Below are 72089 nucleotides of genomic sequence, written 5' to 3' on the forward strand. Positions count from 1 at the left end.
TTTCCAGTATCAGACTCTCGACTCTGATCTCCAGCATCTGCAGTCCTCACTTTCTCTGAATCAATAATCGTCCACATTGAACAACATTTAGAGGAAGCATGAGTGGCAAGGGCACAAAATGTACATTTGAACAGGTTGGGTCCTAAAGGATATAGCTACTAGACTAGGTCTGTGGAAGATGGTGAGGAAACCAACAAGAGGGAAAAACATACTTGACCTCATTCTTACTAATCTGCCAGCTGCAGATATATCTGTCCATGACAATATCAGTAAGAGTGACCACAGCACAGTTCTTGTGGAGATGAAATCCTGCCTTCACATTGAGAATAACCTCCATCATGTTGTGTGGTACTGTCACTGTGCTAAATGGGACAGACTTCGAACAGCTCTCGGAACTTAAGACTGGGCATCCATGAGGTGCTGTGGGCCATTAACAGCAGCAGAACTGTACTCCAGCACAGTCTGTAATCTCATGGCCCAGCATATTTCTGTACTCAAGCATTACCATCAAGCCAAGGATCAACCCTGGTTCAAAGGCAGCAGAGCATGCCAAGAGCAGCACCAAATATATATGAAGACAAGTTGTCAACCTGGTGAAGCCACCAAACAGCATAAGCAGCAAATGATAGGCAGAGCTAAGAGACCACACAACTAGGGGATCAGATTGTCACATGCAATCTTGATTGGTAATGGACAATTCAACAACTCACTGGAGGAGGAGACTCCATAAATATCCCAATCCTGAATGATGGGAGAGCCTAACACATCAGTGCAAAAGACAAGACTAAAGCTTTCACAGCAATCTTCAGTCAGAAGTGCTGAGTGAATAATCTATCTCAGCCTCTTCCAGCAGTCAAAGGCCCCAAAGGATCCTTCCTCATCCAGCAGAGACTTTCCTGCACATCCAAACACCTCAACTACTGTATGCATTGGTCTCAATATGGTCTCCTCTACATTGGGAAGGCAGGACACCAACTTGCGAAACATTTCAGGGAACATCTCCAGGATACACGCACCAAACAACCCCACCACCTTGTGGCTGAACACTTCAACTCCCCCTCCCACTCTGCCAAGGGCATGCAAGTCCTGGACCTCCTCCATCACCAAATCCAAGGCACCTGAACACCACAGCTTCCACCTTGGGACACTCCAACCACATGGGATCAATGTCAATTTCACCAGTTTCATTATCTCCCCTTCCCCCACCTTATCCCAAATCCAACCCTCTAACTCACCACTGCTCTCTTGAACTGTCCTACCTGTCTATCTTCCTTCCCACCTATCCACTTCACCCTCCCTCTGACCTATTACATTCATCCCCGCCTTCATCTACCTATCGCATTCCCAGCTACCTTCCCCCTAGCCCCACCATGTCCCATTTATCTCTCAGCCCCCTTGGGGGGGCCATCATTGAAACATCAGCTCCCTGCCGGACTGTTTTTTCTTTTCAGTGGGGGATTCACCTTTTGACTCTGATCTCCAGCATCTGCAGTCCTCACTTTCTCCTCCTCCACATAGAAAGGTTATTGTGATTTTTGGAAGTTAGCCATCTTAGCTCCAGGACACCCCTACAGGAATTCCCCAGAGTAGCATCCTAGGCCCAACCACTTCCACAACAGCTTCATTAATGAGATTCCCTCCATCATAAGGTCAGAAGTGGGGATGTTTTCCAATGATTGTACAATGTTCAGCATGGCTCACGACCTCTCAGATACTGAAGCAATCCATGTTCAATACAACAAGATCTGAATGGCATCCGGGCTTGGGCTGACAAATGCCAGGCTATGACCTTCACCAATAAGAGACAATCTAACCATCTCCCTCTGTTACCATCACTGAATCCCCCACTATCAACATCCTGGAGGTTATCATTGACCACCAACTCAACTGGATTTACTACATAAACACAATGGCTAAAAGAGCAGGTCAGTGGCTTGGAATACTACAGTGAATAATTCATTTTCTGACTCCCAAAAGCCTGTCCATCATCTACAAGGAACTAGCTTGTTCCTGATGGAATACTCTCCATTTACCTGGATGAGTGCAGTCCCTACAATGGAATGTGCCTGTGACAGGGGAAAGGATGGTCAGTGTGAGAGGCAAGCTTCTCTGCATCAACCATCAACATTGGAAATTCTCTCTTCAAGCTATTCGTCACCCCTGCAGACCTACTGTAGACATAATCTTCCACTTCGGCCAGCTACAAGAGAAGTGCAAGGAATAGGACATATGTCTTTAACTAACTCTTTCAGAAAATTGGGAAACTTCGGCTGTCCATAAACCTGCTCCTTCATTAACAATATACACTTGACAGTATAGTCTGTTGGTTCACGAACACTCTTTCTGATAACTCCCCTTCATGCTCCCATCCTTTATCTTCACAAAGCTATGGAGGGTTCTATTTGCACAGCAGCACAGATGGCAAGCTATACAATCCATCATGATTGAAAACCAAGACAAAACACATCGCATCCTGATAAGAGAACTCCTAAATTCTGATGATGTACTTGTGACCCACAAGGAAACTTAGCTATAAAGATTCATGGTCACCTTTCCCCTACCTGTAATGTGTTCTCCTATAACTATCGTCATCATGGAAACTATGGTCATGCAACAAGGTGTTGTATCTCTACCTCTGATTAACTCAACCTTGTTGAAAGTGGTTTGAGAATTCTGCCATCTTTGGTACATGGTGATGGATAATCTATCCCTTGATGCAGAGTGTGACAAATATATGGGGTAAGTAGCTGTCTGACTCACAAACACACTTCTGTCTGACTCACAAACACACACTGACTTGTTGAACTAAGCTGATGTTTTATAAGGCCAGTGTTCTCAACAATCTTGCTGTCTGACTGTGAAATTTCCAGTTCACTTGCTGGATTATTTTACAGGCATATACTGCAGGACAAAATCAATATTATATCATTCTGTGGCAATCAGTTAAGCAACTAATCAGTATGAATATATGAATACCAGTAATCTCAATAATCATAGGAATGACATAACATATCAATATATAGAATTGTCTTGTTAATATACTTAAACCACATTGCATCGTGATGGAAAGTGGTTGCTCTCCCAAGGTCTTTATGTATGATGAGGAGGCAGATGATCGGGGGATCCAAAAATAGCGTTTCAAGGTTGTTTACCAGTATGATAGAAAGTTGCTGGACATCAATATCTCATCCAAGAGGGACTTTCTGAGGATTGAGTTAAGTGGCATCAGCGCCTGTGAATTGATATGTGCCAGCAGATCATCAGTGGCTGGAGAGATCAACATAAAAAAAATTCACAATGACATCTGGTAGCTTCATGTGAGGCACTTGTGGCAGAACATATTTCTCAAGCTTGGTCCCTTCAGCCATGAGCAATACATGAAGAGACCATGTGTGAAATGGATTTAGATTAGATTGGATTCCCTACAGTGTGGAAACAGGCCCTTCGACCCAACAAATCCACACCGACCCTCCACAGAGTAACCTACCCAGACATATTCCTCTACATTTACCCCGAATAATGCACCGAACGCTACAGGCAATTTAGCATGGCCAATTCACCTAACCTGCGCATCTTTGGATTGTGGGAAGAAACCCTCGCAGACACGGGAAGAATGTGCAAACTCCACACAGACAGTTGCCGAAGGCAGGAATTGAACCCGGGTTCAATTCCTGCACTGTGAGGCAGCAATGCTAATCACTGAGCCACCATGCTGCTCCCTTATTTGCTGTATGTCCATCATCTTAGGGTAGTGGAGTGATACTAGTTTGTTGGTCTGCACAGACGAGCCTTACTCACCCTCATGCATTCTTCAGCAGGTCAGTCACCTAAGGGACCAGCATTTAAATCTGAGGTGCAAGAGGAGACTATCCTAGCCTCACTCCACAAGTTCCACCAGCTCGGAGCTGAGGACATCAGTGAGTATCTGTGTGTGTATTGACTAAAATGGTGTAAGCAGATCACAAGCGCAGAATCAACTTCAGTGACCATGACAGTTGAAGCTTGTAATTCTCAGAGGTATGGGTGGAGACCAGGAAATCATTCTTTCTTGACTATACTCAGTGATCCAGCCTCTACCTCCTACTGTTGTACATAATTCCACAGGTTGACTATCTTAAGAGTGAAGAAATGTTTCCTCATCGCCCTCCTAAATGGTGTACCCCAAATCCTAAGACTGTCGCCCCAGTTCCAGGACTCCCAACCAGGAGAAACATCTTTACTGAATCTAGTATGTCTAGTCCTGCCAGAATTTTATACATTAAAATAGATATCCTCTTATTCCTCAAAATCTGGTAAATATAGGCTCGTCAAACCAATCTCTCATCAAAGGACAGTCCTGCCTCCACAATTTCAGCCTAGTGAACTTCCATTGCACTCATTTTTAGGAGAGAAACCAAAACTGCACACAATACTCAGATGTGCTCATGTAACATACTGTAGATATTTCTGCAGATATACACATGTTCAGATATGTTATTTCACACCTATAGAGCATGTGGGACTTGAAACCAGGCCTCCTGGATCAGGTGTACCAAATGACTACTGCACCAGAAGGCCCCATAATATCAAAGCCCTGTATATCTGCAGTAAGACATCCCTCCTTCTGAACTAAAATTCACTCAAAGTTAAGGGTCACTACTGTCTAGCTGAAAACAATGCCCATCCTCTCAGTCCTAAATGGCTTATCCTGTATTCATTGATTGTAACCCCTACTTCTGGACTTCCCATCACTCACTCAGTTGGCCAAATGATTTCCTCATAGCTCATCCTCCCAACCTCTGTGTCATCTGCAATTTAGAGATATTACCTTTTGTTCCCTCTTCCAAATCATTAATTTATTTTGAGTAGATGGAGTACCTCACCGCCTGCAATTTGGAAAAAGAACTGTTTATTTCTACTCTTTGTTTTCTGACTGCCAAACAGATTTCTATCCACCTCAATACACTACCACCAATCCTATACGTTTAATTTTACAAGTCCTGTGGGACTTTTGTCAAAGCCTTCTGAAAATCCAAATAAACCACATCACCTGACTTTCCAAGTTCAAAAGTACTAGTTACATTGTTGAAAAATTGCAAGAGATTTGTCAAGCTTGATTTTGCTTGACTGTCTGATTCTGCCACTGTTTTCCAAATGCTCAGCTATTAAATATTTTATAGTGATCTCTAGCATTTTCTCCACTACTGACGTTGGGCAACTGGTCTGGAATTTTTGGCTTTCTCTTTGCTTCCCTTTATTAATACAGTCATTAGATTCACAACCCTCCATTCTGTCCAACAAAATCAACATAATTTCTAGGGCCTTACTTCCTTAAATACTCGAAGATGTGGATTATTAGAGTTTGCGTACGTATCGGCCTTAAAGCCCATCAATTTTCTCTAATACCATTTCCATTCTAATACTGATTTCTCTCAGTTCCTCATTTTAAGTAAACCCTGTATTCCCCAGTATTTCTGGTATGTCATTTGTGTTGTTGTTCATGAACACCGAACAGTATGTATTTGGTTGGTCAACCATTTTTTTTTATCTCTATTAATTCTTTTCTAGTAAGGAATGGACATATAATTTCAACAAGTTAAAAACAATGACTGCAAATGCTGGAAACCAAATTCTGGATTAGAGTGGTGCTGGAAAAGTACAGCAGTTCATGCAGCATCCGAGGAGCAGAAAAATTAACGTTTTGGGCAAAAGCCCTTCATCAGGGATTCCCGATGAAGGGTTTTTGCCCGAAACATTGATTTTCCTGCTCCTCGGATGCTGCCTGAACTGGTGTGCTTTTCCAGAACCACTTTAATCCAGAATATAATTTCAACAACCTTTTTTTCTCCTTATATGCCTTCAGGAACCTTTACAATCAGTTTTTATGTTTGCCACCTTTTTTTATTATTTCTATCCTTGCTATCAATGGTATTGGCAGTAATTTGAAGTCCGACTTGCTTCTCATCTAATTTTGTGCCATTCTCAAACTTTGTAATAAATGCATACATCTCATCCAAGACAATAGGTTTCATCTTAAGCTATCAGGACAGAAACATAAGGATACTACCTCTTAAAAGAAAGTACAATTTACACATCATGAGAAGCGGAAGCCGATAATTTGGCAAATAGACTGTGATTGATCGAGGCACTACAATGGACAGTGCAACAGGGAAGTTAACTGCAAACTTCTGTTCAAATGCTAAACAGATAATTCAACTCTCCTGGCAGAATACAACAGGGAAAGGCCATGCCCCCAAGCTTTTATGAGGATATGTTCCTTCAGTTTGCAAAGGATAGGGCTATTGCAATATGGACTGCAAGCGAGTAAAAATGCTGGGAGTTCAGCTCAGCATGGGAGTTGAGAGAAGTGGGGGAGGGAGCATTTCTTGTGCTTTGATCTAGCCATTTTTGTCAGGGGCTGTTTCATGGTCCAAGTGCTGCTGGTTAGATCTAATAGTAGGCCCAGGTGAACACTGAGCTTTGTTGAGAAGGGTGAGCAGCAAAACGGTGAGGGCAAGGTAAGGCCAATTTATGTTCCCTCAGTATGCTAGCTGTTAACTGGGAAGAAAAGGTAGCCAGTGGAGTGATATGCTTCTTTGGTCAGATGTGGGAGATAAGGGAGCAGCCAAGTGTCCCTGGTGATATGTCTGTAGAAAGCGTGCCTGGCTACATCTTCTCTCATACTACATGAATTGTTTCGAACAGCAGTTGAAAGTACTGAGGAGCACACAGGAGGCAGAGAATGTGATAGGTAGTAGCTTCACGGATCTCATCACACCACGAGGTTCAGTCAGGTCGATGTGTGCCACCAGGAGATGTAGGCAGACAGTGCAGAAGTCTGCTGTGACTATTCCCCTCTCAAGCAAGTTTACTGTTTTGAATACTGTTGTGGGGGGTTAGCCTCTCAAGAGAAAATAGCAGCAGCAGCAGCCAGCTCTGTATCATGCTGACAGGCTCTACAGCACAGTATGGCAAAGTCCAAGCGAGCAATTGTGATTGAAGATTCTCCAGTCAGGGGCACAAACAGTAATCTCTGTGACCGCAAGCAAGACTGCAGGATGGTGTGTTGCTTCTCTGGTGCCAGGTCCGAGGATATCTTGGAAATGTTGCAGGAAATTTTCAAATGGGAGTGTGACCAGCCAGAGATTGTCGAATACATTGGTACTGACAACATCAATAGAGAAAGGAATGAAGTCCTGCAGAGTGAATGCAGGCAGTTAGGCAGGAGGTTCAAAAGTAGGACTTCAATGATAGTCATCTCTGGATTACTCCAGTGCCAGGTTTTAGCAAGAGTAGGAATAAGAGGTTAGGGCAGATCAATATGTGGCTGAGAAGCTGATGCAAGGGCCAGGGATTCTGATTGTTCGATCGTTGGGATCTCTTCAGGGGTAGAGGTGACCTGTACAACAGAGATGGATTGCATCTGAACTGGAAAGGGACCAATATCCTGGTGGGGAGTTTTGCTCAAATTACTCAGGAGGGTTTAAACTAGTCTGGCAGTGGTGGGACCCTAAGCAGTAGTGAGACAAGAGGGAAGATTGTGGCTGGTACAGAAGTTAAACAGACCAAGTTAAATAGACAAGGCATGCAAGATCATCGCAGGGAATGAGGATAGACTGATGAATTAAACTGGATTTATTCCAATGCAAGAGGCCTGACAGATAAGGCAGATGAACTCAGATTATGGATGGGAACATGGGACTGGGATAGCATAGCGGTTACAGAAACATGACTGAAGGAGGAACAGGACTGGCAGCTCACTTTCCAGGATACAGATGCTATAGAAAGGATAGAAGGGAAAGCAAAGAAGAGGGGGCAGTGGCATTTTTCATTAGGGAGAACATCATGACAGTATTTAGAGTGGATATTTCTGAGAGATCATCCATTGAAACTATGTGGGTAGAACTGAGAAATAAAAAGGGGTGTTCAATTTGATGGGCTTGTTCTAAGGTTCCCAACAGTCAGTGGGAAATTGTAAGGAGATTGTAGATAGTTGTAAGAGCATGAGGATTGTAATAGTATTTATTTCCCTGAGTTCCCTGGCTGTCATATCTTTCTCCACAATAAATACTGACAGAAATATTTGTTGAGGAGCCTGTGGTTCGACAGATAGACATTGATCTTTAAGGGGCCCTCTTCTCTCCCTAGTTATTGTTTTTCCCTTCATATACTTGCAGAATCTTTGGATTTTCTTTCACCTTAACTTTACTTTTAACTTTCTAAATATAGACTGGGACTGATATAGTGTTAAGGGTCTGGATGGTGAGGAATTTGTTAAGTGCTTGTTCAAGAAGTCCTTCACAATCTACCTGCAGATGACTCGACTAGAAAAGGGGCAAAACGTCAAATCCTCTTGGGAGTTGGTTAAAAATCACACAACACCAGGTTATAGTCCACCAGGTTTATTTGGAAGCTCTAGCTTTTAGAATGGGTGACAGGTTCCCAGGAAGTACTGGACAATGAACGGTACCCTATCAATTGTAGCCTGTGTCTGTCTCCTGAGGAAGTTCGGAACAAGACTTCTTCTCTAGACAGGACCTACAACTAACACTATACACCAGGTATACTGAAGACATTTTCTTCCTCTGGACCCACGGTGAGGAGCCATTGAAACAACTACACAGTGATATCAATGAGTTTCATCCCACCATCTGTCTCATTTTTGACACATGCATCTCTATTAAGGATGGGTACCTCAGCATCCACAAGCCCACGGATAACCTCAAGATGCTGCACTTCTCTAGCTTCCACCCAAAACATATTAAAACTGCCATCGTCTACGGGCAAGTCCTATGCATACACTGGATCTGTTCAGATGAGAAGGAACACTACAGACACCTGAAAGTGCTCAAGGATGCCCTCACAAGCACAAGGTACAAGACTCAACTCATCGATCACCAGTTCCGATGTGCCATAGCAAGAAACTGTAATGACCTTCTCAGGAGATAAACACAGGTTGCAACCGATAGGGTACCCTTCAGTGTCCAGTACTTCCCAGGATCCAAAAAACTATGTCATGTTCTTTACAGCCTGCAACACATTATCGATGAAGATAAGCATCTCACCACGACCTTCCCTACACCTTCACTTCTCGCCTTTAAACAACTGTCAAACGTTAAATAGATCATTGTTCGTAGCAAACTGCCCAGCCTGCAGGACAACATTGACTACAACACTGTACAACCCTGTCATGGCAACCACTGCAAGACATGTCAGAATGTCGACATGGATGCCACCATTACATGTGGGGACACCACCTACCATGTACGTGGCAGGTACTTATGTGACTCGGCCAATGTTGTCCTTCTCATATGCTGCAGGCAAGGATGTCCTGAGGCATGGTACATTGGCACGACCGAGCAGAGGCTATGGCACTTGGTTAGATCTAAAAGTCAGCCCAGGTGAACAGCACCTTCCAATCCCATGACCACTTCCATCTAGAAGGGCAATGGCAGCACGTACTTGGGAACACCACCACCTGCAAGTTCCCCTACAAGCCACTCACCACCCTGACTTGGAAGTATACTGCCATTTCTTCACAGTCGTTTGGTCAAAATCCTGGAAATTCCACCCCCCCCCCCCCCCCCCCCCCCCTCTCCCCCCACTTCCAGCATTGTGGTCAACCCACAGCAAGTGGACTGCAGCGGTTCAAGAAGACAGCTTATATCACCACCTTCTCAAGGGCAAATAGGGAAGGGCTATCAATGCTGGTCAGCGAGTGACACCCAAGTTCTACAAATGAATTTTAAAAAGTTTCAAATAAGCCTGTTGGGCTATAATTCAGTGTCGTGTGATTTTGTTTTGACTTTATCACTACTTAGTTCTCAGGGTCAACCATGGTTAATTATTCCTGACAACACTTGTTCTATTCATTGACAGGAAGAAAGCATTACTGGTTAGGCCAGCATTTATTGCCCATCCCTAATTGCCTGGACAGCCATTAAGAGTCAACCACATTGTTCTGGGTCTGGAGTCACATGTAAGCCAGACCATGTAAAGTTGGCAGGTACCTTCCCTAAAGGGCATCAATAAACCAGATGGATTTTTCCCAACAAGCGACATTGGATTTGTGATCATCATTAGACTCCAGAATCCTGCTGTGGCTGGATTCAAACCTGAGTCCACAGAATATTGACTAGGTCTATGGATTAACAGTCTGGTGACAATTTCATTACTATATACCTCCCCTTAATAAAAAAGCAACTACCTATCAAGAGTTTTGGGCTTGAAAAGTCAATTCCCTGCTGTAAAGGTAGTATTATTTGTTGCACTGGACAAAGATGTGTTCAACTTTAAATATTTCTGATGTCTGTTGCATTATTCTTGGGAGCTTCTCTATTTATATTATGAAGATGCTTTATCTGAAATGCTAATCTAGATTATCATGAACTGGGCGTGTATCTGTACCTTGGACTTTTTGGGAAGAACACTTCGCAAAGTAAAGAGGACTGACTGCAGAAAAATGTTACATTTGCAAAGAATACAAGCTGCTCAACTGCTGTTCCTCGGTCCACTTTTAGAGAGAAGTCACATGACCAGTTTGGGGTGGGGGGAATAAAGGTAATGGATTTAAAGACCAAGGCAATGAGGTAACCTCCTGAAGCAGCAGCCTTTACCATCTCCTTTTTACTGATTTTCTTTCTCAGAAATCTCTCTGAAAGTTTGAAAATTGAAAACCCAGTAGAAGATTCCATCCTTTAAAAGTAGACCAATCTTTCCGGAAGAATTCTAAGTCTACTATATAATCTCTGAAAAAGTGGTTCGGCCTGCCATAACTGGTCCAAGAAGACACCAGTGACATCAGCTTTGATTGCAGACTAACATTTTATAGAGTCATAGAATTCCTACAGTGTACGAAGAGGCTATTGGCCAATCAAATTTACAACCCACTGAAGAGCATTCCAGCCAGTCTATATCCATAACCTCACATGGCCATTTCATCTAGTCTGTAAATCCTTAGAATGTGGGAGAAAACTGGAGTACCCAGCAGAAACCCATGCAGACATGGGGAAAACAGACAGACTCCACACGGTCACCCAAGGCTGGAATCAAACACAGGTCCCTAAGTGCTGTGAGGCAACAGTGCTAAACACAGTGCCACCGTGCCACAATTTAGGAAATATGAGTAATTATTTTTCCAAAATTAGCTGTTACTTGGCCAAAGTAATTTCAACACTAGTTCTTTACTCTTAAAGGAATCTAGCTGATGTGTTATATAATAAATTGTTAATGTCATGTCCCTTTTAAATTCCAACATTATTGTGGTCAGTGGAAGAGTTAAACAAGAAAAGGAGTCATTTCACTGCTCCTTAATTCAGTTGTAACATTTGGAATGTTGGACAATAAACATCCATAATCCCACCAGAAATTATAAGGGATTATAATGAAATAGTTGCAAAATGGATCACTGAGGTGTACAGTCATCTCTTTCTTCTGAACTGGATTTCTGTCTGACACACCTTGTTTCTGGTCAGGATTGTCACTGGCAGCCCATGCTCATCTCACCATTTGAAAGTGGCTGTGGGAAGAAGCCCTATGTTCATGGCTAATTTCCTGTCCATCACACTGCATAGCAAAAGATGAGTATATCAATTGCAAATCCGCACTGCCTTCCGAACAGAGAGAATGGACCTACATCCTGTCTCTTCACACTCCATTGCTGCCTGGTTATTTATTGTTGTTGGCCAAATATTTTCTGGGTCTTGGAGAATACGTGGTATTCCAATTGCAACATCCTTTCTCTGGCCTTCTCTGGTGGTTGGGAATGGTGATTGGTGATGACAATGATATTGGAAGCGCATAAGACCACAAAACATAGGAATAGAAGCAGGTCATTTAGTCCATCAAGTCTGCTCCACTATTTCATGAGATTATGATTGATCCAATAAGCGTCATCTCTACTTTCCTGCTTTATCCACATAATCCTGATTCTCTTATATCAGTTAGGATTAATGACTCCAGACAGATGAAAATATGTTTGGGTGGATTTGGAGGATTTGGTTAAAGTCCTACTCTCCCAAAGAGAAAAATACAACCTGTTCTCTCAAAATGTTACAGATACATTAATAAATTCTAACCAAGAAGTACTCTATTGAGGTTGAGTTATGCTTAAACACATTCACCAGGCTATTGACCTATGATATTATCTTACTTATCTTATGATTATTGTTAAACATTCACATTTTGTTTCTTTTGTTAAATTTCAATTGACTAGTTTAGTATTGATAACAACATGCTGAAGAAATGTTACAGTGTGAGACTGGCAGATATTGAGGTTGCCTGAGAAACTGTGAAAAGATGCAACAGATATCCAAGTGTAATGGAAACCCTCAATTGAAATGCTGTGGTTGGATCATGTGTACAGTAGATCTTAATGTTTAAACGTATTGTGATCAAACAACATATCAGTTGTTAGGATAATGTGTTTTCATTCACATGAGAGCTTTGCCATCTTTCCCAAGAGCTGTATGTGAAATTCTTACCTAATTGTTGTGGTATTATATGCAGTGAAAAGGATAGGATACTTTAATAGATGCTAAATATTTTATGGAAATACAGGATTATGAATAGCTACAGCACAGAGCAGGCTAATTAGCCCATCATGTCTGCATCAGTTCTCTGAATGAGCAAGTTATCAAATGCTATCCCCTTTTTCCTAGCAATCCTGCACATGCTTCCTTTTCAGGTAACAATCCAGTTCCCTTTTGAATGCCTTTATTAAGTTTGTCTCCTTCATTCACTTAAGCAATACATTCAACACAGATGTCTCAATTGCTTTTTTTTTACCAGCTACTTAAGTCATTCTCAATCCTTTCACCAATAGCAAAAGATCTTTCCCATCTATTCTGTCCAGATCCCTCATGATTTTGAATACCTCTATCAAATATCCTCTAACTCCAATGAAGATAGTCTTATTTGTGGTATATGACTGTATCTGAAAGGGTTAACTGACTTAACATGATAAGCATGATAAGTACTGAGTGTGGGAGGAGAAAACCTCTTTTGTTCCAGAGTTGTGTAATGTTATGAATGTTTGAATAGTTGTAATATGAACATATTCTTAAATTAAGCCTGATGTTTCACAAAAGGTAATCATGTATCTTAAATGTAATGTAACTAGCTATTAAGTAATATTATTAAGTAAGCCTATTTAATATTCATCAATTTTGGGGCAGTCTTTTGCCGAGGATTCATATGGGCACCCCTCCCCTGATGGTATTAGTAGCCCATACAATGCCAACATAATGATTGGTGGAAAATAATCTATCCAAGAGATCCTAGATCATACGAAACAGTATAAGATGATGACAGCCATTGAGAACGAGAAGATCATAGCATTACTATCATGCAGGAGAACAGTAATTGGACCACTGATGCTGGAGGTGATAGACAACATTGCCTCATATGTAAGATCAACTGCTCCAGTCATTTTACATAACTACAGTTCTTCATCCCTGGAATCATTTTTATGAATCTTTTCTGCACTAATTCTGATGTTTACACAACATTTTTGAAGTGTAATGCCCGCACATTGATGTAATCCTCTAGCTGGGACTGAGTTAAGATTTAATACAATTTCAACATAAAATGCTTGTTCTTGTATTCTGTGCTCTTATCAATAAAACCAAGGATACCATATATATTGTTTTCAGAGAATGAGCACCAACTCAAAAACATCTTCCTCATACTCAGATCCCTCACACTGAATGTCAAATAGCTGTTATTTCCAGCACCGTCAATGATCTGATCTCCTCTGATCTCAGCTTCCCTTCTTAAATCAAAGCACCCCTAACCCAATCAGCCTGCTTTTACCTCCTTCCTAAAATTCAAAACAGGATTGCTCTGGCAATCTGATCATTTCAGCTTGTTGCTGTTTCATTGAACGTATTTCTTCCTATATTGATTCTATTTCTTTTTCTCTTGCCCAAGCCTCTTCTTACTTGATCCCTCTGACACTCCATGTCAATTCAACAATTTCCATTTTCCTGGCCCTTGAGACTTGCTATTCACCTCTACACATCCACTCCCACCAGTACAATCTGAAGGCTCCACCTCATTCTTTGAAAAAGGCCTGAACAGTCCTCATCCACCACCAGCATCCTACTCCACATACCCAAGCTTATTCTCACTTTGAACAATTTCTCCTTTAACTTGTCTCACTTTCTACAGATAAAAGATGCTGCCATGAGTAGCTGCCATAGGCCCGAGTTATACCTGTCGTACTGTGTAGAACATTCCTTATTCTTACTCAAATTCCCTGCCCCAATCATAATCCCCCAAATTCCCCATCCAACCTTGGCTTTCACCTTGTCTTACCACCACTTGCCACTGCTTCACTCATTCCCCCATCCAACCTTGACTGCCCCACCCTTTTGGCATGAGATTCCTTGGCCTCCTAGCATTCTCCTTGTACACTCTGAATAATCAATGGACTGCCCCCAAGGACTGTATTCTGTACTCCCAGACCTCTGACCAGATTCGACGAGCAGATCTAAACATGAATGGCCAGACCCCTGACCACTTTATTTGTAACTTCCTGACCGACGATATGTGATTCTCCTGACTGCTGCTGGCCTACAGGATTGACCATCGCCCAGTCCCTGGACTGCAGTCAGGCAGATCACCCCACTGCTATTGCCTGATTTGACAATTATCCATGGCCAAGCCACTGGACAGTGCATGAACTGAGCCCCTGACTGATGGTACCAGGACTCGTGAGTGACAATGATATTCATCTTAATTGGATTGATGACTATTCCCCTACCCAGTTGAATGACTGTGCAGTGTGTTGGCAGTGCATGTATTAGTTTGTCATCTTGGTGTGTGCTGTACATCAAGAAAGCCCCCACTCCTTTACAGATCCTTACTGACTGTGTGTCTGCACAAAAGAAGATATCATTATGCAATAGTGAGAGCCTTTTGGTTCTGCCTGAAGAACTAATACACTCAAAGGTACAGCACTGCAAGGCATGACAGGCTTTAGATTAGATTACTTTACAGATTACTTTACAGTGTGGAAACAGGCCCTTCGGCCCAACAAGTCCACACCGACCCGCCGAAGCATAACCCAACCATACCCCTACATTTACCCCTTACTTAACACTACGGGCAATTTAGCATGGCCAATTCGCCTGACCTGCACATCTTTGGACTGTGGGAGGAAACCAGAGCACCCGGAGGAAACCCATGCAGACACGGGGAGAACGTGCAAATTCCACACAGTCAGTCGCCTGAGGCAGGAATTGAACCCGGGTCTCTGGTGCTGTGAGGCAGCAGTGCTAACCATTGTGCCACCGTGCCGCCCACAGGCTGCAGCATGTATGCAGTTAGGCATTAAGTGAGCAAGTGTAAAGAGAGAAAGCAAGCTGCCCTGAGAGGTAAACTGTCTAATCCTCGAGATGAGGTTCTGTCACTAGACAAAGTCCCTTTGCAGCAGCCTTTTGATGCTAGTTGTTAGTGCACTCTGCAGCATAGGTCTGTGCGTTAAGTGTTCTGTACATGGATCAGAATTACACCATGATGATTGTGAGAGGTTGGCTAATATTGTGGATGTGGTTGGTGCATATGGATCATGTCTTGAGATGTTGTTGAGTAGTGAGCAACATGGAGGCTCTTCACAGCCAGCAGTGAGCTGAAGTTGCCAGGTACCTATTCTAATTTCCACATCAAGAATTCTTGACATCTGGTGTGCTTGCAGCTACTGGTAGGATAGGAAGCTACATATTAAAGAGGTGAGATGTCAATTAATCAGGTGTCCACAAGCAATAGTCTCCCTTAATAAGTTACACACTGTTGCCCAGCAAGAATCTCGCCTTGATGCTTGGGATATTCATTAAAAGATGCAGTGAGTTCCTGCTGTTGAGATTGGTTTGCTGGACTCTTCACACACCTTCCATATTTCTCACGATAGCCCATGCCATTCAGACCCCTAAAAGATCCCACCTATCAGTTTCTCTTCTTACTGGTGCTGCCAAACCTGTTGGGCTTCATCAGCACTTTTTAACTTTAAGATTTCCAGCATATACAGTACTTTTCCTTTACTGTACCATTTGTTCTATCCTGATTGACCCCCAATGAAGATGGCACCCAGGGAAATTAAATTGCCTAAGCAAAATGGAACAACTCTTCCTATGATCCATTTTTCGTTCCCCCTCACCCCATGCCCATCAATATCAATAGAACTAAATTTTATTTGTCTGTGTATATGGTATAATCTCATACAGAAGCTTTTATATAAAGTAAAATAGCAAGACAGATTAAAAAGATTGCTCATGATCAGCCAGTTAGTAGTTTCTCTCTCATTGAACCTGTCAGTGAAAAGCTTGATATAATCTCATCCTCTATGATTGATTCTAAAATATCACTTTCACAGAACAGAAGCAAAAGATTTGATAGCCATGGATCTGACATAGTCAACCTTAGCTTGCTCTTTATAACAGTGATACAACTGATAGCTTGTTCTGCAATAGTATTTGTTATTACAATCAAACACTATTCAAGTCCAGAACTAATAAATTCAGCATCTCTGGAGGTAAACTAGCAAGAAAGATTTTTGTAGTGCTGGTTTTGACTAATATACTCTTTCAGGTCTTCCAATGTGTGATATATTTTAAAATACAATTGCACAAATTTACAAAAGGCATTTTATGCACTTCTGTTTCTGTTGTTTAGACCTATACTCTGAACAAATAAGACATCCTAAACACTAGGCAAGGCTGCTCCACTTGTTTTTTTAGTGGATATAAAATGTGATTTTTTTTGAAAGATGAACATAATAGTAAGGGTTACTACTTACAGGATGCTGTAAATTGTAACTTGTGAATTCAGAACAAGACCCAAATTTTTGGATGTGTCTGAGGCACTCAACATGGAGAATAAGAAGAAAAAGTTATCCTTATTCAATTAAAGGTGCATATTCTGGGATAAATGAGGCGAATTGTAGCTAAACATAAATGACTGAGTGACTATGTAATTTGCTGACTCTGAGGCCTGAGGACTGAATTGCAAGAGACCTGAATCTGCTTTAACAGCATGTGTAGGGCGGAAATGCAGGGCGGATCTATTATATTTGGCATGATAATAAGGGAAACTGAGCTGAATCACAGCAATTTCATGAAAATGGTTTACTTTTAAACAAACTGCTGTTCAGAAGTCAATGTTACTCTTGAATAGAATTAGTATGTAGTTCCAGTCTGGATTAAAAACAAACTGAGTAATGCATCAAGGAGTCTGAGGAAAATTAGAATAAATAGGAATTGGAGGAAAAGCTCTCAGTTGATTGGAGTCATATCTGGCACTAAGGAAGAGGTTGTGGTTGTTTGAGGTGAATCATTTCAGTCCCAGAACGTCTCTGCAGAAGTTCTTCAGGGTAGTCCCCTAAGCCCAAATATCTTTGGTTGCTTCATCGCTGACCCTTCCTCCATCATAAGGTCAAAAGTGGGGATGTTCACAGATGATAGTACAATGTTCAGCACCATTCATCAGATACTCAGTTCTGAAGAAGGGTCACTGGGCACAAAACATTTGCTATATTTTCTCTCCACAGATACTGCCAAAACTGCTGAGTTACTTCAGCAATGGCTGTTTTTGTTGCTCTTATACAAAAGCAGTCCATATCTAAATGAAACAAGACCTGGACAATATCCAAGCTTGGGCTGATAACAGGCAAATACAATTCATGTTACACAAATACCAGGCAATGACTATCTCCATCACCCCTTGACATTCAGTGGCATTACCATCACTGATTCCCACTATCAATATCCTGGAGGTGAGCATTGATCAGCAATTGAACTTGACTAGCCATAAAAATACAATGATTCCAAGAGCAGGTCAGAGGCTAGGAATCTGCAATAACTGATTTACCTCCTAACTCCCCAGAGGGCTTATGCCCGAAATGTCGATTCTCCTGTTCCTTGGATGCTGCCTGACCTGCTGCGCTTTTCCAGCAACACATTTTCAGCTCTGATCTCCAGCATCTGCAGCCCTCACTTTCTCTATCCACCATTCACAAGGCACAGGTCAAGAGTGTCATGGAATACTTCCTGCTTACCTGGCTGAGTGCAGCTCCAAAAACACTCAAGAAGTTTGACACCATCTAGATGCCCACTTAATTAGTATCCCATCCATAAACATCCATAATATCTGCCACCAATGCACAATAACAGCAGTCTTATTGTGCTATCCACAAGATGCTTTGCAGAAATTCAACAAAGATCATTAGACAGCATCCCAAAGTCATGACCACTACCATCTAGAAGGACAAGAGCAGTAGACACATGAAAATACCACCACCTGCAAACCTCTCACCATTTTGATTTGGAAATATCTTAGACCTTTGGCATGTGAGTCTTACAGTTATCATGTTATTCCAGTCATGTGGTTTGTCTTCAGCACCACCTTATTTTTATTTTTTGTAATTATCTCCCTGCCTCATTTAATCGGATTATAGGTCATCCCTGCGATTGTTATTCAGCTGTTGACACTTTACTCACACCATCTAACACTTTTTATCATCTGCAGAGACTTATTATTCAACACTCCACTCAGACCATTTGTTTAATCTTTTGAATCCTCTGTCTTTGATCTGTCTGTCTTTGATCTCTCTGCCTATGATCTCTCTGTCTATGATCTCTCTGCCTTTGATCTCTTTGCCTATAAATTCTGTATCTGTGTGCTTCTCTATCATTTCTGATAAAGGAGCTACACTCTGAAAGCTTGTGATTTCAAATAAACCTGATGGATTATAACCTGGTGTCGTGTGACATCTGACTTTGTCCACCCCAGTCCAACACTGGCACCTCCACACTAGGAAATATATCACCATTCCTTCAGTGTTGTTGTGCAAAGTGGAATGCCCTTCCTAAGGGCATATAGATCCACCTGCAACTCATGAATTGTAGCAGTTCAAAAGACAGCTTACCATTACCTTCTCAAAGGCAATTAGGAATGGGTAATAAATATTGACCCAGCCAACAATGCTCATGTCCATGAGTGAACCAAACAAAAAGGGTAACCTATCTCTCCCGAATGAGTTACACAGAACATAGCCTGATTCACTCAAGTTAATTTGTCAGGCACATTTAGCTTGTTCAAGCACTTAATCTTTAACTCTGATGGGCAATTATTGATGGGCATTAACAAATGTTTTACCCAGCAATATCCACATCCACTGAATAAGAAAAAGAAGCCTGCATACAAGCCCATGCGTTCCTTACTTGGTCATTCCACACTTTTTGACTTACCAAATAAGCATAAAAAATGATCATACACTATTATGTCATCCTGGAAATATCATAGAAATTCAATGCCATATCTCCATCAATGTTTGCTCCAATTTGCAAGAATAGCCTCTGTCCTCATCAAGTAGCTTGAGACCAAGATCCTCCCTTTCCCACGTGCAATTAAATTCATCTTTCATTTGCTATACTCTCCAGACATTGAACAGTTTTGCTGCTCTTGGTCGTAGTCAAAAGTTCAGGATAATATTGGATAGAGGAAACAGACCAGAACTGACTCTCAAGCATATCAAAATTGACAATGTAATTATTAAGGTTTCAGCTCTAGTAAGCCATTGGAGACTCAACGTCTGTCATTCCACAGAATTGTTGATGGAACAGAAATTTGGATTACCTCAGATTCATTGGAATGAAAATATCCAGTCAGATTGGAGAAGAAATTGTCTTACAAGTGATATACATTTACAAAGTTTATTGAGGAAGTGATTGAAGATTTCGCAAGCCCTAATCAATCTAACAGGTGAAGAGTTATTTGATAGCAAATATTGTGATTCTGCAGCAGAGGAGTTCTGTTGTAAAGTAACAGGTACAAACTCAGTTTTAGACAGCTGGCAATAAATTAGATTTCAGTACTTAAAGTGACAATTGCCAGGAATTTAGTCTACACTTCCTATTCCTCAAGCAGGGGTCAGGACTTAAAAGACAGGTGCAATCCATCACTTTTTGTATGGTATATGGTAACTATTCTCTTTGTATGGGCTTTTTCCTGTGGTCCAGTAAGTAAGTCTAAAAAATAGATAACAAATATTTTATGCTTTCATTCAGCAAGACATAGACAAGAAATAGCAGCAGGAGTAGGCTTCATAATCCCTGCAAGCTGCTCTGCCATGTCAGATCCTTTGCTTCAATCTCATCATCCTGCCCCCTTTCTACAATCCCTCATTCCGAAAGATAAAAGATTCACCATGTGAAGAAATTTCTCTTCATCTTCACCAAAAAATATCAACCTGTAACTGAATTGCGCACTTGTGTTCTAAATGCCTCAGCCAAGGTCAAAAATATCTAGTCAAGCCCCTTCAATAATTTCTGAGTTTCAGTCAGATCAATGCTCAATTCCTTAAAATGCCAGAGAGTACAGGCTCAATTTGCTCATCACAGAAATTTTGGGACTTTTGCTATTTCCATTATTGAGGTTTTAAACAAGCATGGCAGGGATGTGGGAATCAAAGTGGAGGTTTAGATTCAGACCAGGAAATGGGAGGTAGAACATCAGCTAATAATGTAGTCAGAGACTCAGAAAGAACAAAAAAAAGGATTAAAAAGTGTGCAGAAAAGGAAATTGACATTGAGTTGTTGTACATCATGCAAGGTGTATTAGAAACAAAGCAGATTAATTAAGGCCACAGATAGCATCACAAGGTCATTGCTATAATGGAAATCTGGTTAAAGGAGAGCAAATTTTCCTGGATATAAAGTTTTCAGGCAGGATAGAGAGAGGTGACATTAAAGGATATCATAGCAATTACAGAAATATGGCTCAGGGATGGGCAGGACTGGGAGCTTAATGTTCCAGGATACAAATGCTACAGGAAGGATAGAAAGGGAGGCAATAGAGGAGGGGAGTGGCATTTTTGATAAGGGATAGCATTACAGTTGTGCTGAGGGAGGATATTTCCGGAAATACATCCAGGGAAGTTATTTGGGTGGAACTGAGAAATAAGAACGGGATGATAACCTTATTGGGATTATATTATAGACTCCCTAATAGTCAGAGGGAAATTGAGAAACAAACTTGTAAGGAGATCGCAGCTATCAGTAAGAATAATAGGGTGGTTATAGTAGAGGATTTTAACTTTCCAAACATAGACTGGGACTGCCATAGTGTTAAGGGTTTAGATGGAGAGGAATTTGTTAATTGTGCACAAGATAATTTTCTGATTCAGTATGTGGATGTACCTACTAGAGAAGGTGCAAAACCTGACTTACTCTTAGGAAATAAGGCAGGGCAGGTGACTGAAATGTCAGTGGGGGAGCACTTTGAGGCCAGCGAGCATAATCGCATTAGATTTAAAATAATGATGGAAAAGGATAGACCAAATCTAAAAGTTGAAGTTCTAAATTGGAGAAAGGCCAATTTTGACAGCATTAGGCAGGAACTTTTGAAAGCTGATTGGGGGCAGATGTTCGCAGGTAAAGGGATGGCTGGAAAATGGGAAGCCTTCAGAAATGAGATAACAAGAATCAAGAGAAAGTATATTCCTGTTAGGGTGAAAGGGAAGGCTGGTAGGTATAGGGATGCTGGATGACTAAAGAAATTGAGGGTTTGGTTAAGAAAAAAAAGGAAGCATATGTAAGGTATAGACAGGATAGATCGAGTGAATCCTTAGAAGAATATAAAGGAAGTAGGAGTACTTCAGAGGGAAATCAGGAGGGCAAAAAGGGGACATGAGATAGCTTTGGCAAATAGAATTAAGGAGAATCCAAAGAGTTTTTACAAATATATTAAGGATAAAAAGGGTAACTAAGGAGAAAATAGGGCCTCTCAAAGATCAGCAAGGCAGCCTTTGTGTGGAACCGCAGAAAATGAGAGAGATACTAAATGAGTATTTTGCATCAGTATTTACTGTGGAAAAGGATATGAAAGGTATAGACTGTAGGGAAATAGATGGTGACATCTTGAAAAATGTCCATATTACAGAGGAGGATGTGCTGGATGTCTTGAAACAGGTAAAGGTGGATAAATCCCCAGTATCTTGATCAGGTGTACCCTAGAACTCTGTGGGAAGCTAGAGAATTGATTGCTGGGCTTCTTGCTAAGATATTTGTGTCAGTGATAGTGACAGGTGAGGTGCTGGAAGACTGGAGGTTGGCTGACGTGATGCCACTATTTAAGAAGGGTGATAAGGAAGCCAGGGAACTATAGACCAGTGAGCCTGACATCAGTGTTGGGCAAGTTGTTGGAGGGAATCCTGAGGGACAGGATGTACATGTATTTGGAAAGGCAAGGACTGATTAGCGATAGTTAATATGGCTTTGTGCATGGGAAATCATGTCCCACAAACTTGATTGAATTTTTGAGGAAGTAACAAAGAGGATTGATGAGGGCAGAAAGGCTGATATGATCTATATGGACTTCAGTAAGGCATTCGACAAGGTTCTCCATGGGAGACTGATTAGCAAGGGTAGATCTCACAGAATACGGGGAGAACTAGCCATTTGGATACTGTCTCTCCCGCCTCAGGTAACTGTCTGGTGGAGTTTGCACATTCTGCCCGTGTCTGCATGGGTTTCCTCCGGGTGCTCCGGTTTCCTCCCACAGTCCAAAAAATGTGCAGGTTAGGTGAATTGGTTATGCTAAATTGCCCGTAGTGTTAGGTGAAGGGGTAAATGTAGGGTGGGTTGCTCTTTGGAGGGTCGGTGTGGACTTGTTGGGCCGAACAGCCTGTTTCCACACTGTAAGTAATTTAATCTAATCTAATCTAATCTAATCAAAGGTTGAAGACAGAGGGTGGTGGTGGAGGGTTGTTTTTCAGACTGGAGGCCTGTGATCAGTGAAGTGCCACAAGGATCGATGCTAGGTCTTCTACTTTTTGTTATTTACATAAATGATTTGGATGCGAGCATAAGAGGTACAGTTAGTAAGTTTGAAGATGACACCAAAATTGGAGGTGTAGTGGACAGCGAAGAGGGTTACCTCAGATTACAACAGGGTCTTGACCAGATGGGCAAATGGGCTGAGAAGTGGCAGATGGAGTTTAATTCAGATAAATGCAAGGTGCTGCATTTTGGGAAAGCAAATCTTAGCAGGACTTATACACTTAATGGTAAGGTCCTAGGGAGTGTTGCTGAACAAAGAGACCTTGGAGTGCAGGTTCATAGCTCCTTGAAAGTGGAGTTGCAGGTAGATAGGATAATGAAGAAGGCGTTTGGTATGCTTTCCTTTATTGGTCAAAGTATTGAGTACAGAAGTCGGAAGGTCATGTTGTGGCTGTACAGGACATTGGTTAGGCCACTGTTGGAATATTGCATGCAATTCTGGTCTCCTTCCTATCGGAGAGATGTTATGAAACTTGAAAGGGTTCAGAAAATATTTACAAGGATGTTGCCAGGGTTGGAGGATTTAAGCTATAGGGAGAAGCTGAACAGGCTGGGGCTATTTTCCCTGGAGCGTCGGAGGCTGAGGGGTGACCTTATAGAGGTTTATAAAATTATGAGGGGCATGGATAGGGGAAATAGGCAAAGTTTTTTCCCTGGGGTCGGGGAGTCCGGAACTAGAGGGCATAGGTTTAGGGTGAGAGGGGAAAGAGGGTGGTATGTGTATGGAATGAGCTGCCAGAGGTAGTGGTGGAGGCTGGTACAATGGCAACATTTAAGAGGCATTTGGATGGGTATATGAATAGGAAGCGTTTGGAGGGATATGGGCCGGGTACTGGCAGGTGGGACTAGATTGGGTTGGGATATCTGGTCGGCGTGGACGGGTTGGACCAAAGGCTCTGTTTCCATGCTGTACATCGCTATGACTCTATAAATGTAACAGTATTAGTTAAAGAATCAACTGCTGTTGTGAGATGGGATGATATACTAAACAGGTTAAAAATGAGGTTTTAAGGTTTGAGCTTAGCAGTCTCAATACTTGCACCGTTAAGTTTCACTGTTTGATATTAACAACTTAAGTCCGTGTCCTTATACATCTTACCAAAATGTAACGTTTTGCTTTTATCCAAATTAAACTCAATCTGCCACTCCTTGGCTCATTGGCCCAATTGATCAAGGTTCCTTTGTAACCTAAGAAACCCTTCTTCACTCTCTACTATACCATCAACTTTGATGTCATCCCTACTAACCATGCTTACTATGTTCTCATCCAAATCTTCTATATAAATTAAAAGCAACAGTGGACTCAGCACCGATCCCTGTGTTACATCATTGGTCACTGGCTTGAGTTAAAAAATTAATCCTCCACCACCACCCTCTGTCTCTTACCATCAGCCAATTTTGTATCCAATTGGCAAATGCTCCCTAAATCTCATATGATCTAACTTTACTAACAAGTCTACAATGCAAGGTTATCTATATGGATTTTAGGAAGGTATTTGACAAGATCCCACATGGCAGACTGGTCAAAAAAGTAAACATTCATGGGATACAGGATAATATGTCAAATTAGATTCAAAGTTGGCTCAGTAACAGGAAAAAAAGGATAATGGTTGATGGTTGCCCTTGTGAACAGAAAGCTGTTTCAAGTGGTATTTCACAGATTTCAGTGTTGGGACCCTGCTGTTGTTCTATACATTAATAATTTGGACTTGAACCTGGGGACACAATTGAACAAATTGTAGATTACTCAAAAATTGGCCAGTTAATGGGTTGTATTGTGGGTTGTTGTGAGCTCCAAAATAATATGGATGGGTTGGTGGAGTGGTTGAGAAAGTGGCAGATAGAGTTCAACCCTGATAAGTGTGAGGTAATACATTTAGTGAGGTCTAACAGTAAAGGGGAATACACAAACAATGGGTATATACTGAGAGGGACAGATGAAGTGAGAGATCTGGGTGTCAAGGTTCCTAAACATAGCTTGATTAGATTCCCTACAGTGTGGAAACAGGCCCTTCAGCCCAACAAGTCCACATCGACCCTCCAAAGAGTAACCCACCCAGCCCTATTTCCCCTCTGACCTAACACTATGGACAATTTAGGATGGCCAATTCACCTCACTTGCACATCTTTGGACTGTGGGAAGGAACCAGAGCACCCAGAGGAAACCAGGGGGAGAATGTGCAAACTCGACACAGACAGTCGCCCGAGGCTGGGCTCGAGCCTGGGACCCTAGTGCTGTGAGGCAGCACTGCTAACCACTGAGACACCGTACCACCCTAAAATTAGAAATGGCACCTGGGTGTCTTTGAGTTGGCATGGACAAGATGGTTCTGTGGTTCTAGGAACCTATCTACTGCCACCCCCACCGTACTGACTCAAATGCTGGTATATCATTCCTTGAATATAAATACAATTGTAGTGATTTTAGCGAGGTCAGCCAGATGGACCTCATAGAATATGAGTTCCATGATTGGGGCTGTTAATCTGGTCCAGAGAGCTGACAGATACAAACAGGAGTATCAGAGACTCTCGTCGTTCGAACACCTGATTCTGAGAAAGCCAGATGTGTCAAACACTGCATGTTTAAGTAAAGGGTGATTTGGAGACAGGACACTGGATTCTATGGAATTATTTCAACAGTACTCCAGATATTTGGTGGACTCTTGTTCAGACATAAGGGAACACAAAACCAAAGAATTGCAGATGCCGGAAATCAGAAACAAAAACAGAAATTGCTGAAAAAAACTCAGTAGGTCAAGCAACATCAGTGAAAAGAAACCAGAATTCATATTTTAGGTTCAGTAACCCTTCTTCAGAACCCTTTTGAAAAAGGCTTATTGAACCTGAAATGTTAATTCTGCTTTCTCTTCACTGATGCTGCTAGACCTGCTGGATTTTTCCAGCAATTTCTGCCCTCCAACGCATCTCGTCCACTTACCGCACCTCCGCCCTCAGACCCCACCCCTACAACCGTAACAAGGACAGAACGTCCCTGGTGCTCACCTTCCACCCTACCAACCTTCGCATAAACCAAATCATCCGCCGACATTTACGCCACCTCCAAAAAGACCCCACCACCAGGGATATATTTCCCTCCCCACCCCTTTCTGCCTTCCACAAAGACCGTTCCCTCCATGGTTAGGTCCACACCCCCCCTACAACCCACCCTCCCATCCTGGCACCTTCCCCTGCTACTGCAGGAAATTTCAAAATCTGTGCCCACACCTCCTCCCTCACCTCCGTCCAAGGCCCTAAAGGAGCCTTCCACATCCATCAAAGTTTTACCTGCACATCCACCAATTGTATCCGTTGCTCCCGATGCGGTCTCCTCTACATTGGGGAGACTGGACGCCTCCTAGCAGAGCGCTTTAGGGAACATCTCTGGGTCACCCGCACCAATCAACCACACCGCCCTGTGGCCCAACATTTCAACTCCCCCTCCCACTCTGCCGAGAATATGGAGGTCCTGGGCCTCCTTCACCGCCGCTCCTTCACCAACAGACACCTGGAGGAAGAACGCCTCATCTTCCACCTCGGAACACTTCAACCCCATGGCATCAATGTGGACTTCAACAGTTTCCTCATTTCCCCTTCCCCCACCTCATCCTAGTTCCAAACTTCCAGCTCAGCACTGTCCCCATGACTTGTCCTACCTGCCTATCTTCTTTTCCACCTATTCACTCCACCCTCCTCCCTGACCTATCACCTTCATCCCCTCCCTCACTCACCTATTGTACTCTACGCTACTTTCTCCCCACCCCCACCCTTCTCTAGCTTATCTCTCCACCTTTCAGGCTCTCTGCCTTTATTCCTGATGAAGGGCTTTTGCCCGAAATGTCGATTTTACTGCTCCTCGGTTGCTGCCTGAACTGCTGTGCTCTTCCAGCACCACTAATCCAGAATCTGGAAAATGATCATGTCCAGTCCCCACCATAGAATTATTTTTAAGAATTATAATATCAGTTGTGAGATTTTATGTTCTTCCATGGAACTACATATGAAAGTTTAGTAAAAATCTTGTTATGAGTCCTGTTATTTGTAGATTACAACAGAGTAGCCTGCATGTCATACTTCAAATAGACTGAGATATGAGAGAACATGAGACCTTTCTTTCCTCTCGTCACATGCTATGATGCATTGATAATAGAATGAGCATGTCTCTGAAAGGTATACTGACATACTGACCGGGAGATAATACAGAACACCTTGCCTTTGTTTTCAAGTATATTGCATTAACTGTTTACTTCCAGCATTTGGGGTCCCAATCCTGTGGCTCAATGGTTTTTCTACACCTATCCAGTTATGTCTGCAAGATTTTTCTACCACATCAGTCTAGTCTGTATAACTGCCAATATTACATTTCCTTCCACCATTCCAACCATTCTAACACCCTTTCTTCCCTGCCAAAATACTCATTAATCTAAACATCATTCTAGTGTAATTGGGGAGCGGTGAGGCTGTCAGTGTCCATTTGTTAGCACAGGTAGTTGTGATATTGCAAGCATCAAGCATCAGGCTAGTTACATCAGTGTCACATCATGCTAGGTGATATTTTTCTGTAAAGGTATCAGTCTTATCTTGAATAACTACTGCAAAATCTTGTAATCCTTCTGGTAAGTCAATCAACCAGCCTGAGCCCAAACTATACCAATGTCTGTGATGCAAAGACTTAGTACTACATTGTTCATATATGCTGTCTACCTGTAATTGAGAGATTGACATGTCCTGAAAGATGAAAACTTGCATTCTGATGAAGAATTACTGAACTCAAAATATTAATTCTGCTTTCTTGCCAAAGATGCTGGTGAGTTTTGGTAGCAATTTCTACTTTTGTTAAAAAATTGCATATTGTTTGAGCAATCCAGAAAAAGAGTCAAATTTGAAATTCTGGAGGGATGTAAGTTTGTACCCAGTTCAAGCAAAATATTCAAGTTCTTCTAATTTGTTTACACATTGTGATATAATCATTATTGCAATCATCAGTCAGCACAAGATTTCTTCAGTGCTTCAACATCAAGAATACTACATAAAGTCACAGAGTGAATCCCTATCAATTTACTTCACTTTGTGCAAATCCTATAGAAATTCAGATAAATTGACTTCAATTCATTCATTATTAATGTTTTTTCCCTATTGTAATTCTTGCCTGTACTTTATCTTCTACATTTACTTTCTATTTTTCTAATATCAGTTTTGTTTCTCTTGAATCTGAGTTCTGACGGTTTACTTTGAATTGAGAGTATGGTATTGGATAAGCATAGCCAGTCAGGCAGCATCCAGTCGATGTTTCGGGCATAAGCTCTTCATCAGCAATGAGCCTCCGATCTATTCTGTGAGGATGTTAGCCCTGGTCCTGGCAAGGTCCAATCTATCAATCTTGTACAGGTTCCACTGGCCCTGAACCACTACCAATGAATCATAAATCTAATGCTCTCCCTTGTTCATCAGTTCTCCAAACATGCGCTCAACCCACTCAAATCTCCTATTTTATGTTCACGAGCATGTGGGATGGGAATTCCTGCTTTGGAAGTTCAGTTTTACAATTTCCTTCTTATACCTGAGTATTATACCCTAAGTCATTGGCAACAATATGGTCCATGGCCAATGGATGTACTTACATTCCCCAGGAAAAAAAATGTCCTGTTGTTGCTGCATGACATACTCCACCTTGACATCATGGAGGCAACATTCCATTCTATTCTTTATAATTGAACAATTTTCAGATTAAGCCATTCTGTATGGTTTATTATGGAAGATATTTAGTCTCTCTTCAGCTTGTTGTCATAAAGAAACCCAGCTATATTTCCAACTTGCCAACTTTCTTGTTCAACAAAGGGAATAGAGATAATCCTGAGAATTACAGACTAGTCAGTCTTACATCAATGATGGGCAAAGTATTGGAGAGGATTCTGAGAGATAGGAGTGCTGATTACTTAGAAAACCATAGCTTGATTAGAGACAGTCAGCATGGCTTTGTGAGGGACAGATTTTTTTGAGGACATGACAAAACACGTTGATGAAGGTAGAGCAGTGGATGTGGTGATTATGGATTTTAGCAAGGCATTTGATAAAGTTCACTGTGGCAAACTCATTCAGAAAGTAAGGAGCCATGGGATACAGGGAAATTTGGCTGTCTGGATACAGAATTGGCTGGCAGAAGACAGAGGGTGGTGGTGGATGGAACATATTCAGCCTGGCGTTTGGTGACCAGTGGTGCACTGCAGAGATTCATCCTAGGTCCTCTGCACTTTGTGATTTTTATAAATGACTTGAATGAAGAAGTGGAAGGGTGAGTTAGTAAGTTTGCTGATGACATAAAGGTTGGTGGAGTTGTGGATGATATGGAGGCCTGTTGTAGGTTGCAATGGGACATTGACAGGATGCAAGACTGGGCTAATAACTGAAAAATAGAGTTCAACCTTGAAAAGTGTGAAGTCCTTGAAAGGTCGAATTACAGGATTAATACAGAGTTAAAGGGCAGGATTCTTGGTGGTGTGGAAATACAGAGGGATCTTGGGGTCCATGTCCATAGATCCCTCAAAATTGCCACCCAGGTTGATAGGGTTGTTAAGAAGGCATAAAGTGTGTTGGCTTTCATTAGCAAGGGGTTTGAGTTTAAGAGCCACAGAGTTATGCTGCAGCTGTATAGAGCCCTGGTTAGACCACATTTGGAATATTGTGTTCAGTTCTGGTCGCTTCATTATAAGAAAGATATGGAAGCTTTAGAGAGGGTGCAGAAGTGATTTACCAGGATGCTTCCTGTACTGGAGGGCATGTCTTATGAAGAAAGGTTGAAGGAGCTATGGTTTTTCTCATTGGAGTGAAGAAGGATGAGAGCTGACTTTATTGAGGTATGCAAGATGTTGATAGGCATTGAGAGCCAGAGACTTTTTTTCCCATAATGGAAATGTCTATCATGAGTGGGCATAATTTTAAGGTAATTGAAGGAATGTTTTGAGGAGATGTCAGAGGTAGGCTCTTTACACAGAGTGTTGGGTGTGTGGAATGCATTGCTAGCAGTGGTAGTAGAGTCAGATAAATTAGGGACATTTAAGCGGCTCTTGGATAGGCACATGAAAGATAGTACAATGAAGGGTATGTAGGTCAGTCTGATCTTAGAGTAGGATAAACGGCCGGCACAACATCGATGGCTGAAGGGCCTGAACTGTGCTGTACTGTCCTATGTTCTATGTTCAAACAATTGTAATATCACTGTTGGCTCTTTATTTCCACTTCTGTAGTAGACAGTAGTCTATACATTGTAATGAACTGTGCATACTTTAGATATACTAATATTGTTTTGGAGTTTGAGCTTCAAATAAAGGAATGTGGTGTTAGGTAATTTTCATGCAGGTTTTCTTCTTGAAAAAATGTCAGAAAGTCATTTTGGAACAGTGATTAAACCCAATTTTTGTCAGAGAGCAGGTCACTCTAGACTCATTTGGTGCTACTGGAAATAGAGTCATAAAGATCTACACAGAAAAAGGTGCTTTGGCCCATTACATCCATGCCAGTCAAAAAACAACCACCTATTCTAATCTATTATTCAGCATTTGGCCCACAGCCTTGTATGCTTTGGCATTGCAATTGCATATCTAAACACTTCTTAAATGTTCTGAAAGGTTCTGTCTCTGTTATCCTTTCAGGCAATGAGTTCCAGATTCCAACCAATCACTGGCTGAAAAAGCTTTTCCTTACATTTTCTCTAAACATTGAACCCCTTCCCCTCAATCTGTGCCCATGGTCATTGATCTGTCTGCTCTGCCTATAGCTTCATAGTTTTGTATATCTTAATGATATCCCGCTCAATGTACTTGCTCACAGGAAAACAACCCCAGACTCTCTCCCTAACTGAAATTCTCCAATCCAAGCAACATCCTGGTAAATCTCCTCTGCACCCTCTCCAATGCTATCACATTGTTCAACTGATGTTACAGACAAAAAGCTAGAGTCTAGACCAACTTAATCTTTATTAGTATTTAAATCACTTATAACGTACATATATCTTACTCATCCTTGACAACTTCAGATTTGGCTAGCTACTCTAGGTTGCTACTCAGTACACTATAAACATCATGACTTGAACTTTAATACTACCTATGCATTATGAACTGACATAGTTCACTCTGACAAGTCATAGCCTTCTCTGAGGTCTGAACACAGGTTCCCTCTTCATAATGGTGGATATTGAGTTAATGCTTAAAAATGTGTTGCTGGAAAAGTGCAGCAGGTCAGGCAGCATCAAAGGAACAGGAGAATCGACGTTTCGGGCATAAGTCCTTCTTCAGGAATGAGGAGGGTGTGCCAAGCAGGCTAAGATAAAAGGTAGGGAGGAGGGACTTGAGGGAGGGGCGTTGGGAATACAATAGGTGGAAGGAGGTTAAGGTGAGGGTAATAGGCCGGAGAGGGGGTGGGAGCGGAGAGGTCGGGAAGAAGATTGCAGGTCAAGAAGGCAGTGCTGAGTCTGAGGGTTGGGACTGAGAAAAGGTGGGGGGAGGGGAAATGAGAAAGCTGGAGAAATCTGCATTCATTCCTTGTGGTTGGAGGGTTCCTAGGCAGAAAATGAGGTGCTCTTCCTCCAGGCGTCGTGTTGCCATGGTCTGGCGATGGAGGAGGCCAAGGACCTGCATGTCCTTGGCGGAGTGGGAGGGGGAGTTAAAGTGTTCAGCCACGGGGCGGTTGGGTTGGTTGGTGGGGGTGTCTCAGAGGTGTTCTCTGAAACATTCCGCAAGTAGGCGGCCTGTCTCCCCAATGTATAGGAGGCCACATCGGGTGCAGCAGATGCATTAAATGATGTGTGTGGAGGTGCAGGTGAATTTCTGATGGATATGGAAGGATCCCTTGGGGCCTTGGAGGGAAGTGAGGGGGGAGGTGTGGGCGCAAGTTTGCATTTCTTGCGGTTGCAGGGGAAGGTGCCGGGAGTGGAGGTTGGGTTGGTGGGGGATGTGGATCTGATGAGGGAGTCGCAGAGGGAGTGGTCTTTCCGGAATGCTGATAGGGTTGGGGAGGGAAATACATCCTTGGTGGTGGGGTCAGTTTGGAGGTGGCAAAAATGACGAAGGATGATACGATGTATCTGGAGGTTGGTGGGGTGGTAGGTGAGGACCAGTGGGGTTCTGTCCTGGTGGCGATTGGAGGGGCGGCGTTCAAGGGCAGAGGAGCGGGAAGTGGAGGAGACGCGGTGGAGAGCATCGTCAACCACGTCTGAGGGGAAATTGCGGTCTTTGAAGAAGGAGGCCATCTGGGTTGCTCGGTATTGGAATCAAATTAATGCTCCCAACGTCTCTGATGTTGCTTTTCTCTTATGTTTTCTTTCAACCTTCCAAATGGTCAATGAAGTATCCCTTGATCACTCTGAGTTTCCAAGGGTCATGTAAACAGGAGGCATCAGCTTCCATTGTTCCTCTTGTCAGTTTTTTTTTGCAACTACAAATGACCATTAGCATCAGCCAACTGCCTGTTTAGCAGTCTGTTTTTACTTGTTTTTTTTCTGCTGCAAGCTTCCCTAGTGTTTATGGCAAGTTGGCATAATTTCTCATCATGCATCATAGGCTTCAACTCTGTTGGCCACAGGGTCAAAATATTCCTCCCTGAATGTGGATTCCAAAACTGCACAAAATATTCTAGTTGTGGCCTAAATAATGCTTTATACAGGGTAAAAACAATGACTGCAGATGCTGGAAACCAGATTCTGGATCAGTGGTGCTGGAAGAGCACAGCAATTCAGGCAGCATCCGAAGACAGGCAAAATCGACGTTTCGGGCAAAAGCCCTTCATCAGGAATAAAGGCAGAGAGCCTGAAGCGTGGAGAGATAAGCTAGAGGAGGGTGGGGGTGGGGAGAGAGTGGCATAGAGTACAATAGGTCAGTGGGGAAGGAGATGAAGGTGATAGGTCAGGGAGGAGAGGGTGGAGTGGATAGGTGGAAAAGGAGCTGGGCAGGTCGGACAAGTCCGGACAGGTCAGGGGATCGAGTTGCTGGAGGTTAGAAGCTAGGATGAGGTGGGGGAAGGGGAAATGAGGAAACTGTTGAAATCCACATTGATGCCCTGGGGTTGAAGTGTTCCGAGGCGGAAGATGAGGCGTTCTTCCTCCAGGCATCTGGTGGTGAGGGAGCGGCGGTGGAGGAGGCCCAGCACCTCCATATCCTCGGCAGAGTGGGAGGGGGAGTTGAAATGTTGAGCCACTGGGCGATTTGGTTGATTGGTGCGGGTGTCTCGGAGATGTTCCCTAAAGCGCTCTGCTAGGAGGCGCCCAGTCTCCCCAATGTAGAGGAGACCGCATCGGGAGCAACGGATACAATAGATGATATTAGTGGATGTGCAGGTAAAACTTTGATGGATGTGGAAAGCTTTATACAGGCCTAGCATAAACTCTTAAGTTTTATGGCTCGATTAATAGAGGTGATGATACCATATGCCTTCTTACCACTGGCCTTTTTGTGGGCGGCACGGTGGCACAGTGATTAGCACTGCTGCCTTACAGCACCAAAGACCCGGGTTCATTTCCCGCCTCAGGCGACTCTCTGTGTGGAGTTTGCACATTCTCCCCGTGTCTGCGTGGGTTTCCTCCGGGTGCTCCGGTTTCCTCCCACAATCCAAAAATGTGCAGGTTAGGTGAATTGGCCATGCTAAATTGCCCATAGTGTTAGGTGAAGGGGTAAATGTAGGAGAATGGGTCTGGGTGGCTTAGCTTCGGCGGGTCGGTGTGGACTTGTTGGGCCGAAGGGCCTGTTTCCACACTGTAAGTAATTTAATCTAATCACTTTATCCACCTGTCCTGATATCTTAAGGGACCAGTGTGCATGCACACAAAGGTCCCTCTGATCCTCAGTGCATCCCAGAGTCTTACAACTCATCACGTATTCCCTTGCCTTGTTTGTCCTGCCCAAATGCATCAACTTACATTTATCAGAGTGTTATATTTATGACAGGTGGTATAAACAGGTAAGGTCATGAACTTTATTTTCAGTTCAGATTAATTTAGAGTGAATAAGTTGTTAAAATTCAGAGGACACCAGTGTTATGTTTAGGAGATAGTTTATTCTTTTCTCCTTGTAGTAGTTCAGGTCAGTTCAGGGATTAAGTTACATAGAACATAGAACATAGAAGAATACAGCGCAGTACAGGCCCTTTGGCCCTCGATGTTGCGCCGATCCAAGCCCACCTAACCTATACTAACCCACTATCCTCCATATACCTATCCAATGCCCGCTTAAATGCCCATAAAGAGGGAGAGTCCACCACTGGACCTCAGCAGAAAGATTTTGTTTGTGAAATTTCCAAACTAGAGAGTGGTTAAAAATCTACAATTTGCTAGAATTGAGAGTTCAGACTCTCCTATTTATGGAGAAGTGAATGTCAGCAGATTTGGAAAGGACTTTTTGAATTGTCTACACAATCTATGGCAAGCAAACTATCAGGAGCCAATTAAGTAGAACTCTAACAGTGGAAATAGGGTTACAATTTCTCTTGATTCAAGTCTCTATTACAGATAGTGTCAGGAGATGGATTGAGACATTGTCTTGCTGGGTGTTTTGGGATTATTATGATTTTCGTATAAATTTAAATGGCTTGTTTGTTTTTATTTCATTTATGTAATAAACTTTTTTTCAGTTGTTAAGGAGAATCTGCAGCCTCATCTGGATATGTCTCAGTAACTAACTACCACATAAATGAACTAAAAAAAATCTATGAAGCTTGTTTTCATTCTGGGATGTGACTCGTCCAGTGATACTATCAGCTCGGCCTATAATAACACGCATTAACATACAAACAATGATGGCCAGGAAAAGATCCTCCAGCAATCCGAACTGTCCCACACAGGTTATGACACTTTATTCATTGCACTTACATGCACTTTTTGCCTCACACAAAAACCATGTGATCTACACAGAAAGATGGGGAATTGAAGATGATAATCTGGGCTAATATGGGCAAAGATCTCTCACAAATCCCTCTCTGACATTTGCCTTCTCACCCTACCTCAGTCACTAAATCAAACATATCCAGGGGAGCAGTCTAACACAGCCTACTTTAAGAGCTGATTTCCACTCTGGCTAAAACACAGCGCCAGAGACCCGGGTTCAATTCCCGCCTCAGGCGACTGGCTGTGAGGAGTTTGCACATTCTCCCCGTGTCTGCGTGGGTTTCCTTCGGGTGCTCCGGTTTCCTCCCACAATCCAAAAATGTGCAGGTCAGGTAAATTGGCCACACTAAATTGCCCATAGTGTTCGGTGAAGGGGTAATTGTAGGAGAATAGGTCTGGGTAGGTTATGCTTCGGCGGGTTGGTGTGGACTTGTTGGGCCGAAGGGCCTGTTTCCACACTGTAAGTAATCTAATCTAATCTAATCTAATTTAAAAAAAAACAGAACCAGGTCTTGCTTAAAACAATTTCATGATTTAAGTGAATCATTATCCAGCATATGAGCAGGCAGCTTGATTCAGGAGTTGAGCATTCTCTGTGAAAAGATCCATCTTCTGACAAATAACCCAGATCTGACACTGCACAGCTTAATTCTGTGACCCATGTCCACCCTAATCTACTTAACTGGATCAAATGTATCATTGCCAAGGTGTATTGAGGAGCCTGTTGCAAATTGGCACAGAGCCTTTTTCCCAGTATGGAATTGGCAGTGAGCTGTACGACTGCACTTTGTGATCCACCGTGCTGCAGTGCCAATACCTCAAATTTAATTGCAACGTGACCAGGTGATGCTTAGTCTCTCAATATTGCAGTGAAAGCAGGTGACAGGAGCCAAGCATCTGTACTTCAGCAGGATTACCTTCTTGGGAAGTGGTATCCCATTGGTTGTGATGAGTCCACAAAGCTATATGCATGCAGTCGATAGCTTCAAATATCCCCACCCTATCTCTTTAACCCTGCAATTCCCATGGCTAACCCACCTAGCCTATATATCCCTGGACAATATGGGCAATTTAGCATGGCATGCACTCGCACATCTTTGGACTATGGATGGAAACTGGAGCACCCAGAGGAAACCCATGCAGACACGTGGAGAATGTATAAACTCCACACAGTGTCCCAAGTCTGGAATTGAATCTGGGTTCCTGACATTGTGAGGCAGTAGTGCTAACACTGAGCCACCATGCAGCCCCTCATGTTGCTGTGTGGCAGTTGTTCTGGTGGTAAAGGATGGTACATATCAGTGACCACTTCCTTAACACGATGCAGCTGTCTTAAACACTGGTTCTGGTGGGGTAAATGGAGAGAAAATGCTCCTTGTTGACCTGTGATGGTGACAGCCTTATCTTGAGAGACCCTTGGTGTTCAGGTTGCCCTCTCTGCATCCCATGTTCCATGTCCCTGTCATGTTGTGACCCAAGAGCACCTGCAAATTCTCATCCTCATTATTGATTGAGGATGCCAAAAACAATTCCCTTCTGAATCCAAAAGATTGTCCAAACTCCTTTCAACAGCACTGAGCACTCATATCCTTCTGCTGCAGCATAAATCAAAGTCCCTCATCTGCATGACCTTTTAAACCATGACACAACTCTCATGTTTAGCTGGGTGTGTTTTATACTGAGTGTTAACTGGATATACCAGCTCATGCTCCAGATCAAAATTTGACACTGAATGACAAAAAGATCTTGCTGCATTACACACTTCTGATGTGCTCAGATTAGTGTCCTGACAACCACGGCATGCCAATTTTGTCGGTCCCTCTCTTTGTTCTGTGGCCAGTTGAGCACAAAATGAGTTTCTGTTTGAAAGCTGGCCCAACTGTTGGTCAGATTGGATTGAAACCCTCAGTAAACCAATGCTGCCAGTCCATAAATAGAGATTAAAGACATTGAATCATAGAGATGGACAGCATGTTAACAGATACTTTGGTGCAACTCATCCATGCAGACCAGATATCCTAAACTAATCCCATTTGCCAGCATTTGGATCATATCCCTCTGAACCCTTCCTATTCATATACCCATCTATATGCCTGTACATTGTTGTAATTGTATCAGCCTCTACCACTTCCTCTGGCAGCTCATTCCATACAGCAACCACTCTCTGCATGAAAGTGTTGCCCCTAAGGTCCCTTTTCAATTTTTCCCCTCTCACCTTCAACCTAGTTCTGGACTCCCCCACCCCAAGGAAAAGACCTTGACTATTTACCCTATCCATGCCCCTCATGATTTTATAAACCTCCATAAGGTCATAGAGTCATAGAGATGTACAGCATGGAAACAGACCCTTTTGGTCCAACCTGTCCATGCAGACCAGATATCCCAACCCAATCTAGTCCCACCTGCCAGCATCTGGCCCATATCCCTCCAAAGCCTTCCTATTCATATATCCATCCAAATGCTTCTTAAATGTTGCAATTGTACCAGCTTCCACCACATTCTTTACATGTACCACCCTCTGCGTGAAAAAGTTGCCCCTTAGGTCTCTTTTATATCTTTCCCCTCTCACCCTAAACCTATGCCCTCTAGTTCTGGACTCCCCAATCCCAGGGAAAAGACTTTGTCTATTTATCCTATCCATGCCCCTTATAATTTTGTAAACCTCTATAAGGTCACCCCTCAGCTTCCGACGCTCCAGGGAAAACAGCTGAAGCCTGTTCAGCCTCTCCCTGTAGCTCAAACCCTCCAACCCTGGCAACATCCTTGTAAATCTTTTCTAAACCCTTTCAAGTTTCATACCATCGGTCCTATAGGAGGGAGACCAGAACTGCACACAATATTCCAACAGTGGCCTAACCAATGTCCTGCAACATGACCTCCCAACTACTATGCTCAATGCTCTGACCAATAAAGGAAAGCATACCAAATGCCTTCTTTACTATCCTATCTACATGCGACTCCATTCTCAAAGAACTATGAACCTGCACTCCAAGGTCTCTTTGTTCAGCAACACTCCACAGAAACTTCCCATTAAAAGTCCTGCTCTGATTTGCCTTTCCAAAATGCAGCACCTCACATTTATCTAAATAAACTTCATCTGCCACTCCTCAGCCAACCGACCCATCTGATCAAGATCCTGTTGTACTTTGAGGGAACCTTCTTGGCTGTCCACTACAACTCCAATTTTGGTGTCACCTGCAAACTTAGTAACTATACCTCCTATGTTCACACCCTAATCATTTATATAAATGATGAAAAGTAGTGGACCCAGCATGGATCCTTGTGGCACACCACTGGTCATAGGCCTCCAGCCTGTTGATGAATAATGTGATGTCAGGCTGTACGAGTGACTCCTATTCAAATGCTGTGCCAGGAAATGTCAATTTCTTTGACAGCTATGTACAAACTGGTGGAAAGGGCAGAGAACACCATTTCCTCCCTGCCATTTGTTTTGTTAGATTTTGTTAATACTACTGAATAATTCCAACCACTCCCTTCCTACAATAAAGCATGAGGAAACCCTATGGGGCTTGTGCTGAAGTAAAGGTGAAAAGAGACATTGAATGTTTGAAAGTCTGCTTCAGCAGGGATGCGTAATATCAAATATTGATTATTCAAACTTGCCTTTAAGTGCTAACCATTTGTTGGCTCAGCATTCAACAGGTTAGGTAGCAATTGTCAGGATGTAAGGTATATTGACTGTTAGGAATCATGAACACTGAATGAATATGGTTGCCTGCATAGCTGACATATACACAGACGATTCATCATAGCTCAGGGCCTGAGGGAGAGGGTGAATAATGTGTTGGGCCAAGCACTTTCAGGAGTTTCAGAGGAAGGCAGTGGAAGGGTGCTTTTCTGGCTGGAGGTCTGTCACTAGTGGTATTTCCCGGAGTCCATACAGGGACTTCTGCTGTTTGTGATATATTTAATTTGCATGAAAATGTAGATGGGTGGGTTAGTAGGTTTGCAGATGATCTAAAGGTCAGTGGAGTTATGGATAGCATAGAAGGTTGTCAAAGGATACAGTGGGATATAGATCAGTTGCATGTATAGAAGAAGACATAGGAGATGGAGTTTAAAAAACAAGAATAATAGAGCAAAGGAACAGGCCCTGCAGTGCACCAAGCCTGAGCCAACACATTTTGCCCTTCTGTACTAAAACTGTTTTCACTTATAGGATCTGTATCCCTCAATTCCTTTCCTATTCATGTATTCATCCAGGTGTTTCTTGAATGCTGCCAGTGTGTCTACTTCCACCACCTCCTCTGGCAGTGCATTCCAGGCACTCACCATCCTTTGTATGAAAAATTTGCAATACACATCTCCTTTATACTTCCCCAGTCCCCTCCATAACACAGCTTGAATCTGTGTCCCCTAGTTATTGACCATTCCATCTGGGTATAAGCCTCATTGTTTCCATTCTACATACTTTCCACTCTATCTCTGCCATTCACAATCTTATAAACTTCTATCAGGTTACCCTTCAACCTCCTGTATTCCAGTGAAAACAAACCCCGGCTATCCAACCTTTCTTTATATCTAAACTCCTCCATAGCAGGCAATATCCTGGTAAACCTGTTTTGTATCCTCTCCAAAGCATCCACATCCTTCTGGAAGTGTGGTGACCAGAATTGTATGCAATATTCCAAGTGTGGCCTAACTAAAATTCTATAAAGCTGGAGCATAATTTGGCTATCCTTTTACTCAATGCCCCTTCCAATGAAAGCAAGCATGCTGTAGGTTTTTTTTACCACCTTATCTCACTGCGTGGCCACCTTCAGTGATCTATGGACCTTCACATCCAGATCCTCCATATATTAAAACACCTAAGGTTCTGTCATTCACTTTATAATTTCCACTGAACTTCAACCTTGTAAAATGCACCACCTCACATTTATCCAGATCAAACTCCAGCTGTTTTTTTTCTGAAATGTCTCCACCAGATTTTACACCCTGATAGAACATAGAACAATACAGCACAGAACAGGCCCTTCGGCCCACGATGTTGTGCCGAACATTTGTCCTAGCTTAAGCACCCATCCATGTACCTATCCAATTGCCGCTTAAAGGTCACCAAAGATTCTGACTCAACCACTCCCACAGGCAGCGCATTCCATGCCCCCACCACTCTCTGGGTAAAGAACCCACCCCTGACATCTCCCCTATACCTTCCACCCTTTACCTTAAATTTATGTCCCCTTGTAACACTCTGTTGTACCCGGGGAAAAAGTTTCTGACTGTCTACTCTATCTATTCCATCTTATAAACCTCGATCAAGTCACCCCTCATCCTTCGCCGTTCCAATGAGAAAAGGCCTAGCACTCTCAACCTATCCTCGTATGACTTATTCTCCATTCCAGGCAACATCCTGGTAAATCTTCTCTGCACCCTCTCCAAAGCTTCCACTTCTTTCCTAAAGTGAGGCGACCAGAACTGCACACAGTACTCCAAATGTGGCCTAACCAAAGTCCTGTACAGTTGCAACATCACTTCACGACTCTTGAATTCAATCCCTCTGCTAATGAACGCTAATACACCATAGGCCTGCTTACAAGCTCTATCCACCTGAGTGGCAACTTTCAAAGACCTATGAACATAGACCCCAAGATCCCTCTGTTCCTCCACCTCACTAAGAACCCTACCGTTAACCCTGTATTCCGCATTCTTATTTGTCTTTCCAAAATGGACAACCTCACACTTGGCAGGGTTGAACTCCATCTGCCACTCCTCAGCCCAGCTCTGCATCATATCCAAGTCCCTTTGCAGCCGACAACAGCCCTCCTCACTATCCACAACTCCACCAATCTTCGTATCATCTGCAAATTTACTGACCCACCCTTCGACTCCCTCATCCAAGTCATGAATAAAAATTACGAACAGCAGAGGACCCAGAACTGATCCCTGCGGAACTCCACTTGTAACTGGGCTCCAGGCTGAATATTCACCATCTACCACCACTCTCTGACTTCGACCGGTTAGCCAGTTTTCTATCCAATTGGCCAAATTTCCCTCTATCCCATGCCTCCTGACTTTCCGCATAAGCCTACCATGGGGAACCTTATCAAATGCCTTACTAAAATCCATGTATACTACATCCACTGCTCTACCCTCATCCACATGCTTGGTCACCTCCTCAAAGAATTCAATCAGACTTGTAAGGCAAGACCTACCCTTCACAAATCCGTGCTGGCTGTCCCTAATCAAGCAGTGCCTTTCCAGATACTCATAAATCCTATCCCTCAGTACCCTTTCCATTACTTCACCTACCACCGAAGTAAGACGAACTGGCCTGTAATTCCCGGGGTTATCCCTATTCCCTTTTTTGAACAGCGGCACAACATTTGCCACTCTCCAGTCCCCTGGTACCACCCCCGTTGACAGTGAAGATGAAAAGATCATTGCCAACGGTACTGCAATTTCCTCTCTTGCTTCCCACATAATCCTAGGATATATCCCATCAGGCCCAGGGGACTTGTCTATCCTCAAGTTGTTCAAAATGTCCAACACATCTTCCTTCCTAACATGTATCTCCTCTAGCTTACCAGTCCATTTCCCACTCTCCTCTTCAACAATACGGTTCCTCTCATTCGTAAATACTGAAGAAAAGTACTCATTCAAGACCTCTCCTATCTCTTCCGACTCAATACACAGTCTCCCACTACTGTCCTTGATTGGACCTACCCTCGTTCTCGTCATTCTCATGTTTCTCACATACGCATAAAATGCCTTTGGGTTATCCTTGATCCTAACCGCCAAAGATTTTTCATGCCCTCTCTTGGCTCTCCTAATCCCTTTCTTCAGGTCCCTTCTGGCTATCCTGTATCCCTCCACTGCTCTGTCTGAACCCTGTTTCCTCAACCTTATGTAAGCCTCCTTCTTCCTCTTTACAAGACATTCAACCTCCCTCGTCAACCAAGGTTCCCTCACACGACCATTTCTTTCCTGCCTGACCGGTACATACATATCAAGGACACGTCGTATCTGTTCCTTGAAAAAGTTCCACATTTCCACGACATCCTTCCCCGACAGCCTATGTTCCCAACTTATGCTCCTCAGATCCTGTCTTACAGCATCGTAATTACCCTTCCCCCAATTGTAAAACCTACCCTGTTGCACGCACCTATCTCTCTCCATAACCAAGGTGAAAGTCACAGAATTGTGGTCACCATCACCAAAATGTTCACCCACTAACAAGCCCATCACTTGTCCCGGTTCATTACCGAGTACCAAATCCAAAATGGCCTTCCCTCTGGTCGGACAATCTACATACTGTGTTAGAAAAACTTCCTGGACACACTGCACAAACACCGCCCCATCCAATCCACTTGATCTAAAGAGCTTCCAATCAATATTTGGGAAGTTGAAATCGCCATGACTACTACCCTGTGGCTTCTGCACCTTTCCAAAATTTGTTTCCCAATCTATTTCTCCACATCTCTGCTGCTATTGGGGGGCCTATAGTAAACACCCAACAAGGTGACTGCACCTTTCCTATTTCTGACTTCAGCCCATACTACCTCTAAAGGCAGATCCCCCTCAAACTGCCTTTCTGCAGCTGTTATACCATTTCTAATTAGCAACGCCACCCCCCCTCCTTTTTTACCACCCTCCCTAATCCTACTGAAACATCTGTAACCAGGAACCTCCAACAACCATTCCTGTCCCTCTTCTATCCACGTTTCCGTGATGGCCACAACATCGTAGTCCCAGGTACCTATCCACGCCTTAAGTTCACCGACCTTATCTCTGATACTCCTTGCGTTGAAGTATACGCACTTGAACCCATCTCTGTGTCCGCAAGTATTCCCTGTCAGTGCTACCTTCTTCACAGCCTCCCCACACACTTGGACATCCTGACAAACAGCTAGCCTACTTGCTGGACTACAAGTCCGGATCCCATCCCCCTGCCAAATTAGTTTAAACCCCCCCCCCGAAGATAGCTAGCAAACCTACCTCCCAGGATATTGGTGCCCTTCTGGTTCAGGTGCAACCCGTCCTGCTTGTACAGGTCCCACCTTCCCCAGAATGCAGTCCAATTGTCCAAATACCTGAAGCCCTCCCTCCTACACCATCCTTGCAGCCACGTGTTCAACTGCACTCTCTCCCTTTGAGACACTTGCCGTTATCAATTGAGGTATTGGAGTTGTATAGAACTTTGGTGAGAACACAGTTAAATGCTGTGTGCAGTGCTAGTCACCACATTATAAGAAGATTGTGATTTACACTCGAAGGGATACAGAGGAGGTTTGCCAGGATGCTGTCTGAGATGGAAAATTTAAGTTATGAGGAAAGGTTGGATAGCCTTAGGTTGTTTATGTTGGATCAGATAACGCTGAGGGGGCAATCTGATTGCGATATACATGATTATGAGGGGAAGAATGGATAAGGAGCAGCTATTCCCATTCATTGAAGAGTCTGTCACGAGGGGACACAGGTTTAAAATGAGGGGTAGGAGGTTTAAGGGGATGTGAGGAAAACGTTTTTACTCATAATGGTCAAAGTTTGCCCAGGTGGGTGGTAGAGGTTAATTGCCTCACATCCTTTAAAAAGTACCGACATGAGCACTTAACTGTCATGACATTCAAGGCTTTGGGCCAAATGCTGGTAAATAGGATTAGGTTGAAAGTCAGCTATTTTTCACATATTGATGCAGACTTGATGGACAGAAGGGCACCTTCAATAATTCTACGAAATATGTCCATGCCACGAGCTCGTCAGAATCTTAAAAAAACAAGTAATCTATTGGAAGACAGGTTGTAGAACTCGTGTGACATCCTGGAAGTCCCTTTTGAACACTGGCTTTTGAACATGATGGCAGTGGTTGGTTTCTACTTGTGTTGCAGTGGAAGCTGAGACATCAGACCTTGAACTCCAAGTATGTGAATAGATATGAACAATAATCCATGCTGTAAAGGTTTGGCTTCTGAACACAGCATTGTGTAAAATTGGTGTTGGACTCTTCCATGCTTCTTTCTTCCTGATAGGTCTGCTTAGGCACAAGGCATTATATTGTGCTTACCCATCAGCCTTCTTCCATAGCCATCAAAGTGCTGATCTGAATCTTCTGCAATGAAGCCCGATTGCTTTCAGGAAACTGACACCAATGCTCATCTTGTCCTCTACATTGTGGCTGTAGGTCATTTGTGTATGGAATCTCACCACATTCATATCCCAATTTCTCCTCTTTATTAAATGCAGCATCAATACCTAAGTTGGTGGTTGCAAGAGTGAGAGGTGATGATGTTTTGTCATCATTGTCACCTTACTTATTGGCCAAGTTCCAATTCTCAGGTATCTGAAAAGAGAAATGCACAACATTAGGGTTCTGGTGAGGGGAAATATAAGAAATATAAGCATTGAATGCTTGGAACATACGCAGCTCCTAAATCAAAATGAATTATGGGATTGAGGGAGAAATTGGAAGTGTGAGAAGTCTCAGTGAGGACAAATACCACCTTCTCAATGAGGGTAAGGGCAGGCCACACTTATCTCTTGTTAGTTTTCATCAGCTGGTCTTGGTTCTCATGGAACAGGGATAAAAGTAGGCTATAGATGTTGTTCAATCTGCATCTGAGATTGCTTATTATGGTTGAATAGCTAACTGAGAGATACACATATGAGTTGCAGTCGTGGTAAGTGTATGGGGTTAAAGCTATGCATGTTAGGTAGGAACCATGATTAATCATAATTTTTGGCACGGACCCTGGCACCCGGGAGGCAACAAACCATCCGAGAATCTCGCCCATGCCCACAGAATCGCCTGTCCGTCCCTCTAACTAGAGAGTCTCCTATAACTAGCGCTCTCCTCCTCTCCCCCTTTCCCTTCTGAGTCTCAGAGCCACAGACCCGGTCACTGCAGCTTACCCCTGCTAGGCTGTCCCCCCCACCAGTATCCATAGCGGTATACCTATTGTTTAGGGGAATGACTACAGGGGATCCCTGCACTGCCTGCTTCCTCCCCTTCCCATCTCTAACTGTTACCCAGCTACCTCTGTTCTCTGGCGTAACTATGTCCCTGTAGCTTCTATCTATCACCTTCTCAGAATCTGACTGCATTTCCTGCAGATGAAGTCGGCAGGAGTATCGGTGGTCACCCCTACCTCAAACATCCTGCAGGAGGAACATTCCACTACCTGCACTGCCATTACTCTACACTTCGTCTCCAAAGCTTACCTGTGAACTTTAAAGTTAGGTTAGAGGAGGAGGATGGGAGGGAGGCCCTACTATGTAGGGCCTGGGGTATAGAACACACCCACTCAAATATCAATCACTTACCTTCCCGACCAGCTCTGCGCTCCAACCTCACTTCCGCCCAGCTCACCTGGGGTATAGAACACACCCACTCAAATATCAATCACTTACCTTCCCGACCAGCTCTGCGCTCCAACCTCACTTCCGCCCAGCTCACCTGGGGTATAGAACACACCCACTCAAATATCAATCACTTACCTTCCCGATCAGCTCTGCGCTCCAACCTCACTTCCGCCCAGCTCGCACTGCTGTCTGCTGAGAAAAGACCGTTGGCGTCGAGGTAAGTTCTTTATATATCACTTACCTTCCCGACCAGCTCTGCGCTCCAACCTCACTTCTGCCCAGCTCGCCTGGGGTATAGAACACACCCACTCAAATATCAATCACTTACCTTCCCGACCAACTCTGCGCTCCAACCTCACTTCTGCCCAGCTCGCGCCGCTCTCTGCTGACCAAACCTTTTGCTGGCTACCCTCTTGCTTTTTTTTTGTGTATGAAAAGCCTTGGGATTCTCCTTAATCCTGTTTGCTAATAACTTTTAATGACCCTTTTTAGCCCTTCTAATTCCTTGTTTAAGATCTTTCCTACTTTCCTTATATATGTCAAGGGTTTTGTCAGTTTCCATCCTCCTAGAACTTGCATAAGCTACAATTTTCTTTTTGACCAAGATCATAACATTCCTAGTCATCCAAGGTTCATGTATCTTGCCATTCGTATCCTTCAGTCTCGCAGTTACTGCTGTTTGTCTTACTCCCACATGTCTGAATTGGATTTACCCTCAACAGCCACCTCCACTCAAAATTTTCCAGTTCCTGCCTAATATTGTTGCAGTTGGGCTTCCCCCAATTTAACACCTTCACCCAAGGACTGCTGTTATCCCTATTCATGAGTCACGATATTATGGGTGGTAAAGAAGGCATATGGCATACTTGACTTTATTGGTCGGGGAATTGAGTACAAGATTCAGGATGTCATTTTTCAGTTTTATAAGACTTTGGTTAGGCCACACTCAGAGGAGTACATTCAATTCAGGTCACCATATTATACAAGAATGTGGAGGATTTAGAGACGTTACAGAAGACATGCTGCCTGGATTAGATGGTATGAGCTGCAAGGAGAGGCTAGAAAACTCCAAGTTGTTTTCTCTGGAGTGGCGAAGGCTGAGGGGAGACTTGATAAAAGTCTATAAAATTATGGAATGCATGGATAGTGTTGAAAGTCAGAATCTTTGTCCCAGAGTTTATGTGTCAAGAACCATTCTCCTAGCCAACTGTTCTACATTTTCCCTGACTAATACACCTAGCCTGCACACTATGGGCAATTTAGCATGGCCAATTCACCTAACCTGCACACCTTTGGAATGTGGGAGGAAACCAGAGCACCCAAAGGAAATCCACGCAGACACGGGGAGAATGTGCAATCTCCACACAGACATTCATCCGAGGCTGGAATCAAACCCAAGCTTCTAGCACTGTGAGGTAGCAGTACTAACTGCTGAACCACCATGCCTCCATAAAATTGCCAGAATGTTGAAGAAGTGTTGATGAAGGCTTGACAAAGTAATCTTGGAAATCTTCTGAAATACTTCAAAAGTACGATTCGAACTTCTAACACCAAGTGAAAATGAGAAAGTCATATCATTTGAAATCCTCAGCAATGCCCTAGCAGCTAATGGACAGCACAGGGCCATGCACAATGTACAAAATATAATGCAGCCTTGTTAGTGAACAGTTGTTTTCCAGAAGAAAGTTTATTAATCATTGTAAGTTGTCCCCGGTCCAGTTCATTTCTAATTCATGTTGCATTTCCTCTCAAGGTGTTCAGGCTCCAATTGTTCCAATTCAGGCTCCAGCCTTGTCCATACTCCAAAATGTTGAGAATGAAATGAAAATGTCATTTAGTGTTATAATTTTGTGTTATTTAAAGCTACAGCTGACTCTCCACTGACCTCATATAACTCCCGCTCCAATGCCTACAACTCCTAAATCTCACCAACCCTATGATTTTCCCTGACCCATCAACCTTCTGATCACACAAATGTCTCATAAACAGATAGCTTAGTGGGGAGCTGTATGGGACTCAGGGATGTGGTCAATAGGATTAAAAGGAACAGCAAGTCCAGAGATGATCCACAGGAAGAGTTGCTGCAACAAAATCAAAGTACAACATCATGGACAGCAGTAGGTAATTGGTGGGTATTTCTGTCTTGTCTCTTGTCACTGGATATTGATAGATGTTAAGACCCGAAATGCAGCTTAAAAGCTTTAACTAGATAATTATAATTTTGAACTTCAAAACTAATTGATCAACTTAATAGAGTTAAGGGGCTTGTCTGACATAGACAAGAAAATACCATTGTAAAAAATTACCATTGTAAAAATTATCATTGTAGTTTATACTTAGGTAGGAGTAAGGATAAAATAAAGGCAAGGATCCATCTCATTAAGGTGTGTCTGGGGAGCTCAGACCAGCGACTTACACATCATGCATTATGTGGGAAATACTAGATGCTCCTGAATGTCTGGATGATGATGTGCAGGACCTATCACTGGCTGGAGAAAGATAAGCTCTGTGATTTGGAGCTTGAGCAGCTTTGAGTACCATGGTACATTCACGAGGCTGAGAGGTTTGTGGAAAGCACATTTCAGGATGTGGTCACCTTACGGAAGTGCAAACCCTGAGCAGGCAGGTTAAGCTCTTCATTCTGAGATGGAGGTGCTTTGATTTTTCATGATGTGGGATGTTTCATGGGCAACAGCATGATACAGATATACAGTACAGGCAAAGTAATTGATGACAAAGTTTGTGAACCTTAGGCCTAATGTGCGCAGCCCACACCAGCATGCTCAGGAAATAATCGCAGTAACAGCTGTGATGCAACAGCAATGTTTATCAATCTGGAAGGAGCCAAACTGCTAAAGTAGCAGTCACCTGCCATTTATCTACTGCCTACACGCAGTGCAGAGCTGTTCACTTCATGCCGTGGTACACAAGCAGGGAGCTGGAAGAACACAGCAAGCCAGACAGCATCAGGAGGTGGAGAAGTTAACATTTCAGGTGTAGCCCTTCTTCAGGTACCTTGGACCATAGAACCTCATAGAGCACAAAAGATGGGTGGGCTCTGTAGTTTCAGTGTTATAGTTGCTGCTAAGCAGAGACTCACAAACAGCTAATGGTGAAACAAAACATACATTTACAAAAGTGAAAACATATTTTCATTGACATATCTCCAATGCTAACTATATACCCTCAGAAGGTCTTCTTCCTTCTTTCCCTCCTGTTACATCTTCTGACAGTCTGAGCTTCTGCCATTGGAGTGGAGTCCTGACAGTGCACTCCAAGGAGTTTTAGTTGGGCAATCCTGAGACCTTTTATGTCACGATAGTCCAGACATGCTGAATGAGCCTTGTCCAGAGGCAAATGCACCCATTTTGGCCTGAACATCTATAGACTGAAAGTGTCAGATAGAGTGAATGTGGAAGACCCAGCTACATCCGGAGCGTCCTAAGAGAAGATTTCTGAGGGGGCTTGTATGTAGTTCCTCCTGCACCTAGGTGTCTAAAAGCACCCACTTCTCTCCTTGTAGGGGGGTCAGGTAGTGGTCCCTTGTCCCCTTGCTGTTCATGCTGAGCACAAGTAGCTAGAGAGATGGAGTGCAGATCCATGTGTTTGGGGGGGGGGGGGGTGAGTTGGGGGTGAGTAGGAGGAAGGGGGGAGTGGGAGGCTAATTGAGTGCGTTAGTCAGTGGTTGGGTACGTGGATGTTTGCGTTGGTGGGTGGGAGAGTGAGTGAATAGGTGGGTGCATGCGCATGTGATTGGGGGATTAAGTGAGTGTGTGGGTGAAAGGTAGATGAGTGAATGGGAGGGTGGGGTGGTGAGTGAGAGGTGGCATATGTGAATAAGAGTGAGGTGTTGGAGGGTGAGTGAGTGGGTCAGTCAGTGCGTGAGGGTGTGGTTGCATGAGTGTGATAGTGGGGGACTGTTAGGAGTGTGATTTGGGGCTGGGTGATTAGGTGAGATTCGGTGTATAAGTGGGTGTGTGTGAGAGAGAGAGGGTGTGTTTAGGAGTCTGGGTGACTCAATCAGAGTCAATTAGATTAGATTAGATTCCCTACAGTGGGAAACTGGCCCTTCGGCCTAACAATTCTGGATTAGTGGTGCTGGAAGAGCACAGCAATTCAGGCAGCATCCGAGGACAGGCAAAATCGACGTTTCGGGCAAAAGCCCTTCATCAGGAATAAAGGCAGGAACTGTAAAACCTGTGCCCACACCTCCTCCCTCACCTCCATCCAAGGCCCTAAAGGAGCCTTCCACATCCATCAAAGTTTTACCTGCACATCCACTAATATCATCTATTGTATCCGTTGCTCCCGATGCGGTCTCCTCTACATTGGGGAGACTGGACGCCTCCTAGCAGAGCGCTTTAGGGAACATCTCAGAGACACCCGCATCAATCAACCAAATCGCCCAGTGGCTCAACATTTCAACTCCCCCTCCCACTCTGCCGAGGATATGGAGGTGCTGGGCCTCCTCCACCGCCGCTCCCTCACCACCAGACGCCTGGAGGAAGAACGCCTCATCTTCCGCCTCGGAACACTTCAACCCCAGGGCATCAATGTGGATTTCAACAGTTTCCTCATTTCCCCTTCCCCCACCTCATCCTAGTTTCTAACCTCCAGTAACTCGACCTGTCCGGACTTGTCCGACCTGCCCAGCTCCTTTTCCACCTATCCACTCCACCCTCTCTTCCCTGACCTATCACCTTCATCTCCTTCCCCACCTACCTATTGTACTCTATGCTACTCTCTCCCCACCCCCACCCTCCTCTAGCTTATCTCTCCATGCTTCAGGCTCTCTGCCTTTATTCCTGATGAAGGGCTTTTGCCCGAAACGTCGATTTTGCCTGTCCTCGGATGCTGCCTGAATTGCTGTGCTCTTCCAGCACCACTAATCCAGAATCTGGTTTCCAGCATCTGCAGTCATTGTTTTTACTTCGGCCTAACAAGTCCACACCAACTCTCCACAGAGTAACCAACCCAGACCCATCTCTCTCTGACTAATGTACCTAACACTATGGGCAATTTAGCATGACAATTCACCTGACCTGCACATCTTTGGACTGTGGAGGAAACCAGAGCACCCGGAGGAAACCCACGCAGAGACAGGTAAAATGTGCAAACTCCACACAGACAGTCACCTGAGGCTGGAATCGAACCTGAGACCCTGGTGTTGTGAGGCAGCAGTGCTAACCACTGCTGTTAACAGTACAGTGATTGAATTGGTGGGCAATTGAATGAGTGAGTGAATCAGTCAATAAATGTGTGAGTGAGTAACTGAGTGAATGAGAGGATGGGTGAATGAATGATTGATTGAGTGCTTTGGAGAGTTGGCAAATGAGTGGGTGGGTGGATGACTGAGTGGGTGGGTCAGTCGGTGAGAGGTGGGTGTTAGTTGGTGGGTGGGTGCATGAGGGAATAGGTGCATGTGTGGGTGGATGGACGAGTGAGTGAGTATGGATGAGTGAGTGAGTGCGTGTGTGATGAGCGAGTGATTGAGTGTCTGAGTAGATTAGTCAGTGGCTGGGTGGGTGCGAGGATGGGTGGATAGATGTGTAGGTGGATGGGTTGGTATGTGGGAGAGTAGGTCGTGAGTGAGTGGATGGGGGATACATGAATGTGTTAGTGAATCCATGAGTGCATGCGTGAGTGAGTGAGTGCATCAGACAGCAAGTGCATAGGTATATAAGTGAGTGAGTGGGATAGTTGGAAGATTGGGAGAGATTGAATGGGTGGATGGGTGACTAAGTGAGTGGGTGTGTGTGAGTAAGTGACTGATGAATGAGTGGGTTGGTGACAGGGTGGGTGAGTGCATGAGTCATGGGTGGGAACATGAGTGATTGGGTGGCAGGGTGAATGAGTCAGTAATTGTCAGTAACTGAGTAACTGATTGTGTTAGAGGGTAGGTGGGTGAGCAATTGAGTGAGTGTGAACATGAATGAGAGAGTTAAAGGATAATAGGGTGAGTGAATGAGCAAGACTGTGGGAGAATGAATAAGTGAGTAAGTGAGCTGGTGAGCGAATGAGGGTGAGCAAGTGAGTGAGCTAGTGAGTGGATGGGTGAGAGGTGGATGAGAGAGTGGGAGAGTAATTGAGTGAGTCCATGGATATGTGTGTGGGTAGATGGGTTGGTGTGTTGGAGAGTGAATGGGTGGGTTCATGAGTATGTGAGTGAGTGAGAGAGTTGGAATGTAAGTGAGTGAATGGATGGGTGACTGAGTGTGTTGGTGCGTGAGTGTGTAAGTGACTGAATGATTGGGTGGGTGAGTGAGTGACTGAGTAACTGAGAAGATGGGTGAATGAGTGAGTCAGTGAGTGAGCAAGTGAGGAAATGAGTGGGAGAGTGAGTGAGTGAGAGGTGGAAGAATGAGTGGGAGGGTTATTGAGTGACTGTAAGGGTGTTGCTGGAAAAGCACAGCAGGTCAGGCAGCTTCCGAGGAACAGGAAAATCGATGTTTCGGGCAAAAGCCGAATAATGATGATGATCCCTGATGAATGGCTTTTGCCCGAAACATCAATTTTCCTGTTCCTTGGATGTTGCCTGACCTACTGTACTTTTCCAGCACCACTCTAATCTAAACTCTAGTTTCCAGCTTCTGCAGTCCTCACTTCTGCCTGCCTGACTGTGAGGGTGGACTGTGAGGGAGTGATTGGGAAGAATGGGAGAATGAGTGGGAGGGTGATTGAGTGAGTGTGAGGATGAGTGAGTAGATTAATGAGTGAGTGGATGAGTGGGTGAGTGAATGAGTGAGTGAGTAGATCAGTTAGTGAGTGGTTGTGTGAGTGGGGCTGTATATGAGTGAAAGAGTGAATGAGGAGTTGGAAAGTGAGTGAGCGGATGGGTGGTTGGGTGGTTTGGTGAGTGAGTGGGTGCATGTGTGACTGAGTGAGAGCGTGAGTGGGAGTGTGGGTGGGTGCATGAGTCAGTGGGTTACGTGAATGTGTGGGTGTGTGAGTGTGAGAGATGGTGGGGAAATATGTAGGAGTGTGTGAGTGGGTGGGTGAGTGAGTGAGTAGTGGGTTGGCGGATGGGTGATTGAATGAGTGAGTGAGTCAGTGAATAAGTGAGGGAATGGGTGGGTGAGTGAATGATTGGGGATATGGGTAAGTGAGTAAATAAGGGAGTGGATGGGTGTGTAAGTTAGTAAGTAATTCAGTGTATGGGTAAGGGAGTGATTGGGTGGATGGGTAAGTGATTGAGTGGGTCAGTGAGGGAGTGGGTGAGTAAGTGAGTGAGAGTTTAAGTGAGTGGATGGATGGGTGGGTGTGTGAGTGTGTGTGTGAGTGAGAGGGTGGGCGGATCAGTGAGTGAGTGGGTAGGTGGATGGGTGCAAGATTAAGTCAGTGGGTGAATGAGTTTGTGATTAAGTCAGTGGGTGAATGAGAATGTCAGTGGGAGAGTGAGTGTGTGAATGAATGAATGGGTGAGTGAGTGAGTGGATGGGTGGCTGAATGAATGAGTGAGTGATTGGGGTAGCTCAGTGGTTAGCACTGCTGCCTCACAGCACCAGGGACCTAGGGTCAATTCCAGCCTTGGGCGACTGTCTGCGTGGAGTTTGCATATTCTCCCCATGTGTGTGTGTGGGTTTCCTCCAGATGCTCTGATAACCTCCCACAGTCCAAAGATATGCAGGTTAGGTGAATTGTCCATGCTGGATAGTATTCAGGGATATGTAGGATAGGTGCATTAGTTAGGGTTAAGTGTAGAGTAAAAAGGTAGGGGCATACTTATCGAAAGGTCAGTGTGGACTTGATGGGCCGAAGGGCTTGTTTCCACACTGTAGAGATTCTATGACTGGGGGTATGGGTAAGTTATTGAGTGATTGCATGAGTGAGTGACAGAGTGCCTGTGTTAGAGCGTTGGTGGGTGTGTGAGTGAGTGGCTGGTGAATGGAAGGCTACGTTAGTGGGTGTCTAGGTGAGTGAGTCAATGAGTAGGTAGAAGGATGGGTGAGTTAGAGGGTGTGTGGATAAGTGAATGCATGTATAGGTGGATGAGTGAGTGAATGGATCAGTAAGTCAGTGGGTGTGTGAGTAAGTGTCTGGATGGGAGGGTGAGTGAGCAGCTGAAAAAGTGGGAATATGATTGAATGGATAGGTGTGTGAGTGAATGAGTAGATCAGTCAGTGGGTGGGTGGGTGAGTGAGCGGGTAGGTATGTGACTCAGTGGGTGGGCAGGTCAGTGAGCAGTAAGTGGGTAGATGGGTCAGTGGGTAAATAAGAGAGTAAGTCAGTGGGTGGGTGAGTGAATGTTTGGAGATATGGTGAATGTGTGAGGGAGTGGATGGCTGAGTGAGTGACAGAGTGCATGTGTTTGGGGGGTCAGTGAGTAGATAGATGGCTGGGTGAGTTAGATGGATAATGAATGTGTAGGTGGGTAGGTGGTTTGATGAGTGACTGAGAGAATAAGTGAGTGAGAGACAGTGAATGAGGTGAGTTGGTGGGTGAGTAAGTGAGAGTGGATGGGTTAGTGAGCAACACTGCATGTGTTAGAGTGGTGAGGGAGTGGAAGGGTGGGTAAGTAGGTAGATGGGTTGATGAGTGAGAGGATGCGTGGGTAAGTGAATGCAGTGTGGGCGAGTGACTAACAGAGGATGGATGAATAAGTGAGTGAGACAATGACTGGGTGAGGGAGTGAGAGAGAAGGTGGGCATGTGGGAGAGTGAGTGGCTGGGTGGCTAGGTATGAGGGAGTGGGAGAGTTAGAGGGTGTGTGAGTGAATGGGTGAGCAAGTTAGTGAATCAGTGGGTGGGTGTGTGGGTGAGCCGTGAGTGAGGCAATGGGGTGGTTAAGTGAGTAATTGGGCATGTGGGTGAGTAAGTGAGAGAGAGGATGGGTGTGTGATTGGGTGGGTGGGTTAGCGAGTCAGCTAGTGAGTGCTTGGGTGGGTGTGAGTGAGTGATTGACTGAGAGAGTCAGTGGGTGAGTGAGCAAGTAAGTTGGTGAGTGAGTGAGTGGAATGGTGGGTGAGCGGGTAAGTGAGAGAGTGGATGGATGTAAATTAGTGAGTGATTCCTGGCTGGGTGGTGAGTGAGTGAATGATTGATGTTGGTTGGGTGAGCGAGTGGGTGGATGGGTTAGTGAATGAGCGACAGAGTGCTTGAGTTAGAGGGCTGGCAGGTGAGTGAGTCAGTGAACGAGCTGTGTGTGGATGAGTGAGTGATTAAGTGAGAGCATCAGTAGTTGAGTAAGTGGGAGAGTGGATCAGTGAATGAATAAGTGAGTGGGGGTTTGGGTGGGAGGGGTATTTGAAGGGTGGATGAGTGAGTGGGTCAGTGGGTAGGTGGGTGGGTGAGTTAGAGGATGATGAGTAAGTGAATGCATGTGTTGCTGTGTGAATGACTGAGTGAGTGTGTAGGAGTGTAAGTGAGTGGGTGAGTGATTGAGACAGTCTGTCAGTAACTGAGATAAGTGGGTGAATGAGTGAGTGGAAGAGTCGTTGAGTGAATCTGAGAGCGAGAGATGGATGAGTGAGTGGGAGGGTGATTGAGTGAGTGGTTAAGTGGATGGGTGTGTGGGAGAGTGAATGGGTGTGGGAGAGTGAATAGGCATGTGAGTGAGGGAGTGGGTGAGTTGGAGGGTGAGTGAGTGGGTATGTGAGGTAGTGAGTGGGTGGGTGATTGAATGAGGGAGTGGGGAGTTGGAGGGTGAGTGGGTGGGTGTGTGAGTGAATGGGTGAGTGCTCAAGTTAGTGGGTGGGTAGAAAATTAGGTGGGTGGATGAGAGGGTGAGTGAGTGATGTGGTGAATGGGTGAGAATGTGTGGAAGATTTGGTTGGAGATTAAACAAGTGAGTGGGAGGGTGAGTGAGATGGTGGGTGGGTGGAAGTTTGGGTGCATAGGTGAGAGGTTGGGTGAGTGATTGAGTAAGAGTCTGGGATGGGAGATTGGGTGAGTGGGTTAGAGGATGAGTGGCAGATTGAGTGAGTGGAAGGGTGGATGGGTGGGGCGGTGGGTGAGTGATTGAGTTAGTGGGTTAGAGGGTGGGTTGGAGAGTGAATGGGTCGATAATTGAGTGAGTGAGTATGAGGATGGGTAATTTAACAAGTGAGTGGTTAGGTGAGCAGATTAAGCAGTGCATGGGAAAGTGGATGATTGGGCGAGTTGGTGAGTGATTGAGTGAGTGGAATGGTGAGTGCTTGAACATCTGAGTGGGTAGCTAGGTGGATAGGTGGGCTTGTGTGGATGGGTGATTGGGTCGGTGGGATTGTGAGTGGGAGAGTGAGTAATTGGGTCAGCAATTGAGCGAGTGGGAGAGTGGGTGACTGCGTGAGTAAGAGGGTGAGTGTGTGAGTAGGTGGGTGATCGGTAAACGAATGGGAGGGAGAGTGAATGTGTGATCAAGAGAGCAAGTGGGATGCTGAGTGATTGACTGAGTGAGAGGGTGGGGGGTTGACTGAGTGAGTGAGTGAGAGGATGGATGATTGAATGAGTGAGTAGCAGGGTGGGAGAGTGAGTGATTGAGCAAGTGAATGGGAGCGTTGGTGATTGAACGAGTGAGTGGGAGTGTGGGTGGGTGATTGAGTGAATGAATGGGAGGGTGGAAGATTAAGCGAGTGGGTGGATGCTTGAGCAAGTGAGTGGAAATTGAGTGTGAGTGGAAGGGTTGGTGGGTAGGTAATGAGTGAGTGGAAGGGTGTGTGGGTGGGTGATTGAGTGGGAGGGAGAGTGGGTGATTAAGTGATTGAAAGGTGGGTGGGTAGGTAATTGAACTAGTGAGTGGGTGATTGGGAGGATGGTTGAATCAGTGAGTGACAGGGTGGTTGGGTTATAGGGTGAGTCGGTGTGAGTGAGTGGGAGGGTGAGTGAGTGATTGGGAGTGTGGGTGGGTGATTAAATGTGTGTGGGAGGGTGGGAGGGTGGGTGAGTGACTGAGTGAGGGGTGGGTGATTAAGTGAGTGAATGAGTGGGAGGGTGTGTGGGTGATTGAGTGGGTGGTTAGGTGAGTGAGTCCGTGGATGGGTGTGTGGTTAATTGGGAGAGTGACTGAGTGAGTTGGTGTTTGTGGGGTCTCTGAGTGATGTGAGTGAGTGGATGGCTGGAGGGTTGGAAGTATTAATGGTGTGTATTTGTGCTTTGTTATGAGGTGAGTGTGTGACATTGGATGCGTAGGTAAGTGGATGAGTGCTTTTTGAGTCCATGCATAATTGGTTGAGTGCATGCATCTGAGTGAGTGAATGGAAGGGTGCATTATTGTGTGAGTTGGGGGGGGGGGTTGTGACTGAATGTGTGAGTAAGTGAACGGGTAAATGAATGACAGGTTTGAACAGTTGAGTGACAGATTGAGTGAGTGAACGGGTGGAAAAGTGTGATGTTGGAAAAGCAGAGCAAGTCAGGCAGCATCCAAGGAGCAGGAGAGTCGACGTTTCGGACATAAACCGTTCATCTGGAATGAGTGGGTGGGTGATTGAGTTTATGAGCTTATGCCCAAAATGTCCACTCCCCTGCTCCTCGGACACTTTCTGACCTGCTATGCTCTTCCAGCACCACACTTTTCAACTCTGATCTCCAGCGTTTGCAGTCCTCACTTTCTCCTGAGTGAATGGATGGAATATTGCGTGGTTGATAGCATAATTGTGAGCATTTGGGTGATCATGTGAGCAGTGGCATCAGCCTGGGACAACAGTTTATGATGTTCAGTTCAGCGACATCAGCCAGTCACTGTGTTAGTTTATGTGTGTGCATTATGACTTCCCATTGAATCTAATTGTAAATGTCCATTGGCCGAGATACTGGAAAATTTGAGTCATTAAGCTGCTCTGCATGCATTCCCATAAGTTTTATCAGTGGTGACATGTAAACTATGTTTCCACGGGTAACACTGAACACCGACACCACCTCATTATTTTTCCATGATTGAGGGAAGATAAAGGCCTAGTGGCTTTAGCGCTACAAATAGTAATCCAGAAACTCAGCTAATGTTCTGGGGATCCAGGTTCAAATCCATACCTGGAATTAAGAATCTATGTTAAAGAGTGTGGTGCTGGAAAAGTACAGCTGGTCAGGCAGCATCCTAGAAGCAGGAGATGAAGAGCTTATACTCAAAAATTGACTCTCCTGCTCCTCGGATGCTGCCTAATCTGTTGTGCTTTTCCAGCATCACACCCTTCGACTCTGGTCTCCAGCATCTGTAGTCTTCACTTTCTCCCATCAAGAATCTATGGGCATTTGGACTCTTGTTCTTTCTGATTTACATGAACAATTTGGAGTTAACGGAAAAATCCCTAAATTTGCAGATGATACTAATAAAAGGGAGAATAATAAATTGTAAGGATGATGCTGAGCAACTTCAGAGAAAATAAGCAGATAACTGGCAGACTAAATTCAATGTGGAGAAGTGTGAGGTAATAAATTTTGGTTGAAGAGACAATATATAACTTGATTATACAATTTTGAGAGCAGTAAAGAGCAGAGCAACTTTGGGATTCACATACAAAATTCTCTAAAGGTGGCCAGGCAAGTTGAAACAGTTGTTGAAAGGCTTAAAGGATCCTTGGGTTTATTAGATTACTTACAGTGTGGAAACAGGCCCTTCAGCCCAAAAAGTCCACACCGACCCACAACATTTACCCCTGCAACTAACACTACGGGTAATTTTAACATGGCCAATTCACCTAACCTGCACATTTTTGGATTGTGGGAGGAAACCAGAGCACCCAGAGGAAACCCACACAGACATGGGGAGAATGTGCAAACTCCACACAGAGTCACCTGAGGTGGGAATTGAACCCAGGTCTCTGGTGCTGTGAGGCAGCAGTGCTAACCACTGTGCCACCGTGCCACCCATAATAGAGGCATAGTGTATAAAAGCAAGAAAATGATGCTATGCCTCTCCAAATCATTGGTCAGACTATATTTGGTGTATTGCATTCAATTCCTGACACTTTATTTAAGAATGTTCAAGCACTGGAGAGAGTTTAAAGGAGATTTACTTGAATGATACCAAGAATAAAGGATTTTAGGTACAAGGAAATATGAGAGAGATTAGACTTGTTCTCTTTGGAGCAGAGAAGATTAAGAAGTAACCTTACTGACGTGTTGAAAATTATGAACAATTTTGACAGAGTTAAAAAAGGACATTCTATTTCCACTTGTTAGTGTGACAGTAACTAGGGATCACAACTTCAAGAATTAAGTCATATTCCATAAGAGGTTTCAAAGGAGATCCAGAAATATATTTGAAGGAGAGGAATTTAGAGGTCTACGAAGATAGTGGGACTAGCTAGGTGGCTCTTTTGGGTCACAACAGGTCGAATGGATCCTTCTGTACTGCAAAGTTCTATGATTCTATGAAGCCAGGAAACCATTGTTGATTGTCAGAAAAAGCCATCTGGCTCACTAATGTCCTTCAGGAAAGGAAATCTGCTATCTGCTATCTGGCCTACATGTGATTCCAGACCCATAGAAATGTGATTGACTCTCAACTGCCCCCGGAAGGACGTAGCAAGCCATTCAGTTCAAGAGCAGCTAGGCAGAGGCTTTAAAAGCCAATGACCAATGATTGAATAATAAAAAAGAATTCCAATTCCTGCTTGGTAAATAACTTGATTGAAAGCCTGCTTAAAGATGTTTACTTAACATTGAGGCTTAGGCCTACCACTGTATGATAGTCCAGCAGGTTTAACTGGGACCGCTGCACTCAGATCCAAATGCATCCTGTGTCCTGGACTGATCACAATTGTTTGTGACAGGGCAATCTTCTTACTCTCATTGGGACTGCCCAAGTTTAGCCTTATGATTTCACAATGTACTGTAAATGTAAATGTTGGACTATAACTTGGTGTTGTGAGATTTTTTACTTTACACACCCTAGTCCAACACCAGCATCTCCAAATCATGATAAGGTGAAGTTGTCAACATATTTAAAACTTATATGTCAGGACGTTCCATCCTGAAGGCTGTGGGTGCCTCTTAGTTCACCACACCTTGAACTGCTCTGAACTATGTCACCTGCAGAAGTCTGATCTGATTCCAAAGTAATAGCAACAGTTTAAAATGCCATTCCCTAAAATGGAGCCAGCCAGGCCGAGACCGCTGCACTCAGATTCAAATGCATCCTGTGTCCTGGACTGGTCACAATTGCTTGTGAAAGGGCAATCTTCTTACACTCAATGGGACTGCCCAATATTGCCCAAGTTTAGCCCTATGATTTCACAATGTACTGTAAATGTTAAACATCACTGCTGCATATGCACAACGTGCCACTCTCTCCAAGGAATTTGGTATTATGAGCAACTATATTAGTTTTTACCAGGACGCTGAGAAATCTGACTATTGTTCTCTTAGTGCAGTTTCATGTGAGAACGCATAAGGAATGTAGACAAACTGACAGATTTGTGAGAATTCTTCATTCATTTCTATCTTGCTGAATTGATGTAATTTGTCCAATTTTTTTTCCAAGAGTTGGGAATTGGCTTCAATCTTGCCTGCAATTTCATTGACAAAAATTTGTAAATGAAATTGTGGAAATATAGTGAACTATCAGTTTAAAACAAAGTAACCAAAAAACAGGTTTTCTTTCATTTCAACCAAATACTTGTTCTTATGCCCACATTTGTATCTGAGGTCTTCTGCTGTCTTCCAGCAAAGCCCACTACAAACTGAAGGATTATCACTTCATTTCTCACTTAGCTAATTTGCAGTCATTCAGACTCAAAATTTAGTTCAACAACTTCAGACCATGAACTCTGTTCTCCACTTCAATTAACACCATCCCGCACCCCCAATTCAAACCCTTCCCTGTGTGTTTTGTATGCATAGGTTTGTTCTCAGTTAAGCTGGTCTATTTTCTGCTATTAACCATTCTTACTCCTACTCATCGTCTTTAATATTCCCTTTAATTTTTGCACTGGGGAATCTTTCCTGTCTGTTCCAGTGGCTCGTCTACTAACTTTTATCTACACCACAAAAAGTATCACTTATCCAGTTACCCCCCCACCCCGCACCCCCACCCAGCCAAAGAAAAGTCATATTGGCCTCAAGCTGAGACCTGCTGAGCTTCTGCAGGGCTTTCAGTGTTTATTTCCGACCTCTAGCATCTGCAATACTTTGTTTTTCTTTTCAATTTGTTTACGTGGTGTGGGTGCTATTGGTTAAACTAGTATTTATTGCCCATCCAGCATTTTTAAACTTCAAAACTAAAAGGAAACTTGTGTGCTTTTAACATTAAAAAAAAACTCTAAATGCTTATCAGTTTCTTCAATTTTATGCTGGATATTTTCTTGAATTGAACATCAGCCGCCTCTGTTGTAAACGTTTATGATTCATTGCGAGCCTCAATCTGCTGAATAAAGCCAAAATCCAAGATTAAAACAGAAAACCATTACTCTGCTGATTGTATTCCAACTATTAAAATGGCCATCACTCCTAGGCTGTGAGCAAATCTATTTATTACATTGAATGCAGAAAATGTATTATTTTCCTCTTTCTTGAAATATACCTTAATTATTTGCCATTCAGTTTCTCTATAAACTTTGTGATAGGTTTTTGTCCTGAGTGCCCAATGTAATATCTCCCTATGGTGTGAATTAAACACTAGGATGAGGATCCAATCTCCAATTAGCAAATAAAGAGATAAAAGTAATACTATGTACATATTGACCAACCACATGAAAAGATTCATTGAAGCATTTTATAACAAAATAGGTCAGAATAAGCATAAAAATATGACAATGCAAAGTAAATTATAACTGGAAATGGAAATCATAAAAGTTCCAGCACTAATTGGAAAATCACTGGGAGTCAGAAAAGGACATTTGTATTAAAAGACCATGGATTCAAACAAAACTCCATGAAATTTAGCTTTCAGCGATACCATGCAAACAGAAAACTGGACCAACTGCAAGACTATCCGGAGATTCACATTAACAATGAATAAGACAATACACAATACAAAGCAATGGTCTAGGAATAATTTCTGAATCTTCTATCAGACAAGTGAAAACTAACTGACAGAAATAAAAACGTGAGGTTACCATTCTGTGATGAATTACAATGAAAATTGAAAGACAATAGTCAATACAATGCTGGTTTCACCCAAGAATAAACTCTGTTAAATGCCAGAAAACTAATACACAAACAGAAAAGCAGAGCCCAGTTGCTATTATAATAATATTGTTATTCAAAACCAATTTAAACAAGTGAATAATGGAATCTCAATGATGTACATTGTCTAGACAGATACACAATGCCAAAGATATCTATAATCTGCATGGCCTGTTTCTTAGATAACACTACCTGATAGATAAACCACATTAGCTGTTCTGTGGATGAAGAACTAATGTTAACTCTCCTGTTGAATTGCATAATTTATGCTTTCTCCCTTTTCCTCTTGTATTCATAATTTTTTAAAAAGTTATTAATGAGATATGGGCATCACTGCCTGGACTAGTGTTTGTTGCCCATCCCTAATTGCACTTGATGTGAGTGGTATGCTTTTCAATTTCAGAGGGTAGTTGAGAGTCAACCACATTGATGTGAGACTGAAGTCACATGTAGGCCGGATTGGGTATGAGTGGTAGATTTCCTTCCTCTAAGGATATAAGTGAACCAGATTTATTTTTTTTAAGTGACAAATGACATTGATTTCATGGACACGTTACTGGACTAAATTTAGACTTTGCTGTTTACTAAGTATACAGAGTCGAAAGATGGCGGCACGTTGGCACAGTGGTTAGCACTGCTGCCTCACAGCACCAGAGACCCGGGTTCAATTCCCGCCTCAGGCGACTGACTGTGTGGAGTTTGCACATTCTCCCCGTGTCTGCGTGGGTTTCCTCTGGGTACTCCGGTTTCCTCCCACAGTCCAAAGATGTGCAGGTCAGGTGAATTAGCCATGCTAAATTGCCCGTAGTGTTAGGTGAAGAGGTAAATGTAGGGGAATGGGTCTGGGTGGGTTGCGCTTCGGCGGGTCGGTGTGGACTTGTTGGGCCGAAGGGCCTGTTTCCACACTGTAATCTAATCTAATCTAGATGTGGTGCTGGAAAAACACAGCAGGCCCGGCAGCATCTGAGGAGCAGGAGAATCGACGTTTCAGGCATAAGCCCTTCTTCAGGAATGAGGCTGGTGTGCCAAGCGGGCTGAGATAAAAGGTAGGGGGGAGGGAATTTGGGGGAGGGGCGCTGGGAATACGATAGGTGGAAGGAGATGAGGGTGAGGGTGATAGGCTGGAGAGGGGGTGGGGGCGGAGTGGTCGGGAAGAAGATTGCAGGTCAAGAGGATGGTGCTGAATCCAGGGGTTGGGACTGAGATAATGTGGGGGGAGGGGAAATGAGGAAGCTGGAGAAATCTACATTCATCCCGTGTGGTTGGAGGGTTCCTAGGTGGAAGATGAGGCACACTTCCTCCAGGCGTCGTGTGGTCAGGGTCTGGCGATGGAGGAGGCCAAGGACCTGCATATCCTTGGTGGAGTGGGAGAGGGAGTTAAAGTGTTCAGCCACAGGACGGTTGGGTTGGTTGGTGCAGGTATCCCAGAGGTGTTCCCAGAAACGTTCAGCAAGTAGGTAGCCTGTCTCTCCAATGTAGAGGAGACCACATCGGGTGCAGTGGATACAGTAAATGATGTGTGTGGAGGTGCAGGTGAATTTGCGATGGATATGGAAGGATCCATTGGGGCCTTGGAGGGAGGTGAGAGGGTAGGTGTGGGCGCAAGTTTTGCACTTCTTGCAGTTGCAGGGGAAGGTGCCGCAATCTTGACCTGCAATTTTCTTCCCGATCTCTCCGCCCCCACCCCCTCTCCGGCCTATCACCCTCACCCTTACCTCCTTCCCAGCGCCCCTCCTCCAAATTCCCTCCCCCCTACCTTTTATCTCAGCCCGCATGGCACACCAGCCAGATCCCTGAAGAAGGGCTTATGTCTGAAACGTCGATTCTCCTGCTCCTCGGATGCTGCCTGGCCTGCTGTGTTTTCCAGCACCACATTTTTCAACTCTGGTCTCCAGCATCTGCAGTCATCACTTTTTCAGATGATATACAGATCCCTTCTCTCACCACCTTCTGGCTCTGATAGTTGTCATTTGTAATAAGGCGATAACTTTTAAAAATTATCACCAACTATAATTGATGGCTATCAAATTCTTGCAGAGGAAGTTTGATCAGCTGTGATTATTATCCCTTCTGTGGAAATAGGAGGTGCACAAAATGTCATCTGTATATTAACCTCCAGCAATTCCAGCTCGGGTATCTGTTAAAGACAGGATTCAGGCTCATTTGCTAATTTCTTCACTTTTTAACTGCTCCTTTAAAAAAGCACTTCATAAATTTGAACACTTTGTGTCCCAGCCATTCGAAGATATTAAGAACCTGTTTTCTGATCAGTTGCAAAAATAATCTTACAAGAACTGAACACATCAAATCCAAATCAAAATCACTCTAAAGTCTAAGCATAAAATCATAAAATGATGGATTGCTTGTAGCACAGGAGGCTGCCATTTGGTTCTGATGAGAAGAACTCAACTAGTCCCACTCCAATTCTCCATAGTCCTTCAAATGCACCCTCTTCTGGTGGTTTGATTGAATCTGCCTATAATGCACACTCAGCAGTGCATTCTAGATCTGAACCACTTGTTACACAAAAAGTATTTTTCCTACATTGGCATTGTTTCTCTTGCCATTCACTTTAAGTCCTCTTATTCTCAATTCTTCCACCAATTTGGCAATGGTATCTCTCCACCTATTTTGTCCATGAAACTTGACAATTTTGAATGTCTCAAATAAATCTGCTCTTCTCTGAGGAGAATAATGCCAATCTCTTCAACTATCATATAACTGGAATCATTCTTGTGAATCTTTCCTGTAACCTCTCGAAATGCAAAGGAAAAAAAGAGAGAAAAGAGTGAGAAAAGCAGAAGAAGAAAATAAAATAGAGCAAGGATTTGTTTTGCTTTGTTTGCTTCTGGATTAAGGCCACTGTTCATGATACATATCCCATTTGTCTTGCACCACGCATCTCTTTGTCCCTTGCTGTCCAACGCAAACCTTCGCTTTTGTATATTTTTTCTTGTTAGCAGTCTAATTCTTGCCCGTTTTGAAGAAGGGTGTTGGGCCCAGTGGCTCAAATGATTTGAGTATCGTGCTTACTGGTATCAATGACATGAGTTCAATTCCTGTAATGATTGACATGGTTGTTGTGAACTGCCTCTCTCCCCTTTGTGGTGCCAGGCAACATGAAAAAATCTAGGGATATTACATGAGGACAGATGAAAGGTAAGAGACCTGAAAGGTGTAGTCTATTTGTCACTCCACAGATGCTATCAGATCTGAGGAATATTTCCAGTATTTCTGTTTTTATTTCCAATACATTTAAAAAAAAATCTGTCCCACCACCCTCTCTCTTCTTCACTTTAACTATTGCACTAGCATCCTCTCCCAGTTCTGGTGCAAAGAGACAGGACATATCCCCACCTCCCAGATCCAACCTAGGAAAACCAGCCAGGTAGGACAGTCCTGCTTTTTGGGTGATGAGTTTCCTGGCAAACAGACCAGGTGAGCCCAGGTTGAGATTGGATATTGTGAATGGCAGGTTGGCAGAAGGTCAGCACCCCTACACTGGTACTAAGTGGAGGGTCAATACAAGGCTAAAAAAAAGCCCCCATGCCTTCACCCTTCATATCTCCATTCACACACTTGCACTCCCAATGCCCCATCCATGCCAATCCACGCTTCTTAATCTTTACCCACCTCTATGGATCCAGGCACATTCAATATCAATTTATATCCTTCAACCCACCTCCTATAACCATACATTCCCTCAATGCCAGCTGAGTCCCATACTCCCCATACTGCTTAATGCCCAGCATGCACCCATTGACCCAAGACATTGCATGCCAACCAATGGCAAATATTAACCCCCAATATTTATAGCACACCTGCTAACTGTTCGCCAACTCATGCAAATCCATACCTTCAACAACCTCCCTGTCAATCTACTCTCAATCATCAGTAAAGTGATGGAAAGTGTCATCAAGAGTGCTATCAAACAGCACCTGCTCAACAATGACCTGCTCAGTGACACCCAGTTTGAGGTCTCACAGGGCCACTCAGCTTCTGAACTCATTGCAGCCATTGTTCAAACATGGAGAAAAGAGTTGAATTTCAGAGGCAAGGTGAGAGTGACAGCCTTTGACATCAAGGCCACATTTGACTGAATCTGGCATCAAGGATCAATAGCAAAACCAGGATCAATGGGAATAAAGGGGTAAACACTCCGATGGTTGGAGTTGTACTTGGTTTATAGGAAGATGGTTGTGGTTGTTGGAAGTCAATTGTCTCCACTCCTGGACATCTCTGCAGGAAATGTTTAGGGGAATACCCGAGACCATCATCTGCTGCTTCATCAATAACCTTCCCTCCATTCTAAGGTCAGAAGGTCAACAATCTTCCCTCCATTCTAAAAACATCATGGGGATGTTCACTGATGACTATATAATGTTCAACTCCATTCAAATTCCTCAGATACTGAATGAGTCAATGTTCAAATGCAACAAATCGTGGAAAATATCCAGGTGAAAATGAGTATTGCAGAGATTAGAGTTAAGAGTGTGGTGCTGGAAAAGCACAGCAGGTCAGGCAGCATCTAAGGAGCAGGAAAATCGACATTTCAGGCAAAAGCCCTTCATTAGGAATAAGGCTGGGAGCCTCGGGAGTGGAGAGATAAATGGGAGGGGGAGGGGCTGGGGGGAGGTAGCCGTGATTGCAATAGGTGGATGGAGGTGGGGATAAAGGTGATAGGTCAGAGGGGAGGGTGGAGCGGAGAGGTGGGAAGGAAGATGGATAGATGGGACAGGCTGGAAAATATCTAGTTTGGGCTGACAGGTGGTGAGGAATATTTATGCCGCACAAATTCCAGGCAATGGCCATTTCCAGCAAGAGAAAATCTAACCATTGCCCCTTGACATTCAATGCTGTTACCATTACTGAATCCTCCACTTTTAACAGCCTGGAGTTACTACTGACCTGAAACTCAAATGGATTCACTACATAAGTGCAGTGCCTACAAAGTCAGGTCAGAAGCTAAGAATAACTCACATTCTGACTGTCAAAAGCCTGTTTACCATCTACAAGGTACAAGTCAGGAATGTGATGGAAAATCCCCCCACTTTCCTGAATGAGTGCAGCTCCGAAAATACTCAAGAAGTTTGACATCATCCAGCCTGCTTGATTGTCACTACATTCATATCCTCCAACACCAATGCTCAGTAACAGCAGTGCATTCTATCTACAGGAGAAATTCACTGTGGACATTTCTACTTCAGAAATTCATCACAGATCCTAGGCAGCACCTTCCAAACCCGCAATTGCTTCCATCTAGAAGAACAAAGGCAGCAGATATATGGGAACACCACCACCTGCAAGTGCCCCTCCAAGCCACTCACCATCCTGACTTGGAAATTTATTGCTATTACTTCACTGTTGCTGGATAAAACCCTGGAAGTCATTCCTCAAAGGCATTTTGGGTCTACCTACAGTACATGGACTGAAGTGGTTCAAGAAGGCAGCTCACCCCTAACTTCTCAAGGACAACAATTGACAGGAAAAAATGCCAGTGATGCTCACATCCCACAAGGGAATATTAATAAAGCCATTGCATTTCCACTGGTCAAAACAACCACCTAACTATTTTCATCCTATTTTCCAGCTTCCTGCAACTCAGTCAATTCTGGATCCAACTTGCCAAATTTCCTTTGATCCCACAAACTCTTACCTTTGCTATCAGTCTTTCATAATCCTTCAAAAATTAAATCAATTTGGTCAAACATGACCTTCCATTAACAAAACCATGCTGATTGTTCTTGATTGCTTCCCACCTCTCGTAATGCAGAGTAAATTTGCCCTTCAGAATTGCTTCCAATTATTTCCCTACCACTGAGGTTAGACTGATTCACCTCTAATTTCTTGGTTTATCCTTTTCTCCCTTTTTGAATATTGGCACCACATTGGCTGTCCTCTAGTCCTCTGGCACTTCTTTTGTTGCCAGACAATAATTGGAAATTATTTCCCAGTACCACTGCTGCTTCTTCCCTTGCCATTCCATTTGGCCCTAGAGGTCTATCTACTTTTAAGTCTACCAGGCCACTGAGAACCTCCTCTCAAACTATGTTCATTTATTTAATTCTATCATCAATCTTCTCCATGATTTCTACATCCAGACTGTTCCTCTCATAAGTGAACACTGATCCAACATATACATTTATTACCCTAACTACATCCTCTTGCTCTATGCACAAATTGCCACTGTGGTCCTTAATGGGTCCTACTGTTTCCATCATTATTCTTTTCCCTTTAATATATGTATAAAACAACTTCAGATTTTCTTTTATTTTACTTTCTAGTATCCTTTCATTTCTCAAACTTTTAGCTGTATATTCCCGGCCATCTAATGTTCACAGGATTTGATGGTCCCACCCTTTTTCTGATTTGTAAAATGTTAGTCTTTTACTCTCCATATTTCCTTCTTAAATGTACCTGATTATTCTAAGACAGAAATGTTAACTGCTTTCTCTCCATAGATGCTGCCTGACCTGCTGTTTTTTCCAGCAATTTCTGTTTTGTTTTATCTGAAAATACTTGCTCCCAGTCCAGCCTAGACAATTCATATCTAATCTTATTAGAATCAGCCTTCCCCCAATTGAGAACTTTGATTTCAGGCTCATCTTTATCCTTTTCCATGGCAACCTTGAACCTAACAGATTAATGATCGCTATCTGTCTATTTCCCCAATTATACATGAACCACTTGCCTAGCTTCATTACCTAAACTTAATTTCAAGGCCATCTCCTCTCTCATAGGACCTTCCATATACCAGCTTATAAAGATATCCTGGTTGCATTTTAATAATTTCAGTGGCTCAGTGGTTAGCACTGCTGCCTCACAGTACCAGGGTCCCAGGTTTGATTCCAGCCTTGGGCAACTGTCTGTGTGGAGTTTACACATTCTCCCCGTGCCTGCGTGGGTTTCTTCCGGGGCTCCGGTTTCCTCCTACAGTCCAAAGATGTGCAGGTCGGGTGAATTGGTCATGCTAAATTGCCCATAGGTTAGGTGCATTAGTCAGAGGGAAATGGGTCTGGGTGGGTTACTCTTCGGAGAGTTGGTGTGGACTTGTTGGGCCGAAGGGCCTTTTTTCACACTGTAGGGAATCTAATCTAATCTAAAGCTTTCACACTACGTCTGCTCCATTTATTGTTGGGGAAGTTGAAATCCCCAAATATTACTATCCTATTACATTGAATTGAGTTGAATTGAATTTATTGTCACATGTACTGAGGCACAGTGAAAAGCTTTGTCTTGCGAGCAATACAGGCAGATCACAGAGTTAAGTAGCATAGATAAGTAAATAATAGGTAAACAGCAGCAAAAACAAAAACACAGGTACAGGCGAATGTTAAGAGTTTGTGAGTCCATTCAGTATTCTAACAACAGTAGGGTAGAAACTGTTATGAAACCGGCTGGTGCATGTGTTCAGGCTTCTGTACATTCTCCCCAATGGTAGTGGTTGCAGAAAAGCATTGCCAGGGTGGGATGGATCTTTGAGAATGCTGGCGGCCTTTCCTTGACAACGGGCCTGGTAGGTGGATTCTATAGATGGGAGGTTGGCCTTTGTGATTGTCCGGGCTGAGTTCACCACTCTCTGCAACTGTTTCCAATCTTGAATGGTACATTTGCCATACCAGGTAGTGATACATCCAGTCAGAATGCTCTTGATGGTACAGCTATAAAAGTTGGTAAGGGTATTTGTGTCATGTCAAACTCCCTCAGCTGCCTGAGAAAGAAGAGATGTTGTTGGGCCTTTGTAACCCAAGGTTTGCATGCCTATTTGTTCTTTTATTTCTCTTGGGCTATCAAAGGCCTAAAGTACACTCACAATGCCAAGAATTACTCCTTGTTTGTTTTTAAGTTTTCTCCAACTGGTTTAATTCCAGGAATTCCAGGATTTTGACACAACAACAGTGACAGAATGGCAATATATTTCCAAGTCAGGATATTGAATGGCTTGGAGGGAGGTTTTAAGATGGTGGTGTTCCCATACATCTGCTGCCCTTGTCTTCTAGATGTAAGTGGTCATAGTTTGGAAAGTCCTGACTGAGGATCTTTGGTGAATTTATGCAGTGCACCTTGTGGATGTAATACCAATTAAGTGGGCTGCTTTGTCCCTGGATAGTGTCAAGCTTCTTGAGTGTTGCTAGGCTGCACTCATCCAGGCAAGTGAGGAGTATTCCATTACACTTGTGAAGACAAGATTTAGGGAGTCACAAATATTGGGGAGCCTCAGTATTCCTAGCCTCTGACCTGCTCTTCTAGCCACTGTTTTTAAGTGGTGAATCCAGTTGAGTTTCTAGTCAATGATAACCCCCAGGATGTTGATGTGTATCAGAAACAAATTTTCAGCTTTGACTTTGTAAATAATCTGGACTCTCATACCAAACAGAAGTATATATTTACAATCTAATCTCAATTAAACAGCACCAAATGCTGTGGCTTTTGCAATATGGTAGATCATGGTTTAGCTTCAGTTTTCTGTTAATCATTGTAAATAAAATAACAGTGAGTTTTAGATTTTTGCATTTGGAAATTGTCTGGCTGATTTAGAAATAACTGAGTCTTTCATAGATATTTAGTTCTTGCTTCCTATGCACAATCTTCTGAAGGAAGCATTTGTCCCTGAATCGTCACAGTATGTACTTATTATCACTTGATTCTGAGCTATCAATTCTCCTGACAGTGAAGCTGAAACCTACTCAGCATTTCTGCTTCTACTTTTTAGAATCACAAATAGCCAGCTAGAGACGGATTCTTTAACAATGCTCACACACCATTGTTTTATATCCCCAGAGTTTGGGATAATAAATTATGCTATTACATAACAAACCCCTCACATTCAATTTATGTACACAAAATCCCTAGCCGTACTTATACATGCGTGTTTCTTGAGTTCATGTGTAAACAATATATGCAGAATTGATGCAATACATTTTAAATAGACATGCAATATTAAATACTGAAAATGTGTTGCTGGAAAAGCGCAGCAGGTCAGGCAGCATCCAGGGAACAGGAGAATCGACGTTTCGGGCATAAGCACTTCTTCAGGAGACCTCACCTGCAGACCTCACTTTCTCCTGCAATATTAAATAGACATGCAAAATAGACTATAGGTATATTGTCAAATGAAATTCCATCAAAACATAATGGATATAATTAGTGACACAATATTTTTGACATGTGTGTGAACATCTTTTACTTCTTCTCTTTATGTTAAAGAATACCTGTAGAGTTTGAGCAGTCATATTCCTGCTAACATACAAATTAGGAATAAAAGTAGGCCATTTGGCTCCTCAGGTTTTCTCTGCAATTCAGGTGTATTTGTTAATGTTTCAAATTCTAATACGAATCTGTCCACCTTTGTCTTAAAATATTTAATGACCTGCCTCCACAGTCTTCTTAGGCAGAGTTAGGCGGCACGGTGGCACAGTGGTTAGCACTGCTGCCTCACAGCGCCAGAGACCTGGGTTCAACTCCCGCCTCAGGCGACTGTCTGTGTGGAGTTTGCATGTTCTCCCTGTGTCTGCGTGGGTTTCCTCCGGGTGCTCCGGTTTCCTCCCACAGTCCAAAGATGTGCAGGTCAGGTGAATTGGCTATGCTAAATTGCCCGTAGTGTTAGGTAAGGGGTAAATGTAGAGGGTATGGGTGGGTTGCGCTTCGGCGGGTCGGTGTGGACTTGTTGGGCCGAAGGGCCTGTTTCCACACTGTAATGTAATCTAATCTAAATGTAATCTAATCTAAAGTTCCAAAGTCACATAATCCTCTGGAAGAAAGTATTTCGTCCCATCTCTCTTCAAAAAGAGCAAACTTTAAATTTAAAACAGAACTCACTTTAGTTCTGGAATAACTCAGAAGAGGAAACATTCTTTCCACATGCACCCTATTAAGGCCATTCAGGATTTTATTCACATCAATCAAATCACACCTCACTCTCCTAAACCTCCTCTGAATTGCCTCCAATGTATTAAATGAGACCAAAAATGCTTACAGTATTCAAATGTGGTCTCATCGATGCCCTGTACAACTGAAGCATAATATTCTCACTGCTGTGTTCAATTCCTCTCATAGTAAGTGTTCCATAAAGCAGTGACTGTACATGATAGATTTGAGAAAAGTTAAGATAGAATTGGACTAAATGGTCTGTTTCCACACTGTATCCATTCTATCTAAAAAAAAACAAGGCATATTCAGAAGAATGAATTGAGGATAGGCTTGAAAAATTAAGTTTTGAAAGACTGAGGAGATGGCAGCACAAGACCCATGTCCACGAAAGCGAACTGTATACTTAATGAAGTGAGCAATAGATAATTTAAATGAGAAAATTTGATTGGCTTCAGGAAGAGAAACTTTCCATGAAATGCTCCAAAATTATAATAGCCAGATCTTGGCTAAATTCAGTTTGAATTTAGTTTGATAAAGAAGGCATACTGTCATAATGCTAATGAAATATAAGTATTTGATACAGGTAAAAACAAATAAGCTAAATTCAATACAGTCTCAAGTTACCTGGTACATAGAAGCATCAACTAAAAGTAGCCTTGTGACTATTACTTTTAAAGTAATGAGTTTACTGGAACTAGAAAAGACTTAGAAATAATAGTATGTTGAAACTAATGTGCATCGAATTTGCATGTGAACTGCAAACATTTTTATTCTAACTGCTAACCAGACAGGTCGAAAAATTTCTATTTGACATTTATAGTAGAGGCATCAATCAGGCAAATATCACTGAAATTACATCACTCAAATTCCAGAATAAACGTGCAAGAATCTCCACAGGTTTAGCCACACCCCTCTACGAAAAAGGGTGGAGATGTGTTCAAGAGTCTCTTAGCTATCTATCATCTAGCTACAGATTTATTAGAAGGTAGAGAGAGAGATAGAGAGAGAGAGATAGAGAGAAGGAGCAACTTGCTCCTGGGTGCATTCTTCTGATCCACTGAAAATATAATATTCACTGGGGACACAATTTGAACAGCTCTACTTCAAAATATTGGGTAGGAATTTAGAAACTGTTGATGACCTCAAAAATATTCCATTTCCAGGATCAAGGAGAATCTTCTTCCA

Source organism: Chiloscyllium plagiosum, unplaced genomic scaffold (genome assembly GCF_037043375.1).
Source record: "Chiloscyllium plagiosum isolate Xiang-an unplaced genomic scaffold, Cpla_swu_hap1 HiC_scaffold_4, whole genome shotgun sequence".
Lineage (NCBI taxonomy): Eukaryota > Metazoa > Chordata > Chondrichthyes > Orectolobiformes > Hemiscylliidae > Chiloscyllium > Chiloscyllium plagiosum.